The sequence below is a fragment of the Diadema setosum genome, chromosome 3 (assembly GCF_964275005.1).
Source record: "Diadema setosum chromosome 3, eeDiaSeto1, whole genome shotgun sequence".
NCBI classification, from domain to species: Eukaryota; Metazoa; Echinodermata; class Echinoidea; order Diadematoida; family Diadematidae; genus Diadema; species Diadema setosum.
Genome location: NC_092687.1, coordinates 43529508 through 43601596, shown reverse-complemented (window position 1 = coordinate 43601596; position 72089 = coordinate 43529508). Strand labels below are relative to the sequence as shown.

Below are 72089 nucleotides of genomic sequence, written 5' to 3'. Positions count from 1 at the left end.
GAGATAAACTGCTAAAAAAACACACTTTCCTGCCTGTTTTATGACACCAAATTTTAGCATAATGTAAAAGAAGACCCGCTCTTTCAGAAAATATGAAAAAGTCAAGTTCGGCTAGGTTGACCCATTTCACTTATTTTCAGTCCTCACGCAAAATCAGTGTGTGCGACTTTATGTTCGTTTTGAGGTGCACTGTCACATATAATATTATGTTAGAATCATGTACTCCAGAACGACAAATTTCATTTTGGAATGCCCTCCATGAACATGATGGAGTTGATTGGAAAAAGACTCATATGAATAACTTTAAATGCACAATAAGTACTCGAATGCGTTCTTTTTATTTTAAGTTATTTCATAGAGCCATTGCCTTGAATGTTTTTCTGCATAAAATTAAAAGAAAGGACTCCCCAAACTGTTCATTTTGTAACACTGACCCTGAAACCTATGTACATCTTTTTGTTGAATGTCCTCTTGTTAAACCCATCTGGAATGAAACTATAAACATCATTATTCAGAAAACTCATAAACCGCTAAATGTTTCAACTTTTGAAAAAATGTTTGGTTTTGAACATGATAAATTTATTACGTATCTGTTTCTTTTACTTAAATACTATATTTATGTATGTAAATTTCAAAATAAACCACTAAGCTTCGAATGATATAAATGCCTTATTATGACCAATAAAGAACTTGAATTTTGTATCGCAAAGAAAAATAATAAGCTCCCTATACATTTCCAGAAATGGAGATTTGTTTTTTGAATACATGTATAATGATAATCGTTACGTTGTTCAATTTGTTATTTGTTTGAATTGATGTACCAAGGGACACCACGCGTGGGGGTGTATGGGCCGAGATTCCTTTCAAGTGATATGTTTGTTTGTTTGTTTTTTTTTGTTTTTTTTTTTCAGTTATATCCAAATGTACTAGAATTAATTATGTCTTGAATATAATTGTTCAGTTCTGTGATAAAATGCATAGAAATCAGTCCCGTGCCCTCCTGTGGGTGTTGATTAACGGTTCTTTTGGCATTTTATAATTATTTCCTCGTATCAATTGTGCGTAACACAAATTTATAATCTATGTTATTTTTGTGTTATCTACTTCCAATTTTCTTTAAGAATATATATCGTATCATATTTGTTATACATAGATAATATCTTGTATGAGACAAAGTGACTGCTTTTAAAGCACATCTAGAACTATTTGCTATTACATGGGTAGTGCTGCCTCTTTTTTTCCTTTTTTTCCCTTTTTTATTGTATTTCTCTTTTTCCCGATGATTGTTCTTATATACATGTTCATGTATGTATTGATTTGTTTTTTACTCCAATAAAACACATTAAAAAAAGAAAAAAAAAAGAAGAAAAAAAGTTTTACAACCATACAAATAATATCACATTATCAACCTGATTAAAATGAATTCAACAAATAAATGACATACCATACTGGACTATTGCGGAATCGCTGTAGTTTTGCAGCTAAATTATTCTCTAACATTTGATTTGCGTAATGTTTAATTTTCTTACATAATAGGGGTTATAAGATAGAAAACTTATCATTTGAAGTATTTTCTCAAATATTTTCACAAATCTCAAATGATAACCAATAGACTCTGAACATCGAACTGGGAACCGTATTTGGATGGCGATTACAAAGCTTTGCACTATTTTACATAAGGGTAGTTTGAAGAGGGGAGAGAGAAGGAGAGAGATAAGGAAGCAAGAAGCGAGAACGAGAGGGAGAGAGAGGGGAGAGTGAGATAGGTAAGAAGGTTTATACACATAATGTTTCATATATAGTGCAACCAAGCAACAACATGTAAATTATGTAACATACAACCAATCTGTTACCATACACATTACACAATTATCAACCAGATGAAAATGAATTCAACAAATCAATGAAATAAGGTACTGAACTGTTGCGGAATCGCTTAGTTTTGCATCTTAATTGTTCATTGACATTTGATTTGCGTAGATTTCTGATGTTCTTACATGGAGGTATGAGGTAGGAAACCTTATCATTTGCAACCATTTTCTCAGCAAAAGTCAGGCATGATTGTTTCCTTCTGTCAGCCAAGGATGACAAGTTCAAGAGAGTCAGAGCTGTGTCATATGATTGATATTTCGTTCCTAATATTATTTTCAGACTTCTTTTCAGCACCCGTTCTAAACAGTACACTTGTTCCTTAGTTAAGCACCATTCCACACCGGGCAGGCATATTCCACAAGGGGTCTGATGAAACCAATGTAAATTGTGCAAAGATCCTCAATTGATAATCTGTAACCTTTCAGAATCCTAATGAGATATATCCGTCCGTTGGCTCGCTTAATCATAAAATCGACATGATCATTCCACTTTAGATCATGACGAATGTGGACTCCCAGCAATTTCACAGACGTGGATTGTATTAGGGGTTCCTGGTCAATTTCCAATGGCCATGGGTTGGGGGGATTTTTCATGAAACAGACTTGCATACTCTCACATTTGGCAGGGTTAATAGACATTCCATAACACGTAGACCATTCGGCTAAACGCTGAAGAGTCGCTTCCAATAAAAGGGGCTGCTCTCCAGCGAATCTTAAGTCAACAATGGAGAGGTCATCGACATACTTCCAATATGCTATATCACTATCACGTAGCGCATCATTGATGACGATTAAGAACACAATTGGTCCCAGTTTGGTCCCCTGAGGTACTCCAGCCTTTAGAGTGGCCCACTCGGATGTGGCACCACGGTAGCGCACGCATTGGCTCCTGTCAGTAAGAAAATGAGCTATCCATCGAATCAGTGTAGGATTCACTCCAAGAGAGATCATCTTTTCGATGGCGACATTGTGGTTAATTCGATCGAAAGCCTTGTGGAAATCGGTCATAACAAGTGTAGATACAGCTTTGCTGGTCTCTGCGTGCTGATAGAGGTGATGCAATAAGTCAACTAGGTAATGCGTAGTGGATAGTCCTTTTACATCACCAAACTGTTTGTTGTCAAGCTGCGATCCAATGGACTTCATCAGCCACTTCGAGACGAAACCCTCAAAGACCTTGGCAAAAGTATCGGTCAGAGAGACTGGACGGAGTTTATCAATGCTCGCAGGAGTGGTTTTAGGGACAGGGACAACCACCGCTCTCTTCCACATCGTCGGGACGGCACCTTCAGCAAGTGAAGAACTGTAGATATGGGCCAATGGGATATTAAGTTCAAGTGCAAATTCTCTAATGATTCGGCAAGGTATCATGTCGGGACCAACAGCTTTCCCAACCTTCACCTTCCTAAGTTGCTGATAGACGTCCCATGGTTCAACACGGGGAGGAGGAGAAGGATCAGGTAAGTATGCAGGTAAGTTTTTAGTATCCAAAGAAGGTACATCTTCACCAACCGAGGTGAATATAAGGATGTGGCCAAGGGTCAATAAAATGAAATGCTGGCAAGTCACATCCTGTACCGTAAGCCTAGGGACCACAAAAAGGGACCCCGAAAAATGGATTTATTCAGCCGAAGGGGGTCACGGACAAAAGTTGGTGGATATTGTTCCTTTGGGTGTACTTATCATGAAAACAGCAATGCCAGCTATTTTATCCTGTACGGGGCCCCAGACAGTAGCCCCAAAGGGCCCCACAAATATGGTGTTATTCAGCTGAAAAGGGTCACGGCTAATTTCTTTTGCAATGGAAGTAGTTCCCATCAGAGATATCCAAAACACCAATGCCAGCTATTTAATCCTGTACGGGGCCCCAGACAGTAGCCCCAAAGGGCCCCACCCCCCATAGGCCCTACGTACAAACACACACAAACATTGATTTTATTCAGTTGAAAAGAGTCACGGCTAATTTGTTTTGCAATGGAAGGAGTACCAATCAGAGATATCCAAAACACCAAAGCCAGCTATTTTATCCTGCACGGGGCCCCAGACAGTAGCCCGAAAGTGCCCCACCCCCTATAAGCCCTACGTATAAACACGCACACACACACACACACACACCCACATTGACTTTATTCAGCTGATAAGAGTAAAGGCTAATTTCATTTGCAATGGAAGTAGTACCCATCAGAGATATACAAAACACCAAAGCCAGCTATTTTATCCTGTACGGGGCCCCAGACAGTAGCCCCAAAGTGCCCCCCCCCCCCCTACACACATACTCACACAATAGTTTCATTCAGCTGAAAAGGGTCACGGCTAATTTCTTTTGCGATGGAAGTAGTACCCATCAGAGATTTCCAAAATACCAAAGCCAGTTATTTTATCCTGCACGGGGCCCAGACAGTAGCCCCAAATTGCCCCCTTGCCCCCTCCCCCCTCCCCCCCCCCCACACACATACACACATTGATTTTATTCAGCTGAAAAGGGTCACGGCTATTTTCTTTTGCAATCGGAAGTAGTACTCATCAGAGATATCCAAAGCACTGAAGCCAGTTATTTTATCCTGTATGGGGCCCCAAACAGTAGCCCCAAAGTGCCCCTACACACACGCACACACATATTGGTTTCATTCAGCCGAAAAGGGTCACGGCTAATTTCTTTTGCAATGGAAGTAGTACCCATCGGATATCCAAAATACCAAAGTCAGATATTTTATCCTGCACGGGGCCCCAGATAGTAGAGCAGATAAGCCGAAAAATTGTGCAAAATTTGACTAAAGCATGAAACTTTCACCAGTGTTAGTACATGTTATAAGATTCATTTTAAGATCGGGAGGTAAGTCTGAATTGACCTCTGATGACCTCTAAAGGTCAATGACCTCAAAATTTGATAAAAATAGATATTTTGCGTCATTGATGAATGTTAAAATGGTAATGATGTACTAAAAATTCAATTTTTGTTACAGTGGAATTTCATGTTCCATAGAACCCTGACAAGTTTCTACCTTTGACATCTGATGACCTCCAGAGGTCAATGACCTCAAAATATCAGAATATTGATATTTTGTCATTGATTAATGATAAACACGGCAATGATGTACTAAAACCATCTTTGTTTGTTTGTTTTTTGTTTTACAGTGGAATTGCCTCAATGTTCCACCGATCCTTGACAGGTTTCTACCTTATATTGACCTCTGATGACCTCCAGAGGTCAATGACCTCAAAATATCAGAATATTGATATTTTGTCATTGATTAATGATAAACACGGCAATGATATACTAAAACCATGTTTGTTTGTTTGTTTTTTGTTTTACAGTGGAATTGCCTCAATGTTCCACCGATCCGTGACAGGTTTCTACCTTATATTGACCTCTGATGACCTCCAGAGGTCAATGACCTCAAATTATCAGAACTTTGATATTTGGTGCAATTGGTTGATGATAAAATGATAACGATGTCTTAAAAATTCATTTGTGTTACAACTGAATCGCTTTCCTATTCCTCAGATCAAGGGAAATTATTTACATGTCACTGCCGGTGACCTCCAAGGACTGTAACAGGTCAATGACCTCAAAATATCAGAATATTGATATTTGACGTATATTCAACGGTTAACTGTATTTAACTGCATTTTGCTTTTAGCATTCATGCTACAATAGAAGTGTCTTCTCATTCCACAGAACATTTGTCATTACCCTGTGTATATCCAACTTTGACATCTACGGACAATGTGAGGTCAGACTTTTAGAATATCAAAATTTGTGTAGGATTACAATTATTGACGTTCGGCTTCATTGGTTTAATCCTAAAAGTTAAATCATTTACAAATCACGCCTTGACGTTATAATCAAAGTATGTATGCATATTCCACAGAGCATTGGTTCATAGTAAAAGGTCTCAGGAATGTGAGCGATCAATTACTTCAGAAATGAAGCTTACGTGTCTTCAGTGATGGCAGTGACCTTAAATACCGTATGTCAAAAAAAAAAAAAATGCAACGGGACCCTCCGCAATGATATCTTTAAAAGTATCGAATCAATCTAAATACAAATTCAGGGTATGAAACTGCAACTCATTGCCCACATCTTACAGGAAACTCCATTCGATTTGCTTCAGTGGTCAAGGAGAAATGAGGAATTTTGTAGAGGATGTCAGGAATCTCTTCCCTCCAAGTTCTGTCTATTGTATTCACACACAAAATCATCGAAGTGCTAAGCCTGGAAGAATCAAACTCATCGTGTCATGTTTTATTAACAATCCACATTTCTCTGTGACAGCTTAACCAAATCGAATAGGGTTTACCGCAAAATAGAGCTAAAATTTTATATCTTAAGACCCTGGAGTAGCATTTAGACAATTTAATCATATTGGGTATTATCAATGCGATAATCTGATTGTAATTTTTTTGGGGACATACTGTATGATATCTATGTTTGGGTTAGTTATGCAGCCTAGCTTGCATGAAATTATGTGCAACATTATCAAATTTGCACTGGACAAAGTTTGTACGCTTAAACATGGAAAGTGGGGAGAGGAGTACCATATTTTGGGTTGATGCTTAATAGTATGTGAACAGGCTTGGCAAAGTCCCTTGAACTGGATGAAAGGGTGAAAGATGCTAACCAGAAAACAACAGGCCCACCTCATCAGGTGTATGTCACAAGTCAAACAACTTAAGAGTCGTACAGCCCATGAGTTACGCAGCTCACGAGTCATACATCCTGTGACCTAAACACTAGATGAACACTAGGTCCATGAGCTCGACATCAAATATAATAGGCCCACAAGCTGTGCGGTCCGCGAGCTCGACACTCGAGGAAAACTTGGCACAAGGTACGAGATGAATATATGTATTTCAGAGAGCTTAATCTATTAAGTGTATAGGTCTCGTGGACCTCCCCCCCCCCCCCCATGTGTCGGACTCTTATGGGCCTGGTTTGCCTAAACTTAGTGTCAAGCTCATGAGCAATGCTACCTAGTTTCGAGCTCGTGGGCTGTATGGTTCCGATGAATGACTCATGGTCCTGGAGCATACAGTGACGTCATGGACCATCTGGAAAACGACATACTGTGAAGCCTAACATGCATTCCACATGAAGTAATCCTGTGTCTTGCTATTGTCATCCAGTTAAGTTTAAGTCATTAAGTCAGGCAACTTGGGGCATTTTTGTTTTTTTAATGACATCTTTAGGTACCTCACTTCCAAATAGGAGTGGAACTACTATTTGCTCTTATTGTCTTCTTTATACTCGATACTCCTTAACAATTGGGCCTGGCCAAGAGTTGTGCCGGGCCCATACCCAAATATTGCTTGTTTCCAATATGGTCGCCATCCGGTTTGCATCCAATGTGTGAATCAGGGTAATATGGCAGCGGGTAATATCATCCGTTTAAAACTCTCTGCCAGCAAGTGATGATTCAGTGTAACCTCCTGCTGAAATTGGTCTAGATGTATACCCTCGATCTCTTTCAAGACAGGGCAGCATCTGCGTCTTCAGTGAAGCACGCGATTGAGCCTACATTGCACGGATCGGTACACAGATCTCCACCACACTTTAAGGGTGTGTATACAGTTCTGGTTGAGGTGAGGATTTAGCTTTTAGCGTTTTGCGAGATATTCAGAAACCACTCTATGAGATGTCAAAGAGCATGCAATTCTAATGGGTATCAAAAGTTATTTGATGAAAATCAGTTTTGAAATGGCTCAGATATCCAAAAACAACGTGAAACAAAGAGATCCTAATAAAAGTGTGGCCTGTCGCCTTTTATTATTATCACTTTTTGGGATATCTCAGCCATTTGAAAACCAATTTTCATCAAATAAACGTTGAATCCTTCTTAAAATTACATGCTCTTTCATATTTCATTCGAGGTTTCTCATTATCTCACTTAGGAATGTTCAAAACATGACTTTCCACTTCAGCCAGTACTGTACAGTCCCTTTAAAATGGACATCCTGAGGTCAAACCAGCGCAATTCTTCCAGGTGCACAGCCACTGTATGCGATCATCAGAGTCTTCCATTGGCAATATCTAAACAGTGTGGGTGAAGGCAAGCTTGTCTCTATGACGGGTGCATTGCGCATAGAGTACAGGATGCACCAGATGATAAGAAAGCTTCTTTTTGACTCGCGGGATAGGCTACAATCCTTTCTCAGGCAAAGGTTCGGAATTATCGGATCGTGCTCAGTCTGCACACAGTGAGCTGAACACCATATTATCAAGTATACGTGTGCAATAATTGTGTGTAATGATATGGGAAAATGCATGGAGAAATCAAAATACATAATTTATGTGCATGTTTATGTATTTAACGTGGAATCAGTTCCCGTCTGTTGTCTTCATCAATCTTGCAATGTTGTTGTTTATCATTTTCCCTCTCCATCACGAATATAATATGGAACGTGTTGATTATTTCACGTGAAGTTGTTGTAATGTCGGAAAATGCGAGGCTGTATTGCAGGTGGCCTATTGCAGGTGGCCTTCAATTTGTTTTTCACATTATGACATGTTTATCACAGACTGTAACTCACCAAGATGCCTATTGAAATCTTTTGAAAAACTTGTGCTTGATTTCACACGTCCGAGCGGATGATTATCAATTGTCGTTCTGCTATCATCGTGAGTGAAACAAAGTATTGTTTCTCTTCAAGAGATAGCGTGCCAATTAAATAATTACTGTTGGTGCTGTATATAAGACATTCCAACCCACCTCCAGCCTAGACATCCGTAGGCGTTGTGGTGTACAGCGGGATCTGAATATCTCTCACGAAGCGAGACTTTTCTTTTTTCTTTTCTTTTCTTTTCTTTTCTTTTCTTTTCTCTTCCCCACTAACAATGTGAAGCAAAGTATTGTTTTTCTTCAAAAGAGAGCGTGCCGATTAATCTGTACTTAGGTTGGTGCTCTAAACAAGACACTCCAACCCACCTCCAGCTTATATCCGTAGGCATTGTGGTGTAGACATGCATGGTAGAGCGAGACTTTTCTTTTCTTTTTTTTTTCCCACTAACAACTAAGTTTAGTGGGAAACAAAGAAGCATTCGCACATACTATTTACATTTCCCATCACATGCTTTGATAATAGGAATTTTCACGGACACATTTTCCCTGGAATTTTACCAAGAACTTTTCAACACAATACATGTTCAAAAGAAACCATTTGGTTCATACATAATTTGATTAAAGGGGCCTACTTGTCACCGTCCACGTACTCGAACAGTTTTCGCTAAAGATACAAGTATGTTTACAAGACTGCAAACAGTAGAATGATTTGCCCCTTAACAAATCAGACTACATCTCTTGAAATGTCTTCACACGTAAATTGAAGTCATTCCTCTTAAACGATCTCTCTCTCTCTCTCTCTATATATATATATATAATATACATATATATATATATATATACACATATATGTTTATTGTATTATGTTTATTGTTATTATTGTGTACGTTCCCAAAAGCTCCTTACGACTTTCTCCAAGCCGGCGACCATATTATTGTGCAGATACATAGATATTGGATTTGTCATCACATTTACAGCTTGCCACTCTAACTGATTTCTCGGCTCAAACATGTTTTTTTTTTCTTTATAAGTAATTTGCTAACAAACTTCCTTTCCCCAAAGCATTTCATTGGCTCAATCTTATATTGGGGTGTGGTGTTCACTAGTTAATGAATTCCTTATTGGTGGGCTAACACACCCCCCCCCCCCCCCCTCCTCTTAGCCCCACCGTCGGTAGGGGACCAAGCAAAAATTTGCAAGTGTAAAAAACCCTTTAGAGGGATGAATTCTGGCAGGAGGGCGACCTTCCAGCTCAGAAGATCATTTATATGTTTGGGGATCAGAGGGTAAAAACACGCCATCATGTCATTTCCCGTAATTTGGTGCGGGACTTTGGGGATGGAGAGCCATTGGAACTGACCACTAGCGGGGAAAGTAGCCAATGTCTAACTTATAAATTCCTATGACCATAGACTTTTCTTGGGAGAGGGAGTTTCGACAAAAAAAAAAAAAAATAGCTGGAAGGAAGGTAAACGATTTCATAAACTCCAAGAAGGGAAAAATACTTAGCATATTGACGTCACAGGGTGACTAGGAAAACGAATGCAGTGTTCTGTTTTCGTTTACTCTCTATCCTATTCTATTCTGTTCTATTCTATTCTTTATTTTATGTGCTAATAGCCATCTGGGCTACAATGTAAAACAGATATGTTTGTTTTGTACATCCTCTAAAGATCGCCAGAGGTCAAAGGTAGAGCCCTGTCTGTGCTCTTTGGAATATGAAGACAATTTCATTGTAAAACAGATATGCTTGCTTTGTACATCTTAACCATGTTTTTCATTAACTAATGATACCTCAGATCAATATTATGATATTTTGAAGTCATAAAAACCTCTAAAGGTCATCAGAGGTCAGAGGCAGAAACCTGTCTTTGCTCTTTGGAATATGAAGACAATTTCATTGTAAAACAGATAGCTTGTTTTGCACACCTTAACCATGTTTATCATTAACTAATAACATCACAGATCAATATCATGGTATTTTGAGGTCCTCTAAACGTCATCAGAGGTCAAAGGTAAAAACCTGTCAATGCCCTTTGAAACGGAAGATTTGTAGTACAAATGCATATTAAGTGCAGCGTAACCAAGATCTAGGCCTATCATTCACAAATGCATCCAAACATCAATATTCTGATATTTAAAGTTCATTGACCTTTGGAGGTCATCAGAGGTCAAATCAGACTTACCACCCGATCTTAAGATGAATTTATGGTATGTACTAACACTAGTGAAAGTTTCAGGCTTTAGTCAAATTTTGCACAATTCTCATGATTTTGAGGGCTTAACTGCTCTACTAAGACAGTAGCTCCAAAGTGTTTTGCTTTATTCTTTTTATTGTTTGCATCTCTTCTTCTTAAATATGCGCTCCTTCGTCTTCATTTTCGCGACAACGACAACGTCCTCCTCATCATCATCAGTTTTGCTGTTCTGGCAAACATTTTCCAGCGTATCGGCTGCGTTCGATTTTAGAGCGGCGAGAGCGGAAGACATGCGTAATTGAGTCTGGGAAAGCGTAGGAACAGCGTAGCTAAAGCGGCCAACAGCGTTAGCGAAGCAGGAATGAAGCGTCGTAGGAACAGGCCTGTGATTTTATACGAGAGTAGAGAACTTAGTGAGAGCGTCGTTAAAGCGGGAAGGTCGTGCTTTGATCAAGAAAGAGGCGCAGCAGCGGGACCATGTCGTCGGTGTTTAGTTTAGACTATTTCCCGTTCTTGTGCCGCTGTTACTACGGTCAGAAAAACCTGGAATTGCGGTATTTACACTGTCACTGCTCTCTCCCCGTTTGAGCTACGATTCAAAATAGGTCAATCTTGATGGGGAGATGGGGAAGAAAGTTTGAACCAGTTCAAAATTTCTTCCCGATCTGTAAAATTGCCAGATCCAACCCCATCACCCGAACGCTGCTGCTACGATGCTCCCGGTCCCCGTACACTTTTGCCACTCTCTCCCGATCTGACAGATTGAATAGATCGGGATGCAGATCTTGATAGTGTAATTACATGTGGGGACACTTTAGGAACACTCCGTGGGGCCCCGTACAGCTATATAACTGGTTTCGGTGTTTTTGATACCTCGTTGAGTACTACGTCCATTGCAACAGAAATTATAGCAGAGATTCTTTTCACTTAGAACAAAAATACGGGAGCACTTTCCAGCTACTGGCTGGGGCCCCTTAAAGGGAAGCAGTCCTGAGATTTTCACTGTAATGATAATTAAGAAGAGTAAAAAACATAACCTTCCACCAGTTTATACGCGTTGAAATGAAAAAGTGTCTCCGTACGCGATTTTTTGAAAAATAATTCCTGCAAGCGATCGTGCAAGAGCCGGCAAAAAGATGGTACGTCATGCATGCATGCCCTACTCACCAAGTAACTATACACAGCCCAGTCGCTGTACATGGTACGTCGCGACAGGGCTGTACGAGCGCGACCACCAACCACTAGGAGAGCGACGTAATCGTATCACGATAGCTTTGAATTTTGATACTTAACATCATTTTTGTCACCTCAAACTCATCGAGTATACTCTTCAATATTTACTCTACATCTGATGCTATCAGTATTCAAATGTACGCAATGAAACTTACCGAAATTGATCATCATATCCAGCATGTCCACACGGTACACAATCTTTCACGCCAGGCCTAACTTTACCCAGCCCAGTCGCTGTACATGGTACGTCGCGACGTACCATGGTACAGCGACTGCACCAAGTTGACAGCCGTGCCTCTAAAAACCAATTTAAGTGTTGAAATGATTAGTTGCAATTTTATCATATAATGTGAAAGTTTGTGGTTTTATTATTTAAAACAAAATATTTTAAGCTTAGATATATATAATTCATGAAAAATTGATATTGTTAACATAAATTTATATGTATTTTTAAACCAAATATACAATGAACTTGACATCAAATAGGCACGGTCCTTTTCTAGCTTCCGTGTCCGTGTTGCATACTTCTTAGCGTAGAAACCATATCTTTGGTAGAAACCGCTCTCGCGCGCGAATTCTTACCATACTAATGTACACAGTACTCCGTCTAGCTGATTTTGTCGAAGTAGCGAAGATAACCTGTGCATGAGAGAGTCGAATTCTTCAAAGAAAATATTGTTTGTATCTCAATATTTCTGTAAGTTGTCAGATATCGCCTTTCTATGACGTGAGCCGGGAAGGGTAAACACAGGGGGTCGTAGGGATATGATTTCGCTCCACTTTGCCGTGTATGTCCAGTCGGCACTGGCAGCAGCTAGCTCAGTGGCACTGTACTGCAGTCCAACCCCGGCTGCAGCCCCACCACGGTAAATGAAACACTTTCCTTACCTCTCTACGCTTTTTTCCCTCGGTTCTCTTCGAAGTCGATGCTCGAGGTGTTTCTGTTTTATAACTCATGTGAGCAGATGGTCGTGATTGCATCTGGCTTCAGGAGTTTTCTCGGTTTATAACCGAGGGCCACAGCCTGCCGGTCCACGTAAAAACATCGCTTCTCAAATGGTCCACGCACAGGTAGCCTTAGCCCGACCAGACGCTGTTAATACGCTACGCGAATACAGCATGTCGCGCTACGTATGTACAGCGGCGACTGGGCTGTGTATAGTTAAGGCATGCCTAGGACTAGGTCACAACACGATAATATCGAGATTTTGTAGGCCCTAAGTTTCTTATGTTCGGCATCGTTGTACCGAGATTTCCCAGCTATACAGCTCACCTTTCACGATACTTTTGTGGGTCTGGGACGGAAGAAAGGATTTTCCTGGGAAATTTTCTGCACGATTCGAGCAAAACTACTGATGTAAGATAGCCTGACCAGATGACGCTGAATGCGGTCGCCCCTATTGACCGATTCTGTGACGCGCTATGTGTATTTTTTGGCATGGGCAGCGCCATTACTGCGGTGTCTCAGCCGACCCCCCCCCCCTTTCCCCATCCCTCTCACGCGCACGGAATGAAAAACTGATGCATGGTTGCTTTAGCCAATGGGCGTCTCGTACTGAGTGCGCGAATGCTTGCTTAGTGCGCGAACCTTTGTTACAAGCAAAGATAGTAGAGAATACTCAGTAAGATACGAAGGCGCGCGATAAAGATGGACACAAAATGGCTACCCTACATGACGATACAAAAGAGAGCTAAGTACAAACTCAGTACACCTAGGAACATTACTCATTTCCAAAGGTAATGGTGTTTTTATTATCTTAAAAAGATTTAAAAATTATAGTCTTAGCTTTTTTTCGATTAAGGGGATTATTTTGAAGAACAAGATTTTAGAGTAATAAGGATGATTTCGTGGAGGTAAAAATTTGGCAACAACATGATCTCACAATCAAAACGCTCGATAAACAACAACAACATCTTCAAAGCCAGCGCGTCTCAGGCAATGACAATGACAATGACAATGGTTTTTTTTTTTATTTTCTCATGTCACCCAACGTCAGGGTATTGAAGAAAATTAAAAATAAACACCGTAACAGATAAAATCAGTTAATTAATACATTAATACATTGTAAATTACATATATATACAGAAAATTGAATATTTACAAAATATACAAAATATACAGAATGGTGCAGGACCCAGAAGAGAGAAAGAGAGTGAGAGAGAGAGAGAGAGAAGGAAAGAGAGAAGGAAGACAAACAAAACAGTTAAAAAAAAAAGCAGGGCAACAATAACGCAGATAAAAGCAATTTCAATAATATAAAACTAAACATTGTAAAAAACTATATTTACATGCAAAAAATACAAATAATGATATTAATAATTATTATTTCTTATGGAGCTTCATTATTTCCTTACAAAATTTAGCTAAATTTATCAACTCGCTACGATTTTGGGAATTAAATAACTGAGACATCTTTAAAGTGTTTGGTCTTATTCTAGAATAGGATTTAATGAATTTATTCCTGGCATTATTCAATGTATGACACTCAAATAAATAGTGAAATTCATCCCCTAGTCTATTAGAATTACATAAATTACACAATCGATCACAATGTTTAATACCAGCATACCTACCCGTTACAATTGGCAATCTGTGGTTGGCGCAGCGAAATTTGGAAAGAAGTTGTCTGAAAATGTAAGGGATTTTTAACAAATATGGATCTAAACATAAATTCGTTTTATAGATTCTGTAATTCGTACAACATGAACTGTTACTTATCTTAGACTGCCAATTCTGTACAAATTCGTCTCTTAATCTAAGTTTTATCGAACACCTAAACCACGAAGAGCTTAACGTTTTCAAAGTTAATCCTAACAAAAGACATTCCTAACTCATTTAGTGTATCATAAACTTTCAACAACCATGGTGATGAATATATCTTATAATTATGCAAAAGTGATATGATATTACATACAATAGATGAATATTTTCTTTCTTTTCCTGTAATAATCTTTAACCAAAAATTAAGCATTCTTTCTTTAACAGTACAGGCTATTTCAAGCCTTCCTAGTTCTCCCAGAGCCATGCTATTCATAGTATTTTTTGTTAGTCTCAGTAAATGTTTGCAGTATTGATAATGTAGACTCTCTATGAGTGCTAAATTCTCATATCCCCAAACTTCACTACCATAAATAAGAATGGGTACAACAAGCCGGTCAAACAATTCTAATTGGATATCTATTGGAAGCCGCATCTTTCGAGACTTAACCATTAGACTATACATTGCTCGTTTCGCTTTATCAACTTGTTTAGTTTGGGCCTTTTTAAAATCATTTTTATAATTAAACACCACTCCAAGGTAAGTAAACTCATCTACAACCTCTAAAACATTCTCATTAAACATAAAGGGCTTGAATTTTCTAACTTTTCCTCTTGAGAAAATCATTACTTTTGTTTTACTGACATTAACTTGTAGTAACCATAATTTGCAGTAATCACTTACAGCATTGAGTGCAGATTGCAATTCGTTCTCACTAGTAGCTAGGATTAAAGTATCATCAGCATACATCAATGAGAAGAGTCTTAGAAATACATCTATTCCTTTATCATGTAATACGGTCAACAAATCATTAGGCAAAAAATCAACACCATTATATGCGGAACTTACATAATCTTGAAAATCATTTATATACAATGCAAATAGCAAAGGAGATAGATTTTCACCTTGCCTCACTCCAATATTACAATTAAAAAAGTCAGAACGCTCTGAATTGTTGACAACACATGACTTTAGATTTTTTATACATATTTCGGATTACATCAAAAACTTTTCCCTGAATGTTACATCTAGCAACTTTGTTCCATAGCAATGTTCTATCGACAGAGTCAAAAGCTTTCTTATAATCTATAAACGCGCAATATAATCTTTTTCTCTGTGATAAATACAAGTCAATAATTGAATGCAACACAAATATATGATCAACAGTTGAATAAGTCTCTCTGAATCCTGCTTGCTCTTCCCCAATGGCATGATTATCATCGAGAAAATCTGTCAATCTATCATTAATTATTGAAGTAAATAATTTGCCAATGCTACTTAATAAAGATATGCCACGATAATTATCAGGGTCATTAACAGAACCTTTATTTTTGTAGATAGGGCGTATCATACCAATCGTCCAATCCGTTGGAATTATTCCGCTATCTAAAACTAAATTGAATAATTTGGTTATTACATTCACTAGGGACGCATTGCTGTTTTTTAAAAATTCATTTAATATCAAATCAAAACCAGGTGCCTTATTATTTTTCAATTGCTTTATATGAGCAGTCACCTCTTCTTCAGATATTCGGTCATTATAATCATGTTCAATATGCATGGTAAGAGGGATATGTGCTGTATTACAAGTATTTGCAAAACTCGTCGGTGTTGATCTCAGCATACCATCATTAATATCATTTAAACTCTTAAAATGTTTCTGGAAAGTTCCAATGTCAATTGAACACTTCTCTGATTTCGTTTTTCTGGAGGGATTTAGTATATTCCAATACTCCTTTGGATTTTCAGACTTCAACGTACGTAATTTTTCATGAGTGTCCTTAAAGAACGTGTATTGTGCTTTCTTCAAGGTTTTCTTGTATAATCTTCTGAAATTTTCAAACTCATCCATTACATCACGATTGAATCCACTACGTTTACATTTCTTTTTCAATTTGATAAATATTTTCCTAAGTTTCTTACAATTTTCATCAAACCATGGTTTATTATCTGAAGATTTTGCTAAATTACCCTTAACCTTTGTTACAGACCTTCTAACCATATTTGTGTTTGAAGCTGCGGTAAAGTATATAGATTGTAATGAAACGAACAAATCATCTATCACGGTTTGATTGACATTACTCAATTCAGCAGAGTCCATTCTCGCGGAGATGTCATCTATTACGATGCTCTCGTTAATTTCACTTCTGAAATCAGAACATTTTGCCTGATCCCACACAATCTTTGTCGACCCTTGGACTGCATTACACTCTCCATGTGTACATGTAGTTTCATCATTAATTTCATCGAAATCAAAATCAAAGTAAACATGTAGCGCTTTATGCTTATCAGATAGTGTATCATCAAAACAGTCCACTTCAAACTTCTTTACAGTGTCAAACGAATCACTAGATATTAAGCAATAATCTATAGTACTTGAATTATCAAAGGTATACACACCTGATTCGTCACCAAAGCGCCCATTTAAAATTGATAAATTGAACGCTCTACATAATTCTAACAACTTTCTTCCATTCAAATTGACTTGAGAATCCACATTCCGCCTAACAGGTAATGTACCAACAGTTGGAGTTTCTGAACTTTGCGTAAAATCAGTATTGATACCGCCATAACCTTCATCTACGAAATCATCCAAATTACCAGTTCTAGCATTAAAATCTCCAATTAAGCACACAGGATGCTCAAATTTACCCTTGATATCAACAATAGAGGATGCAACATCTTCAAACATATCCGATTCATAGTACTTCGATTTTTCATGGGGTATGTAAACTGTTCCTAAAATAAGAGACACTTTAGAAGAAATCACTACTTTGACCCATATAACATATTTTGAGTTTGAATCAGTTAATATTTGTACGTCGTAATTTTCCTTCGCAACAATACACAATCCATGGATTCCCCCATGCCGTAGTTTCCTATCATTATTCTCTTTGCTATACACTTTATATCCACATGGAATTAACTCTTCATCAACACAGTCCGTTTTAGTTTCACTAAAACAAGCAATGTCAAAATCTTTAATACATTCTGGTAAAATACCAAGTTCAAGTTTCGAATGCAGCCCGCACACATTTATGCTCAAAATATTTAGTTGGGTCCTACAAAATTGATTAGTTAGTGAATTGAATCTACGTTTTTGCTCCACAATGTCACCTCCGCATTCCTAGTAGCCGATGACGTCCTTGATCGTATCAGGCTTCCATCCCAGCTTGCTCAACTGGTCAGGAGTGTCGATGGTCACTTTCTCTTCTTTACCGTGGTGGCTGAACAACGCATGGATTCTGCCATCGATCGTCCACGCAGTCTTCACGCCCGGGTCTCCTTTCACAGCGCGTAAGATGCGACTGCGCAGAGGAGTTAGATCCTCCTCCACGTAAACGGCCTTCCGTGTCTCCTTCTTTCTTAATTCCTTCTTCTTTCTCATAATCTCCTGTTTTGTCTCCCTTCTGACGAACTTCGCGATGACCGGTCGGGGGCCCTTGCTCCTCCGAGACTTGGGCAATCGATGGCTTACACTGATGTCACTCCTGTTGACAGTGACACCAATGTCAGCCGCAAGCTGTATCACCTTCTCCGTTGTGTCTTCCCTCGCTGACTCCTCGAGGCCGAAGATGCGGATATTCTCCCGTCGCCCATACTGCTCAAGTCGGTCCAAACCATCAAGTGCAACGGAGTGACTCGAGCCGTTTGGTGGTGAGGGCGCCGGCATTGCTGCTTTCATGCGTTCCATAGCCGCTTCCATAGCTACTCTCACCGCTTCAGTTACCGCCTGGATAATGACGGGCTGGATCGCGACGAGGACCTTGCTCACCATTTCAGCCATCATGGCACCATCAGCTGATCCTTTACTCTCATCTTTCACCGACTCTTTACCACTTGTTGCAGCTGCCACAGCGTAAGATACGGCATCTTTCAGGTTGCATGATGGAGTCTTTTTCACGGCAACCTCATCGTCCAATACGTCGAATCGACTACCAGAAGCCATTGTCACGTCACAATTGAGACACACATCACCTGAGACGCGCTGTCCCTGAAGCCGCTGCTGCTGTTTTATCAAGCGTCAAGGCAGCGCGTCTCAGGTGATGTGCGTAATACGCTCGAGGACCGCGCGCTGTCCATTTGTTTTGTGCAGGATTAGCGCGCACTTTCGTGTCTTATTAGTTAAGCGTCTTTGGTTACAAGTGAGCGATAAACATGTTGCCCTGGGGGTGGGGGAGAGCAGGGGGGGGGGGTCGACTGAGACCAAAGAGATTTTTCTCCTCCCCACCACTAGAGGGCGGACTCTACAATGGAGTCAGTGATTTCATGGGGGCCGCCCACAGATATAAATAGGTAGATTGATCAAGCCCATTCACAATCCACGCGTAGCTTTATAGCCAGGTGCGCGCACATTACATGCCGCCATTTTGATTAGTCTTTTGTTACGTCACGGCTTGCGATGAACAGGGGGAGGTAAAAAAGAAGAAAAAAAAAAAAGCCAGCGTAGGCCTTACTGCGCTATACTGCAACTCTGTAAACCCTGTTCTGCGCACGCAAGCCGTGACGTAACAAAAGACTAACCAAAATGGCGGAGATTGCGTGCGCTGGCTATGCTTTCAGACCCCACTTGAGCATTCTACCTATATAGTTCTGTGGGGCCGCCATAGCTCACTTAACAATGGCGGACTTTGCGTACTATGTATACATTTCTACAGCGCGTATTACGCGAACTTCTGAACTTTTACGCGAGTACGCACTTGATTTTGGCTGCTCCTCGGTTGCTCGTTTGCTAGCGTGTTAGCACGAGGGGTGAGCCTACCGTTGTACCGCCTCGTTGTCATCCAATGCTCCCCTTGCGCTCACAAAACAATAGTACAGGGCGTATGAAGACTCCGCACTCTAGCAGTCACTGGGGAAAATCTCTTTGGCTGAGACACCGAAATTTGAGCTCATGGCTGCGCCCAGTGCCATAAAATGTCTGCTGCCCTCAACGAACCCGAATCGGTCAATAGTGCAGGTCTGTAGCTGTGGAGAACCGTGTCTACCTACAATCTGTACGTATAGTACTAGAACATGCATGAGCAGGGCTGCAGCTGCGCTTGTGATAGACTGGAAAAGTGTGAAGGGCAAACCGCGTACGGGGTGCGAAATTATTTTTCCCGCATAAGTTCCGGACCCCAAGTCTAAAAACTTCAATTTATTGTTGGAATAAACGGCAATATAATGTGAGATACTATTTGTATTACATGCAATACTTTCGGTGTGTTGAAAATTTTATAAGTTCAATAATTTAATTAAGAAATGTAGTACCCCCCCCCAAAAAAAAAAAGAAAAAAAAAGCAAAAAGTGGGAATTGAAGCAAAAAGTGGGACTCGAACCTGGGACCTCGAGTGTATAAGTCTGAACGTATACCATTTGCCACACGAGATATCGCTGCAAGCAGACGTTCTTTTTCCATTCTTAGAGCGTCTTGTTAATGATTACGTCATACGGTCTAATGAATATTCAAATACATTCTTTCACAGGGTCCGGAACTTATGTGGGAAAGATAATTTAGCGTACGGGGTATCTACCGTAGATCTAGTTGTACCGTCCACACGTGTACTGTGCGAATATAATACACAATACATACACACATAACTAACACACACACACACACAACGTAGATTGCGCCTCGTGCATGTCGCACCATTGTCAATACTCTCGAGCGCGCCGCACCTTCACTAACACACTCTATCCTGTGCATCATTTGTATAATACTACTAGCAGTAGCCACCGACGTCTTCATGCATCCGGGTAACTAGGGAGCGTACGGATAACGAGCAGAACACGGCTGGGAAGAGTTGTGCCTCGGTGACGTCTGACTCTCCGCCAGGACTTGCTCATTAGCATATTCACCATGCAGATTCACACTTTTTCAACCAAAATTTACGAGCTTATTTGGTGATTTGAAAGTTTGTTTTCGGTGAAAGTAGTTCATTGGAGGTACCAACAACAACATTTTTTTTAAATTTCGTGAGGACTGCTTCCCTTTAAAGAATAAAAATAGCTGGATGGGTTTGTGTTTTACGTATTTCAGCTGTTAATTCCACTGCCAAGGAAAATAGGCATATATGTACATGACTCTTTTCACCTAAAAACGCTTAATTCATATGGGGTGGGAACATAGAGCTGTATTTACATATCGCTAGAGGGCGTACTCATTTAAATCGCTGTGATCGCATGGAGAGCTCGCCGCCATTACTAAGAGTGGCAAGTGAGAGTGGCAAGTGCATTACTTATGCACGCGCCCTGCATCTGTCAAAATTGTGCATGCAGACGATACTGCCAGTGCGTGCTTGGGCTTTAAATAATGTTGTATTTTGTATTACAGATTTTCTAACAGCCATTTATGATTTATGTCGAATAGTTTGAGAATTAATATCACATGACAAGATTAAATGCATAGAATTGTATACTCTGTTGTACATTATTGTATTCATTTGTGTGATATGTTCAGGACTTTGTGTGTGAGAGAGAGAGAGAGAGAGAGTGTGTGTGTGTGTGTTTGTGTGTGCAGGCATATTTACTATGTCCCATTCAAATTGTTGTATTCCTAATTAAGGTTGAGGTGGGGGCCTTCAGTAAGTGTGTGTGTGTGTGTGTGTATTTGTGTTTATTATGGATGTGTATGTGTGTGTAGGTCTACTTGTGTTTGTTAGGGATGTGTTATGGATGTATATGTGTGTGTGTAGGCCTACTTGTGTTTGTTATGGATATGTTATGGATGTGTATGTTTGTGTATTTATGTTTGTTAGGTATGTGTGTGTGTGTGTTTGTGTCACCCGTGCGCGCGGGCGCGCACGCGTGTGTGTGTGTGTGTACAAGTAATGATCCTTTGATCTCAAATTACACAAAATTCACTCTGAAGCTACTTTTTTTCAAGTAGCCTAGCTACTTCTGTAAAAGTATGGCCTTTTCCTCTGATTTCAGCGATTTTGCTACCCTTTTCACATACGCGCGTACATCGCCCGTCCGTGAAAAACAGCCCCTTTTATACGCATTGTTTAATACAGGACTTGTAATGGCAGTCTCCCCAGGGCTGGAGGTATTGGAGACCTGCCCCCCCCCCCCCCCCCCCCCAAAAAAAAAAAAAAAAAAAAAAAAAAATTGTATGCCACCATGTGCCTCCCACCCCCACCCCCTGAAAAAAAAAAAATATGCTGAATAAAAAGAAATAATCACAGTAGCAGTTCAGGATGCCCCCTACAAAATTGCGAGGCCCCCAGTGCCCCCCTACTGGAGAAATCCTAGCTATGCCACTGATTCCCGCCCCCGGGGTTATCTCCAAGTCGCGTTCACCACTCGATCAATCAGAGCTAATTAGCTGCGTAGCTGCACTTGAATGTCCGCGATGAACACTCAGCGCTCAGCGTATGAAAATTGATACACTACTGAGGAGATAATGATTTAGCTTTAATTTACATAAAAAATAGCAATTATATTGCGTAACGCGTGGTTTGTGAATGAGATTATCAAATTATCACTCAAATCGTTGATTTCCATCGCGTGTACGTCTTGCAAAGGAGCAAATCCGGCGATGTCAACCCCGGTTGTCAACGCAACGGTACATTGCTAATTAGTCCATGGGCCAAGAGGCGAAAAATTGGTTATTGGTACCATCTCAGGTGGCAATACCTTTTTGGTGTCATTTTGTTTGTTGGGCATAGATATGCTTATCAAGCTATGATAGCATTTCCAAATGAGTAGCTTAGTCCTAATAAATGAATTTTAACCAATTTGGTCTCGTTTTTATATCCCTATACTTCTGAATCGAGGCTAACCGCTATAGAAACAAGAGCACGGTCTTCTATATGTCCATGGAGCTCATGGTATGTCCACAGGTGTTCTGTTGTAAACGCGGTGCGCTTAGTATTTATTCAAGGCGGCGAAGGGAATATCCAAAGGGTGATGCTGTCCAGAGCTAAACGCGGTGCGTTTAGTCTTTATTCAAGACGGCGAAGGGAATATCCAAAGCCTATGATACAGTGTATATCCCTATATCTAAAAAACAAACAAAAAAGCAATTCCTCGTGAATTTTGCCGTATTTTTGATTATTCATCATTTTCCGGTCAAATTGCTGAGGTGAAAACACTAATGCCACGCCAATGTAGCTTTATTTCCATCAAACAATGAACCGGTACACTACAATACGTAATAATAAATACTATTGTAAATGAGCAGAGTGATTTTTGTGTAAAACTGATGTATTTGTTGAGAGGGTAGTATAAAAACAGTATAGATAATTTCTTTTATTAGTAGCTTTAGATATGATAACGGTACATTGTTTTGTTTTGTTTTGTTTTTTTGCAGTGTTTACCAGAACTGATATTGTTCTTAATCAGACAAACACACACACACACACACACACACACAGACACGGAAACAATTGTCACACAATTAGTCCATGGGCCAAGACCCGAAAAATGGGTTACTGGTTACACCTGAGGTGGCAAGTTCTAGTTGTGCATTTTGAAATGGCATATATCTAAGGAATATCATTTTGCTATAAAAGTATAATAGCATTTCCAGAGTAGTAGCTTAGTCATAGATTTCAGCCATCAACGACCAATGCCAAATATTTTTGACGCTCTTTGACCAAAGACACGCAGAGTGTGACCTTTGAAAATTTCCACTGGGATTTTTTTTTCTCTTTGCTTTTTAGATAAAGGGATATACACTGTATTATTAGCTTTGGATATTCCCTTCGCCGTCTTGAATAAAGACTAAGCGCTGTGGACATCATAACCCTTGGATATTCCCTTCGCTGCCTTGAATAAAGACTAAGCGCACCGCGTTTACAACAGAACACCTGTGGACATACAGAAGACAGTGCTCTTCTTTCTATAGCGGTTAGTTTCGATTCAGAAGTAAAGGGATATAACAGCGAAACCAAACGGGTTAAAAATTCATTTATTAAGACTAAGCTACTCATTTGGAAATAGCTTGATAAGCATATCTATGCCCGTCAAACAAAATGACACCAAAAAGGTTTTGCCAACTCAGATGGTACCTATATCTGGCCTTGCCCATGGACTATAATACACAAGCGATTCGCACTGTACTGAAGTTTTGCCACTCTTAATAATGGCGGATCGTGCTCCATGCGATCACAGAGCCTTAACGTGCGCGCGTATGACGAGTCCGCACTCTAGTACGTATAATAGAGCTCTATGGGTGGGAATACCTCGGGGCTATACCTGTCAAGGGCCCTGCATCCGGGCCAATTTCGCACCTCTTTTAATCGAATTCTTTAATGTTGAATTAAATTTAGCAAAAATTTCGCCTAGATGACATGGTAGTTCAACGTCATAATCTCTTCATTCAAATTCATTTTGAAACATTCATATTACCTCTAACCTTATTCTAAATAACACTTTTTCAACTGAAATCCATATATAAGACAAGCACCATTCCACTATCCGTTCATTCATAAATTCATAATGATATAGTCACGTGATCACATGCTGCGCTCGTTCATTCAAATTGATTTCTGGCCATCTAATTTCATGCTTGACCTCTTTCCTTATTTTCTTTCATCGTAGTTATTGTTTTGTAAGCACCATAACATTTCATGTTTTCGTATTCGTTTAAGAGACTTTGACACCATTTTTTTTTTTTTTTTTACGTGCTTTTTGAATCCGAAGAAGTAAGAAGCCACAAATTATCTGGTCGTTACGAGCGCTTTATAACGAGCGGTCGGCCAGTTCCAGGAAGTGAAGGTTATGATCCTCAAATTTTTTTTTTTTTTTAAATAATTCTTTCTATGTCTTCTAGAGATATACCTCTGTATCTATTATGCTGTCACGACTATAAAAAAATGAAGTTAATCTGCATTACTGGTACACGTATAGGCCTGAATGAAAGAGAAGGAGCGTTACAGAACAAACAAATCCAGTTATACTAGATGAAATATGATACTTTTACTGCTTTAAACGAAAACACACATAGAAAGACACGTTAAAATGATCTGAAACAAAGAAATAGCATGATTTGAATTTAAATGAACACGTTTGGAATTTGACTGTCTTTCGCGAAATCTAATGACTGAAATACCCTTTTCGGCAAGTCAAGGCGAATTTGAATGAACGTATAGGGTACCAGCCAATTTGAATACCCATTTATACGAATTTTACAAAAGTGCGAAATTGGCTGGGAAAACCTAACTGGCTTTGATGTTTTGGGTATCTATGATGTAAACCAAAGCCTGCTTCGATTGTAAAAGAAAACAACTATGACTGTTTTCAGCTAAATGATGTCATAATGATTATGTGGGGGAGGGGCACTTTGTGGCTACTGTACTGGGCCCAGTACAGGATGAAATGACTGGTTTTCGTAATATGGTCATCTCGGTTGTGCACTCTACAGAAGTATGCTTCCTTTGCAAATTTCTTGGGTGTTTTGCTACTGTAAGCCATAGGGACCCAGTATACAGGATAAGATGACTTGCTTCGGTGTTTGTGATATCTCTGTTCAGTAGGCCCTGATATTTACGTTACAAAGACTGTGTAAGACCATTTTCAGCTGATTCACAGTACATGTATAATGGATGGGACACTGTGGAGCTACTGTCTGGGGCTCTGTACAGGATAAAATAACTGGCCTTGGTGTGCTGAATATCTCTGATAGGTACTTCTTCCAGTGCAAAAGAAATTACCCGTGTTTGGGGCTATACTGTCTGGGCCCCGTACAGGATAAAATAACTGGCTTTGGCATTTTGGATATCACTTATGGGTACTACTTCCATTGCAAAAGAAATTAGCCGTGACCCTTTCAGCTGAAAAAACTAATATGTGTGTGTGTGTGTGTGTGGAGAGAGAGGGGGGGGGACACTTTGGGGCTACTGTCTGGGGCTCCGTACAGGATAAAATAACTGGCTTTGGTGCTTTGGATATCTCTGATGGGTACTACTTCCATTGCAAAAGAAATTAGCCGTGACCCTTTTTGGCTGAATGAAGCTAATGCGTGTGTGTGTGGGGAGGGGGGGGGGGGGCACTTTGGGGCTACTGTCTGGGGCCCCGTACAGGATGAAATAGCTGGCTTTGGTGTTTTGGATATCTCTGATGAGTACTACTTAAATTGCAAAAAAAAAAAAAAAAAATAGCCGTGACCCTTTTCAGCTGAATAAAATCAATGTGTGTGTGTGTGTGTGGGGGGGGGGGGGAGCAATTTGGGGGTAATGACTTGGGCCCCGTGCAGGATAAAATAGCTGGCTTTGGTATTTTGGATATCTCTGATGGGTACTACTTCCATTGCAAAGATAATTAGCCCATGACCCTTTTCAGCTGAATGAAACTAATGCGTGTGGGTGCCGGGGGGGGGGGGGGGGGGCTCCTTTGGGGCTACTGTCCGGGGCCCCGTATATACTGGATAAAATAGCTGGCTTTGGTCTTTCTGATATCTCTGATGGGTACTCCTTCCATTGCAAAAGAAATTAGCCGTGATTCTTCTCAATCAATGTTTGCGTGTGTTTGTACGTATGGCCTATGGGGGTGGGCACTTTGGGGCTACTGTCTGGGGCCCCGTACAGGATAAATAGCTGCTTTGGTGTTTTGGATATCTCTGATGGGAAATACTTCCATTGCAAAAGAAATTAGCCGTGACTCTTTTCAACTGAATAAAATCAATGTTTGTGTGTGTTTGTACGTAGGGCCTATGGGGGTGGGGCCCTTTGGGGCTACTGTCTGGGGCCCCGTACAGGGTAAAAAAGCTGGCATTGGTGTTTTAGATATCTCTGATGGGAACTACTTCCATTGCAAAAGAAATTAGCCGTGACCCTTTTCAGCTGAATAACACCATAGGCCTATTTGTGGGGCCCTTTGGGGCTACTGTCTGGGGCCCCGTACAGGATAAAATAGCTGGCATTGCTGTTTTCATGATAAGTACACCCAAAGGAACAATATCCACCAACTTTTGTCCGTGACCCCCTTCGGCTGAATAAAATCCATTTTCGGGGTCCCTTTTTGTGGTCCCTAGGCTTACGGTACAGGATGTGACTTGCCAGCAATTCTCGCTATCGCCAATGACGTAAAAAGTACCCGGATGTTGAGTTAAGCGTCATTTACGGTGCATTATGGGATAGTCCGGTAGCCAAGTCACTTCCGTTCGTACGCGCGTGATACGTGACTAATGCTATTTACACACACAACCGACTGCATTCTATGTGTACTTCCGGTTTTCTCGACTTGAATTACAGCTTTAATATGATTTGAAATTCCTCCACTCTTAAGAAATTGCTGTTAATACGACTATTGGTTGTTGCTGCAAAGCTGCCATGTGTTGTTCGCACGACAATAAATGAAAGAAATCTGCAGAAATAGGACCCTTACTGGCATACGAGACGTGACTTGGCCGCGTGGGTGAAGTTTGCGGGTGACTCCACAGCGCAGTACGTGCACGCGCGACTTACTAGTAGTGGTAATAGCACTAGGTAGTAGGCCTACTGTACATACATTGTACGTAGTTACTTGGAAGAAGACTTCGGAGACAGGATAAGTTCGAGATCACTGTTCGTTCCTGATTGTGTTCGCGACATTTCGACAGAAAACAAATAAAAAAAAAAGATGGGCATTCCATGACGATATACTGTATATCTAGGTGGGTGAATATTTTCAGAGTAGAGATGACTGATCTGTGATGTGTGCACATCGATCGCATGATCAAGCAGTAGAAATTCTATGCTGTACCGTACGGGTACCTGTATGTGTTAGTTTATGCGCTGCGTGCAGTGGTGCATGCTAATGCAAGGCCGGCCGCCGGCGGAGACTACAGTGTACGAGTTGACAGGTCTGGCCAATCGCTGGCTCGGGCGGTACAGCGGCCTACTGTACTAGTATCCGTGATCGGCGCTGCGCTATAGGTAAGGTACACGTACGCGCACGCTAGCGTTGTGCAAATTATGCCCCACGCCGGAAGTGCCCTTGCTACCAAGTGCACTACATCTTGACGAAAGAGCCACATCCGGGTACTTTTTACGTCATCGGCGATAGCGAGAATTCATTTTATTGACCCTTGGCCACATCCTTATACGATGAGACCATTAAAAAGTGTGACCCTTTTCAGCTGAATAAATCTTCTGGGCCCCCGGTCTACTGTGTTATCAAGTTTCCCCAGGATTCCCGTAAATATCTTTGTATGCCTTCTCGGTGTTTATTGCATAGGCTACCATCACACCCCTGCATCCATTAAACGCAATTACACATTCCTAATAATGATAGAACCAGCGGATGCCATGATGCATGTTGCAGGAAAGACCGTAATACTTATATAATATTGGATGCCATATCAGATATATTCATGTTGATGAATGCAATATATCTGATACACCACGAATGATAATAATAATAACATAGAATAATAATAATTCTCAATAGCCACACTCTATACAAAACCATACAGGTAGTTTCGCGGGAAGTGAGAAACTTCAAAGTGCATGCAGGAAGTTTCAAAGAAAGTTTTGCTGGGACATTATCGAGAAATTTGAGGTCACAATTTAATGTATGCCCAAACTACGCGAAGCAAAATCCGTGTAAGTGAAACTGCGCAGAGTTTCACGCAGTCTAGCGGGCTAAGTTAGCCTATATCATTCCTTGATTGCTAGTCAACAGAGGGGGCGATTCTAGAGAACTGCTCGCCAGTGCGTTGTAGTCGACCACCGTAGCCCAATGCCTACTGTTCGACCTGAGCCTGCGAGCTGGTGGAGAACTGGGCCCCGTCTTATAAAGCCTTCAAATCAATCACAAGTCCCCAAGTTAATCAATCGCATCTTGCATTGCAGCTCACAAGAAACTTGTGATTGATTTCTATCGCAAGTCTTTATAAGACAGGCCCCTGATGGTGCGAGATGTGTGGGGAGCCAAATGTCGCATGGCCTATTTCGTTACGAAATCAGTCATTTCGTAACAAAATGACAACATTTCGGCGACAAAATGATAATTTCGTTAACGAAATAGGCCATGCGTTACTTTCCGCCCCAAACAGCTCGCACCAGCTCGCCACCAGCTCGCAGGTTCAGGTTGCACAGTGGGCATTGGGCTGAAAACAAACCTCCTGCAGTTCGACCTCGATTATCCGGCCATGTCGGGACCTGCGCTCATCCGGATAAGCGAAATAGCCGGAAATGGGAGACTGTCACATTGAAAATGCATTTCCAGGTTGGTTCATGTACATCACCTATCGGTCATTCAACTAGACAAACATGTTCATGTGTAGGGATAACGAGACAAAGAGTGCGAGTGAGTGAGCGAGAGAGAAAGCGAGAGGGAGAGAGAGAAAGTGCTAGGACAGGTGTAAATGTTTTACAAGTCGAGCCATCGATGACCGAGAGGAGTTCATTTATTTTTGCAGGTCAATTAATGTAGAAAGAAAAGACAGGAAATAGCTCCAGTTCCGGGAGAGTGCTGTATAGGTGTTTTCGTTCAAGTCCTTTTAGTTGTATCAAATATTCCAAATGCCTCGAAAAGGAGTGTCGTAGTCGAGTAGCAATTTAACAGTAGAGTTGGACCTTTTCCTGGCAGACACCATTTTGATTTCACCGAGAGAACATTGAGTTAGCTCCGTGATGGCAGGAAACCAACCTGCCACACCCAGGCGCCAGTTGGCAAGATAATTTTGTGTCTAAGCCCAATTTCGTTTGCGGCCAGGAGCCGTCCGTCCACCTTACCGTCAGCCTGTATACTGGCTGATTAGAGTTCAGGTTTTGTGTGCTGCCAGGAGGCATATTCCAACAGCCTTTGCAGCCTTCCAGTAGACAAGAAGAGGCAATGTGGTTATACTACACCGGTCATTGGTAAGTTAAATTGCGATTTGATTTCTGTTTTGTTGTTGTATAAGGATGTGAATTTGTTTCAGGGCACCACATAATAGCCCCGGAGAACCCCGTGAATAAGTGATGAAGTATATTATAATGGTGTATAAGTTTTGAAAACGATGCGGTGGTGTTTGATAAGCTATGCACTGTTATATTTCCAATGTTTGAAACATTTCGTTATGTGAATTTTGTATGTTAATTGGATAATAATGCAGTTTTCACATTTTCACTGTGATGTCAGGAGTTTAAGCTGAGAATCTTTCTGTGTGTGTGATTAGAACACACCCCATTGGTATATGTTGCATTTAAATAATTTTGTAGATGGCGCCGAGGCCGAGGTCGAGTCTACTCCCAGGCCGACGCATTCGCAGCAGAGCGACTGTGTCCGCCCCTCGCTAGGGAGAACTTTGGACGCCAATGAATACGGGACGCGGGTCCTTCGCGACACTTTGGAGCTGGAACAGCAACCTCGCATATAAGGACGCTCCACCCACGAATCAGTTCATGTTCTGGAAGCGAACAGTTTGACAATTAATGTGACTCTATGGACAACGCAGGTGAGCGATGAACCTGGCGGGTGCATGACACCCTGTAGATGTGATTGGTTATGACGTGGAAGTGTCGCTGAAGTAGAGAGATGAAGGTAATGTTAAATTGGTAAAAAGATGAATATAATGTGCACATAATTTGAATATTGGCATTTATATACTCCAGGATAATTGCGGGTTAGCACAGAACCCGGATGTAAACGGAAGCAGTGTAATTGAAGCCAAGTGTTATAACCGCGGTAAACCGTCGTGCGTGCAGGCTGGTCATCTCAGGATCAGCACTACGGTGGTGTGAACCAAATAGTGTTGCGCTTGATAGCAGGTAGTGTATTGTCAGGGACAACGAATTGATAGTGAAGCTGTTATAATCATTCTGAACAAGTGTCAAGCCAAAATTACAGGTGGAACCGGACCAAGGCAGGGTCCCGTTCACATGGTTGTCGAATATAAGAGTATCGTAATTTAATCTATCTCACTCAGAATTTTGATTTTGCATTTTATGTTGGTCACAACTCCTTGATTTCAGTCCTGTAAATATTCCACAAATGGTTATATAAAATTGTACATTAAAGTGAATGGCACGAGTGTGATTGAGTATTATTTAAGTCCGCCCATGTGACAGAGACACAATGTTAATGTATATAGCTGCCGTCCAAGCTGCCGTCCCAGTGCACTGGAAGCTAGGCAGGTAGACCTTACTTTAAATATATCTGAAAGACATTATAGAAGTGAATGAAACTTCCTGCATTATAAAATTCATGAGGGTTTGTACCTGGAAACTACTCCAATTTGCTGCCGAATGCAAACATTAAACTCTTGGGGTAGACTTTACGTGATATTCACTTTAATTGTCCGCTTTGTATCATTAGTAGCTCTCATGCAAGTTTCCTTCAAATCCGCTGACAACATTTTATGTGAGTTATTTTGCACGCAGACAAACAAACAAACTACCTCATAAGCAAGCAAACTCCGATAAAAACATAACGTCCATGGCGGATGAATACATTCAAAAGCTCCGTCGAACGGGATGGGGTACCCCCTTCCCTCTTCCTTTCTAAGACTAAGTACAGGGTTAAAATGTACTCTCGGAAAACAGGTTAAGGCAACACAATTTTGACATTCACACTCCGTGAATATTCATTACAAATCTCACAGACATTCGTACAAGAGAGGGATTATTAGAAATTTACCCCTCTTCTCCTTTTTTCCTTTTTTTTTTTTTTTTTTTTTTTAAGAACGACATACGCACACCCATACACTCCGGCCCATCTCTCCATTTCAGTACACAAGAAGGACGGGAGGGAAAAAGAAAACAAAAAACCCAATAAGACATCAGCAATTTATACTGCCTTGCTATAAATTGCAATATTTTTCTTACTTTTCGAATTGTAACCCTCCCTAAAAAATTGTTCGTCGAATATTGCAGTTTTCAGAAAGAGAGTACACAGTGAAGACATTCAATCACGTGGATGACAGATACACCATTTCCACTGTGATTAAATATACTAGTTCATTCTACTTTTCGATTGAAAATTCTCCAAACTATTTCCCCAAAACGTGCAGCAGATCGTGGAATTTCAGAGCTAAAAACGTAAACTTTCCCTTATAGTGCGGCGGTGGGGGGAGGGGGAGGACGGGAGGGGATACCTCCTCCAACACCATCCCCCAGCTCGGTCTTTCGCTCCCTGCACTATAGCTTGAATGTTCTCAGCAAGATATTGAACATTTGCCCCCCCCCCCCCCCCCAAAAAAAAAAAAAAACAAAAAACAAAAAAAAAAACAACAAAAACAAACAAACAAACAAACAAACAAAAACAAAAACAAACACACACACACACACACATACACACACAAACAAACAAAATACGAAATTTCACTTTTAGGCCTACTATTGAAGTGTGCCGATGTTTGGTGAGTGTGTGTGTGTGTGTGTGTGTGTGTAGGCACTTACGCATGCGTATGTGTGTGGTTATTTCAACACATTTAGTAATCGCCTTTTTGGGCAGCAAAATCATGCCACTCAGGACCGAGGACCTGTCTACACCATTGGAGCAAAGTTAACCCGTTCCGTACGGGAACTTGGCGGGCTGCAAGTGTATTAATATGGGCATTTCAAAATTAAATGTGGAACGGGTGAATATATGAATAGAAAATTTGCGATTAAGGTTTACGCTGTAATTCCATCCAAGAATGTATTTGTTGCCGTTTATTTTGGCTCGTTCATACCCGAAGCAGAAGTGATGTAGACAGAATAATTAATTATGAGGAATCTGCATAAGAGCATTGTTTGTAGGGTGTAGACAACCAGAATCCAAAAGTCCCATATTCTGTTTCATTCTTAAATGTTAATACGGCTTTCATTTTTCAGTTGTGTACGTTGATGCATTTTATGCTTTACTTGACCTCCTTCCCCTTGTCTCCTGTGCCCTGCCCTAATAGTTGTTTTCCGTTATTCCTTCCGTATTTGCCTTTTGTATGTAGTAAAACTGTCTTGTTTTTGCTTGTATGAAAAATGACTTTTTGGGTAAAATTCCTTTATATTGATTTCCAAACATGATGCCATAACCTCTAGTTGTCTCCTCATCCAGCGGGTCCACACCAAAACTTGAAAAATCCTTAACTTTTGCATCGATTGTCCGATTTCCCCAAACTTTCACTGGTATGTTCTGCTAATGTTGCTGCTTTCACCCAATTCACGTTTCTCTTTGGGCTTGGGTTCAATTTAAGAGCTCAAAACACCTTTTCTTTCTTTTGCTCTTCTTTCTTTCAGCTCAGTTTTGCGGCAAAGTCGCCTGGAAATATCCAAAGACCTAACTGACTACCTTCATTAAGTGGTGCAATATCTCCCTCTGTATCAAGGATTTCAAATTATAAGATTCGACCGAGTTTAGCATCGACCGAGTTGAGCTTCGACCGAGATGAACTCAATAAAGCATAACAAGTGCAGCGCCCCAAACGAGAATTCAAGTGACCAATGCTTCGCGGACTGGGCATCTGCCTCGTGGAGTGCCAACCACGGTAAGCGCGCTCGTAACAACGGTACCCGCGAAAATAAGGCAGTTCTTACTTCTGAAGCTGCCAATGTCACTATAGCAAGCCAGATCTCTGGTCGAGAGCGTGCGCGCAAGCGCTACGTAACTGTGGAAGTCATCGTCTTTATGGTGTCTGTTGCATTCGGGACCCTCTCCGCTGTCAAGACCCAGTACATTCGGCAGAGAATCAGCGACTCTTATAATCACACAGTGGTGAACCTGACAGGCGGTGACCTCTGCAGTAGCAACGGGACCGGGGAGGTCGAGGAAAAGATCCAGGAGGAAACGGCGCAGTGGTTGGCGGCAATCTCCTCCGCTGCTGCCGTTCCAGAAGTGTTTTCGACACTTCTTATCGGAACGCTGAGCGAGCAGTACGGCAGACGTCTTGCCATCCTGCTTCCTATTGTAGGCAATCTTTTTGTTTCCATCGCCTTGCTGCTGGTTGTGTATCTGGAACTACCGATTGTCGTGTTGTTGGTACTGAGTTTTTTCACTGGCTTCACGGGAAGCCTCTCGCTCTTCATAGCCGGCTGCCAAAGCTATGTGACAGACATCACGAACGAGAAGCAGCGAATGGTGCGGATTGTCGTCATAGATATCCTGATCTTTTTTGGGAATAGTGCCATACAAATCTGCTTAGGTTACATGATACAAAATGTAGGCTTCGCCGGGACGCTGTGGGTGCCTTTCGCCGTGCTATTGGTGGCGTGCGTCAACGCGGGCGTGCCCGCTCTTCTGATCGAAACCATCAACGTTGACACGCGGACAAAACCCGCGCGTGCGCACCTGAGGAAGGCGTGGAGGGATATTGTACACCTTTTTGCCGTGAACACAGGTAGAGTAGCAACCGATATCATATACGGTTTAGCGTTTGGATTCATGGGTGGCCCGATTCGTTTGTTGTCCACCGGGGTAATAGCACCGGTAAGGGAATAATCGTACCTTCAAATGTACGCTAATGATAATGGTATCGGTCGGTTCTGGAAAATTTCGCAGCCGGTCCAGCCTTCCCACTCTGGTAACTCCACACTATATGGGGAGCCAAGTGTTGTATGGTCCCTTTCGTATCGAAATCAGTCATTTCGTCGACAAAATGAATATTTCTGTATTCTGACTGTATTTCGGTACGAAATATCATTTCGTAACGAAATATTGTCATTTCAATACGAAATCAATTTTTCGTCGAAGAAATGATCATTTTGTAACGAAATGACAACATTTCGTAAAGACAACATTTAGTGGCCGAATGATCTTTTCGTTAAGCAAAATGTTCATTTCGTTCGACAAAATGTTCATTTCGTTACAAAATATTTATCTATTTCATTACGAAATGTTTATTTCGTAAGGAAATGACATTTTGTAACAAAATAAAATCATTTCGTAATGAAATGACTGATTTCGTGACGAAAGGGACCATGTGCCCCATACGCCGTGTACGCTGCTGGGTCTTTTAGTATACGTGTAAACCCTGATACATACAAGTGAAAGGATATGGAGAAAACATGCGTTTTTAAGGTCATAATTGGGGTATTTTGGAGTGTAGTTTCAGAAAACAGTTTGCATCTCCAAATACGTCGGAGTTTACTTTAGAATGTGACGGTGAAAACGCATTGTTCGGTATATGCCCTATACCCTTTTCACTCGTCACGGCCCATCTTATTATGTGCACGTTGCCACCAGAGGTGCTAACGAGAAACGTTTTGTCTACCTTATTAGCTAACGCTCTACAATAAGACGGATTTGGGTCCCATTTTGCGTGTGAGCAGAAAAAAGGAATCATTGTTCCGAGAGGACACATCAAAAGTGTAGTGACTTTTTTAAAGTAATCCTTTGAAAGGGGGGGGGGGGGCACCTTAAAGCAAAAGTAACATTGACAATATCAAGAGAAAAAATGTGAATGCATTCAACTCAAATATAGAAATGGATGCGATCCAGTGTTTAACGACGAACCATTCCGTTAACCTGTACTGGGGAGGTAATCCTTTGAAAGTTATTTACGAATTTCAGAAATTCGTCGGGCGAGCTTATCAAGGGCTATAGGCCGGCATTATGTTGCTTTGGGAACGAGTGGAACAAGTGAACATAACCCACTTCAGAACTGGCTCATTAAGTCTTCCGTCTGACCCTGATGAAAGTAATCCGCATAAACATGTGACAGGAGCTTCTACGATTGGTCGCACTACTTCAAAGTTCAAAGTTCAAATTTATTTACATTTCCATCAAAAAAAAAGAGAAAATTATGTACAATGTCTAAGCAGTGTAATGATTACAAAAAAAAAAAAGTAGGTGAACGAATTACATGCGATAATGAGTAACAAAATGAGGAAAACACAATTTTATTTTAGTACAAATAAGGTAAGATGAGAATGGAAGTGGAGAGTCGTACTGAAGCAGAGCTTGTACCGATACGGGACCCTCAGAAAATACATAAGAGAACGAGGAATGAATTAGTGAACTACAAAGAGATATAAATCTTAAATTGCAAAACCTATTAGATATCATGTGGAAGGGGTGGGCGCATTTTCGGGAAACTGTAGGGCCCTATACAGAGTAAACCACGTTTGGTGTTTTGGGGAAATCCCTGTTGTTTTCCTTCCGTTGCAAAAGAAATTACCCCTATGCTGAATAACAATCATTGATTATGGATGGGGCATTTTGGGGCAACTGTCCGGCTCCCCTACAGGACGGTAAAACTGGCTTTAGTGTGTTGGGTATCTCTGTTGTGTACCATTTCCATTGCAAAATAAATTTGCCATGACAATTTTCCGCTGAATAAAATTATATGTGCGTGTGTGTGGTGGGGGGGGGGGGGGAGCCTTGGGGACACTGTCTGAGGCCCCGTACAGGAGACAGTACCGGCACCTCGCTTTGGTGTTTTCAGCATCTTTCTCGTATGTACTATTTCCTTTTCAAAAGAAGTTAGCTGTGACTCGTCTTAGCTAAATAAAATCATACGTAGGGCTTTTGGACAACTGTGGCTTTGGGGTTTGGGGTATCTGTGTTAAGTGTGTGATACTTTCATTGCAGAAGAAATTAACCAAGACCCTTTTATCAGGGGCCCTTTGGGGCTACTGTTTGGTGCCCCGTAGGGAACAATATCCACCATCTCTTGTCTGTCTTTCTTTGGCTGCGTAAAACCAACTATAATGCATGTTAATTATTACACATAATTGGAATAAATTTGTTTATTGTAATCCACAAAACAAAAACTTCAATTCTAGTAATGTACGTAATGTAAGTACACTTATCAATTTCAAAATGTTAATCTTGTACATAGTGTAAATACACTTGTTTATAATGTAAATAATTTTCTTGTTGAATTTATATATTCTTCTTCTGTATTCAAGAGCCAACGTCCACTACCGTTGCTATTTGTTGGACCCTTTTACCAAATTTGTAAATATGTTTGTACTGTCATATTCATATTGTTGATAAGTTTGATTCTATACTTTCATGTCTTGTATTCCTGTTAATTGTATTATTATTATCATTGTATTCTCAATGATTGTATAAATTATCTGTGATTGTAAACTTGAACTTAAATTTGGTAATAAAAATCATTGATTCATTCATTCATTCATTCATGTTTAAAGGGACCATTCTAGTGGCCTCAGGCTTACGTTAAAGGATGTGACTTGCAAGTAATTAATTCTATTCACTCTTGGCCACATCCTAGTATGATGAGACCATGAAACCTTGTGACCCTCTTCGGCTGAATAAATCTGGTATCCCAGCCTAATATGGTATCAGAGTGAGTCTGATAATGTCTAATTAAGTGTCAATAAGTGTTACATTTTGCAGTACTGAGTGTGTACAATGAGTGTGTTTAAAACTTTGCACCCACAGATAATCGGCGGTATGTTCTCATCACTTTCTTCACGGTCCTCTTCTTCGACGGAATGGTAGTCCAAGGTAGTGTGACGATACCTGTCCTCTACGGCCAGGGCCCGCCTTTCTGCTGGAAGTCAGTTATCATCGGCTTCTATATCACGTGGTCTCTCATCATCCCTGGGATCGGTAACGTCCTCATGGTAGCTCTTTCCGCAGCAGTATGTCTATAATCGTATTATGAAACTCGCGCGCATGCGCACAGGATGAACACAAGTGTAGAATACCTACACGACCATTCGTTTGTTTTGTTTGGTTTTAGCTTTCGTTTTTATTTCATATGAAAAAGTTTTAAAGGTTCTGTTTACCTTAAGGAGCAGTGATTTGAAAAATGTTTAAGACAAGAACACTTTTAATGCATATGGTGTAGGCCAGTCGTATCACAAAACATCCTACCATATAAAATTCATGCAATAAAACCAAAAATAGAAGGAGACATCACTTTTTTTTTTTTTTGTTATTTAACCATAACTGTACACGATTTAGTCTGGAAACATTTTTATTGTAACTATTGTTCACATTTTCTATATTTAAAGGCAGCCGGTCGTCGCAGGCGATTCGCAGCTCAGTAGAAAAGCACGACAAGCTGCTCCTCCCGTTATTGTACCCCCGTACGTACCGAATGCCGAACACGACGCTACGCAGCGCACCAGCGAAAACCAGATGGGGCACGAGCGCCGTGCGAGCTGTCCACTGTAATTTCAACATGGACGCCCGAATACCTACCGAATGGGGCCGAATGGGTGCATGCACAAAACCGCACAACAGCCATGCGCATGAAAATCTCTCCCGGTCCGCGACACAACAAGTAGTGAGAGCTGTCGGGTGTACGTACGTACCATAGAGCTGTATTTAGAGCTCTATGGTACGTACGTATCTGGCTCCAGTCTCTGTTTATATGCACTATGGTGCCAATTTCAGCAATCTAAGCAATAATATTTCAAACTGTCTGAAAATATCATATAACAATATCATAAATTATTCATATATTACGTTGTTTAAAATTTGGTATTTATAAATATGCTTTGATGAAGAAATATTAAAACTCTAAGCTTCATGTATAGCAAGTTGCAATGCATATGGCCATATGGCAGGTTGTTATGATCTCATCGTGCAATGTTGTCTGCTGCGTCAGCTGCATGCGTACAGCTTACAGTACGTTGGGCCGGATCGTAACATAACAAAGTTGATAGAAAGTCGTCGGTACCGGTATGTCAATATCAATATTGTGTGTGGTATGCGTGTACTGTTTGCAATAAAAAGTGCTGTACTGTTTCGGCTTAGCCTTGGCTTTGGTTTAGTAATGAAACCTCACAATGGAGATCAAACAGCCGTCCAACTCGAGGCAACGTATCTACTTGTTTGACGCTATCGACGAGTGGAGAACGCAGAGAGACGTGTTCTTAGCTGGAGGACAAGTAAGAGACCAGAGGGGGAGGCTTCAGCGTCAGCGTGCCGATGAAAAATTTGCTTTCCACTTGCTGGAGTTGCATGAACGGTTTTGCAGGAATTTTTATTTAGAATGTGCAAATTCGTGTTACGACATGCACGGTGGAATTGTGTTGCCACGGCTTACGCCAATCAAGCAACCCCAGCTGGCCTTATACAAGTCAACAACTTCAAGGAATCCAGATCCAGATGATGTGTAAGTAGAAGTCTACACATGAATCAATGATTGAAGTGGAATGACTTTTTTCTAATGTAGTATCAGTAACTTTAGGGCATTTGCGTTTGATCGACAAGTAGGCCCATTTTTCTATGTATAATTCCGCGAAAAACTTCTCTAAGTTCTCATTTATGTCAAATTATGATAATGCCGTAATTGAAATGACATTTGCTGGGTCAGTTTAATGTCATTAGTCCCATACAAATGAGAAGTTTTTCATATCAATCATGTTATGCAAATTCCCCAAGAATATGATTTAGGATTTGCAAATAAATAAAAAAAAAATGAATAGATCTATCGCAAGCTCCATCATTACATGTAGTCTAACCCAATAGATCTGGTAGAACTCTAACGTTTAAACAGGGGAACTATAGGTTCAAAGATGATAGATCTAACAATAATAGATTCTAGTTTAGGCCCTACTTCGACTTGAAGGTATGTCGGTTGGTGCACGGCCCCCTTCTACCACGGCCACAGTTACACTGTGCAGTGCAACTGCAGCCGTTGGCCCTGCACGGGCACAGTCGCTTCCCCGTCCTGAATTTACACACGCCAGGGCAAGTATGGTTGGACCTACTACTAATCGACCGCCTAATGTTTATCTGCTTGATAAGAATATTTAACACTGAAATTCACGTAAAAAAACTTGACCTACGTGATTGAGAAAATCCAGCTCTATCAAATGCCGTTGTTCCGTTTTCGATTCGAAGTTTCAGTGTAAAAATATCGCCGACGAACTTGCGTGGCCTCGTTTCAGCTCCCCGCGGTAAATCGCGTTATTAGGATCGACCGCTGTTTTTGCATTGACAATGCACGCAAACCGAGTTGTATTGAACACCGTGTTGTACGAAGCTTTTTAGAAGCCTTTTAGAAACTTCCATAGACATTACATTGTGTTGTCATTACGATTCGGTGAAAATATTCATTCGAAATTTTGTCCTTGATTAAAACCATTAATGAACAATGAATTATCGCGTTTTCCCACACCATCCTCATCTACATTCAAAGCCAATCCATTTTTATGTGCTTTGCGCGCAGAGAAGTGCGTACTAAGTGTTCAGTGCGCGAATTATACGCGGTCGGTTTCAATAAGGGTGGTCGATATGTAGTAGGGCTACCATACAAGACACAGGGTCTCCGACCCAATCGTCCGCGTTCAGAATGGACAACTCGGCGGTAATATCCGTTACCCATGACGATGTGTCATCGTCCATGATGGCCACCCTACCTATATATAATCTGATCTGACGATTACAGTGTAGTTAACGAGTGACGACGATCGACGGTGCGATGAAGAGAAGGCGTACACTGTAGTCGTACGAAGTATAGGCAGCTAGCTACTATAGCTCATGCGAACATTGCATCATACAGTATACCATACATTCAATTCACATTACACAAAACGTACTCCCCGCGCTCAGATCAATCAAGCGAGCAAACGAGATACTATAGCGCGATACATTGCTTTAGGGATGTCTTGCGCGCACACACATTTCGCTTCGTAGCAACTTCGGAAGCGAGTTTACGTGCTGCCGCCCTCGGCTGAAATATGTCCATGTATCCTCGCGACTGGGTGTCTTTAACAATATTTAACTTCAATTATATTGCTTCAAATTTTTACATTGGTTGTTTCTATCCTTAGCTCACATTTTAGAATAATTTTGAAGCAGTAATATTGGGCTTTGTTTCATCTGCAAATGGTAAATTATGCCTTTAAAGGTTCTCTGAAATACAAGTGCATGTTGATATGTGTTGAATTTACAAGACTTAAATTCAAAAGCTTGTGGAAAAGATTTCATAAGAAATGAATTCCTTAAGAATTGTCCCGTAGAGATGCTTCATGTGTTGGTAAAATTCTTTAATGTGGTACTGGGCAGTGGTATTGTTCCAACTGAATGGTGCAAGTTGTCTAGGAAAACTTTTCACTTCCATTTTGAATCACCGAATCTCAGAGTTTTTCGAAGCAGCTAATATGTTAGGTGAAGAACAGGCTGGCTTTTGTTGTAATTATTCTACATTATTGATAATATTTTTGTTTTGAAGACTATAATTGATGTTTATCTGGAAAAAAAACCGCTTATACTGTGCATTTATTGATTACAAGAAAGCATTTGATTTAATTGATCATCTTTATGGTACAAAATGTTGAAAATGGGACTTAGGGGTAAACTGTTTTCTGTCGTTAAGAATATTTATGAAAGTGCTAAATCATGTGTGGCGGTTAGGAGGGAGATGTCAGAGTTTTGTACTTGTAACACTGGGTACGACAGGGTGAAAACCTTTCCCCGCTTTTATTTGCCATTTATCTGAATGATTTTCAAGAATAAATTAGAAATTCATATGCTGGACTTAAATATTTGGAAAGTGAGATTTCTTACCACCTGGATTCTGATAATGTCAAAAAAGCTTTAAATCTTTCTTGTTTACTCTATGCAGATGACACACGGAGGAGCTGCAAAAAGCTCTTGATGCTGTAGATAGTTATTGTCAGACATGGCGCTTGACTGTAAATGCAAGCAAGATTAAAATTGTTATTTTCTCCCGTGGGAAGGTTAGAAGAATTCCTGAATTCGTTTATGCTGGTGATCCACTTGAGGTTGTAGATGACTTTGTGTACCTTGGAGTTAAATTCAATTATAGTGGTAGTTTTAAAAAGGCAATTTCTAAACAAGTCACACAAGCTAGAAAAGCACTTTATAGCATGTTGGTCAAGGGTAAAAAGTTACAGGTCTCTGTGGACACACAGTGCCACCTATTTGATCATCTTGTTTTACCTGTTTTACTCTATGGTTGTGAAGTTAGGGGTTATGAGTGCATAGACCAAATTGAAATTTTCCATAGGAAATTCTTGAGAAAAAATTTGCTTGTGAACAAATGTACTCCTGATTGTATGGTTTATGGTGAAACTGGACGTGGAGTAATTTTGAACCATATTAAATGTCGAGTGATTGGATTCTGGTTGAGATTAGTCAAGGGAAAAGAAACCAAACACTTGTACAATTTTCAAATTTCTTCTGCATTTACAAGGAGACATACACTCCCCGTCAAAATCACAATGGTTATTATTTATCGCAAATATTTTTTTATTATGCAGGGCTAGGGAATGTGTGGTTAGCACAAGGGGTGGATTTAGTGCTGCATGGATTTCACACACCTCAAAAGTTAGACTTTTTGATATGTTTATTCAAGAGTGGAGAGCAGCAACATGGTCAAATAAAATCTGTACAAATTATAGAATGTTTAAGGATAACTTGATGTTAGAGAAGTATTTACAGGTCTTGTGTAAGAAAAATTATATTACATTAAGTAAATTCAGATGTAGATCTAATGGATTACCCGTTAATAAGGGCAGGTTTGATGCAAGCCTGACAGATGATTTGCATTGTACTATCTGTTCATCCGACGATATAGGGGATGAATTTCATTATATATTTGTTTGTCCCTTTTTCAACAAAGAGAGATTATTGTATTTACCAAGTAGCTTGACGGCCAGTAGACCAAGTGCATTACATATGGCTAAATTTTTCAATTCAACTAATGCTTGCCATTTGAAAAAAAACTAGCAAAATTTGTCAGAATTAATATGTTTCAGTTCTCTTCAATACCAAAGAAGAAAAATAGTATTTTTGTAGAAAGTAAAGTAGATGTGAATGTTTGTACACGTAGTGGTAGTGTAGTTAAACGTCCTTTACCCCTTGTTTTGTAAACATATATATTTATATCTGTTATTTTCACATGTACATGTACATTATTATTTATTTTTGTATTCATATATTGTAAATATGTTTGTACTCTCATACCCAGAGAGGGGGTCGATAGAGTCAATAAAATCTTACAAATCTTGCCGAGAAAGTTAGAGATAAAAGCAACCACTGTAAAAAAAAAAAATCTGAATCCATATTATCGAGGTTAGGTATTGTTAATTACACAAAATGTGAACAATGATTATGATAAAAATGTTTCCAGACTAAACCGTCTACAGTTATGGTTTAATGAGAGAAATACTGATATCTCCTTATATCTGAGGCTTTAGTGCGAAAATTGTATATGTTATGTTTTGTGATACAACAGACCTACACATAATTGTGCATCAAATGTGTTATCTTTAAAATTTTTGAATCACTGCTCCCAAATGGAAACAGGACCTTTAATCGGAATAAAAGCCCCTGTGCACTTGGTGCACAATAAGTGCACACTCAGCGTTATTATACCTTATGATAAAACTATACCTGAAACGAAACTACAAAAATGCAAACATTTCCTCTTGACGAGTAGGAACCATTGTAACATGAATCTCTAGCTAAAATCATCTAGTTTCAGAAACCTCCCGAAGAAAGTTGATACAGTGCTTAAGGAAGATTTGGCGAGCTTTCGGCCCTCCTTCGACGAGTCCCGGAAATCGAGAAAATTAGCAAAATCTCCATAGAAAAGCTGAAAATATGGAAATTCTAATGCCATAAAATAAAGTGCATATCAATGCAAAATAGGCGTATCGTGCACTGCATAGCAGTGTTCACTGAATACGTTTCCTTTCATTTTGATGCAACGTCTCTAGTACCTACAATTCGATTGACCGTAGCCAGCTTGTGTACCTTTTGCCTTTGCATTCAAAATTGATAAATTTGAGATTAAAAAAAAAATATTCAGGTTGCAGAGTGTGAGGAGCAGATTAAAACATCCCAACGGTGTGTCGATTAAGGTGAGTATATTTCTTTTTCAGTGCAGAAAAGGCGAGATTCTCCTCCAACTACTGTCCATCCCCAATTTTTAATAGTTTGAAAACAAGTAAAGAATGACATGCAAACAAACAAAAAGTTTTGAGGGGAAATAGATAGCTATCCACGTGTATTTAGTCTGTTGCATATCGTCTGTCTCGTTTTCTTTTCACGTAGGCGCCCTGGCTGGGGCAGCGATTATCAAGCGCTGCAAGCTGACCTACCTGTGGATAATACAGATCTCTTTCATCAGTGAGCTCCTCGATGTTATGGTCCTTGCATTTACTTTCCTCATTCCAACCACGTCTCTTATTTTCACAAGTAAGTGTTTTCTGGCACCCGTGTTCCCGTCTCACTGACGGCCATGGTCGCCACCAAGCTTTGAACATGTCAAGCAATTACGTTGCGAGAGCGCGGTAGTTTTATATTTATAGCGCATCACACCCAGCTCATAATGTCCGAGTCACATAGACATCCCGGATCACCCCGCACCACCCCGGATCAGGATCGGGGAGAGATCCGCGTTGACGCCTTGACATCCTTGGACATCCGTGTATGTCGGTCCGTGTCGTAACTTCTCCTCGTAAACGCTTGCATGCATTTTCTCTGTATGCTTTTGATTTATCATAGAGCTACTCAATGCAAGTGGTTTAAGTTGCACTCATCGCAAATATCTTGATAAAATTGGCTCATTGTCCGATACGATTTTCAGTTTGCTCGTATTTCAGTTCTTCAGTATACTGTATTTCATCCATGGCCGATTAAATGGAAGACTTAAATAACAGGTTCAACCGGTGTTGTTCTAGAATCGTAAGATATAGGGTTGAACCATATTAATTGCATCCGTGTCGGTTTCATCTGACTATCAAAAGAAATCCAATCATGTAACCCGTTTCATACCTCGATCCCTTGAGATCTTAGCATGAGCCTGGCATTTACAGTCACTCAGATAGTACTACTGATGTTGTAACGAGGTCTCGAGAAGCGTACAAATATCACAATAATTATTATGATCGATTTGATCGTAGAAGTAGCGCTTCTCGTCGGCCTGTGAAGTAGCAACAAGACAGCAGAGTCGTACAGTAATCGTGACACTATCGCCTTTAGGGCACAAAGATTAATAAGGCAATAATAGATAAATGTAGAAAGTGAATAATTAGAAATGTTGGCAAATTAAGAACTAATTTGTATTTTAAACAATTATACACCTTTTTAGGTAGTGATAAGAGAGAAAACCTAACTGTTTTTTGATAGGAAACCAACAAATTAATAAGACCCAGACAAACGAAAAATAGAACTGACAAAAAACGACGTGTTGTACGTGGCTTACGTCAAATTCATTTTTCTTTTCATTTCTGCTCAATGACAGAAACGATATTGGTGTGTGTGCGTGTGTGTGTGTGTGTGTGTTTGTGTGTTTGTGTGTTTATTCGAAGTAGTCCGTCTGTGTATTTTTTTATTTATTTGAGCGACTGTGAAAGATAGGGCCTACTCATCTGAAGAAAATTGATAGGAAGGGCATACCATCATCATCAAAACATGAGCATCATGGTAACCGGAAAATTGTTATTTGACCCTCTTTCTTTGCTGTCTGTCCATCTGCCGATCTATCCCCCCCCCCTCCGTCTCCCTCTCTTTCTCTCCCGTTTTTTTTCCCTCCTCTCTAAACACTGTAGGTACTGTTTTCGGAGTCTTCAAACTTCTCGGCTTGCCGGTGATACGTACAACACTTTCAACAATCGTAGATGAGAGAGAATGCGGTAAGTATAGGTCTATATAGCCGATTTCAGCTCTGCTATAGCATGATGTAATTAAATGGATCTTTTCATGTTAAACTTGAAACGCAAGTATAGAAACAAAAAGCGGGGAACGCAAAAGGCCTTGTGGACAATAGGGTTCTACGGCAATTAGCCCATGGATACGTACCCTATACACCCTTCCCCACTGACCCTTACCCTAATCCTAATCATGAACCTCATCCTAACCTTAATCCAAACTCGTACCCTAAACATAACCCTAACCCTAATCTATAGCTCTAATCGTATCGCTAACCAGTACATGTATTTAGCGGAGGGGGGGGGGGGTAAAACTTCTGCGCACGCTGAACTGTAGGATTCCTCGGTGCCCTTAGCTGCCGGTTTTCTCTCGCGCGTCGCAGTTCCCATACGATTCAGTGGAGTTATGTGTTTCCTTTTCCGTTGCTACTCTTTTTTTTTTCTTGGCTATTATTTAGCTTTCAGAGATGTGCAAGTTTCTAAATACACTGATCTACGGTCACTAGAGTCAGGGTTCAATACTACAAGACTTCAATGTGCTGGGAGGCATTTCATGAAGCGTTTTGGTCGGATATTTTTTGACAAATTGTTACAAACTACTGAAATCCTTGCATCTGATTGACTGAGAGTAAATTTGTCTGACAACTTTGTCGGACATTGTTGGACATTGTTGGACATTGTTGAAGTTGTACAACATTTTACTGTCTCTTCATACGCTGATGACACTTGCCTTTACTACCCATCAAACAATCCCCATGACTTAAAAAAGTGTGTAATCGAGGATTTAAGAGCGATTACGAACTGGCTCAGGTACAATGGACTACTGCTTAACGAGATAAAGTGTGAATACATGATTGTCACACCCATGCGGAGAAAACAGCTCTTTGATAACGTTAAAGTAACGGTAAATGATTTTTGCCTACAACAAACAAAATCCTGCAAGTATTCAGGTGTTACCCTAAACGACACTCTGACGTGGAATAACCACATTGAGAATGTAAAGGCCAAACTATCTTCTGCTTTGTACTGCTTCAAGAGAATAATGTCATAATACTATATTCCGGAAGACACCGCCCTTATTTTATACAAAGGTTTGATTCAGCCCCATTTGGATTACTGTTCGATTGTGCGGAGGAATGCCGGTAAAAGCCTAAGGAGTCAAGTGTTTTGCAGAAAAAGGCTCTCCGCACCATTTTTTTTAGAAGATAATCGTTTCAGTAGTCGAGCTTAATATGAATTATCTGGCATGGAAGCAATTAGTAACAGTTGGGAAAAATAAACATTTTCAAACTAGAACTGTCACTCAATGTGATTAATACCCCCAACTAACACTGAGAGAATTAGCTCAACTAGCAATAACTTCGTATGCTTTTTATTGAAAAAAAAAAATAGAAACCATGGCAATGTATTGTTCAACATTGAACAAATGTATATTTTGCTCACTGATAGTCACATGTGCCATACTCAAATCAAGTGCTGAAAACCTGACTGAGTAAGATAAGTAGATTGGCAATTTCTATGATTTTCATAATGTTGTTACCATGACAACACAATGTTTGACATAACAAAAAAAGGAAGTTTGCACAACTACATATCACAGCTGTCAGCTGTGCCAAATTTCAAGTCAAATGCTCAAAAGCTGAGGGAGTTAGCTGAATTTATGTCATTGCATAATTTTCATTCAAAATATGTAGTTACCAAAGCAACACATCTCTCAACAACGAAAGATAAATTTTGCACATCTAGGTTATACTTAGATCACATGTGCCAAATTTGAAGCCAAATGCTCAAAAACTGAACGAGTTTGCTGAACCACAATCTTTGTATGATTTTCATTCAATATAAACTGTTACCACGGCAACACATTGCTCAAGAATGACGAAAGATGAAGTTTACACATCTTCGTGCTATAACGGTCACATGTGCCAAATTTCAAGTCAAGTGTCTTTGATTGAGTTCAAACATGCCAAATTTGGAATTAATTGCTCAAAAAATGAGAGAGTAGTTCGATCCAAAAGTTTTTTTTTTTTTTTGGTGAACATATGCCGTTGCCATGGCAACATATTATACGATACTAACAAAAAAAGGTATCTTGCACATCTACCTTTGATAGTGGTCACATATGCCAAATTTGGGGTCAATTGCTCACAAAATGAGAGAGGAGTTTGATCCACAAGATTTTGCAACGGACCAACCGACCGACCGACCGCCCGACCGACCGACCGACCGGCCACCCGACCTCAAAGTGATTCCTATACCCCCCTACAAACTATGTGTGGGTGGGGTATAATTATTACATCAATTACTGCCACCATTTATCTGTCAAAAAATAGCTATCAAAAGAAATAAATATTATTTACATAATTCACGCAATATCATTACACTTCCAAAACCAAGAACAAATTTCATGAAAATTGGATACATTTATGCCAGTGTTAAGATATTCAATAACCTCCCGGAAAATGTATGAATAATAAGTAAAGTGAAAGCTTTTGAAAGAATGTTAGAGTATGTGTGTTATTGTGGATTTGAAACCTATGTTTGAGCTTATTTGTCTGAATTTAAGTGAACCGGTTTGTGTCACCCTCTTTTGTAGCGTTTATGTTTAGTTGTTAGTCTATTATTCCTTTCTTTTTTTTTTCTTGGTATCTAGTTTGTGCTATGTTATAATCTATTTTATTATGCCTCCGCAACGAAGTGGCCGGAGGCATTATGTTTTCGGGTCGTCCGTCCGTCCGTCCGTCCGTACGTCCGTCCGTACGTCCGTCCGTCCCGTTTTGTTTTTGTCAATATCTCAAGAACCGTGTGGTGGTTTTACATCAAACTTGGTATGAGGGAATATCCTTGGGGGATAATACTTTGTGTGGATTTTAGGGTCACAGGGTCAAAGGTCAAAGGTCACAGGTTATTTTGTGAAAAAAAAATTGGAAATTTCTCCATATCTCGCAAATGGTTCAAGGTATCTTCATGGAACTTAGTATATATGCTTGTACCGATGGGCAGTGATTATCTAGAGAAGTTGGGGGTCATGGGTCAAAGGTCAGGGGGGTCAAAGGTCAAGGTCAACTTCTCAAAATATCACTACTTTCCTAATATTTATGCAATGAATGAAGGTTTTTTTTTTAACTTGATGTATACATGATCTATACATGTATTACCCAATTATATATTCTGTGGGAGGTTTCTTGCCAAAAGGTCAAAGGTCAAAAGGTCAAAGGTCAAGTGAAAGTGCTGAATTGCACTTTTTCCTCCATATCTCAAAAGTAACTCAAGGTATCATCATGAAACTTACATATGCATGTTCAACCTAACAGTGATTCTCTTTGGAACTGTGAGGTCAAAGGTCAAAGGCCAGGTTTAGATAATGCTATTTTCCCATTTGATACTGAAATTATACTTTTTCTCAATACCTTGAAAAATTACTCAATGCATAAACTTATAAAAGGGTCAAAAGTCAAGTAAAAATCATCAGTTCCCCAAATACCTGCACTCTGACATTTTAATCATTCATCCAATTGAACCTAGTTCTAGGAAAGTGAACATTCAGCACATTTGTGTCAAACCTGTCATTTTAATATTTTGTCAATTGTTTGAAACTGTCATCACACATTGTCAAGACATTGTACTATAGACCTATTAGGAGAACCATGCATTATGGCGGAGGCATATCAGTCGCATTAGCGATATATCTAGTTATGTTATGCTCTTTTTTATTGCTAATTTGCTTTGATTGATTCTTTTTTACTGCTGTGTTGTTTTTGTTGTTGTTGTAACACTGTATTCACGGCCTCTGAAAAACAGCCTTACCTGGCTGATCAAGGGCGTTTTATCACGTGATTAAACAAAAAACAAACAAAAATGTTTCATGAAATGCCCCTCCGGTCTTAAAGGAAAACAAAGAAATCTTCAACGGAAAATACCCCTGGATAAAGACAGAACGTGACCTGAGTGCATGTGCAGCCCAAACCGGGTCAGGGTTGTCTCCTTGAGCTATCCAGTAATATTCATCAAATTATAAGCGGTTCTCTGCGCACGGCACCTAGGTATTAGCGATACCGAGATTAGTTTGTCCCAGGGGTTAATACTTGTCCTGATGCGACATAATAAAGCGCCGTATACATTATTAGGCGCGGTGGAGCACCCCAATTTGCATCTCATTATCGCCCCGTTCTATTTGAATTTCTAACGGGCATCCACGGCTGCCCGCAACTGTGTGCATGAAAAAGTCAAATCTTTACCTTCTCCTTGTGCCGCTATGCGTGCCGCTAGTAAACTCAAACTTCCCACACTATCTAAGTTTTTAAAAACCTTCGGATGAAAAAATTATGACATTTGCTGCACTAGAACTTGAGATATTAAAGCGTTTTGAAAATCCTCTCGCAAAACATGCTCTCTGTTTTTTTTTTTTTTTTTTTTTTCGACTGGACTATGGCCGGGCTCCAATGTGTCCGAAATTGGCAACATAAGTTTATCAGGTCTGTATCCATAGTGGTGAAGGTTTTCGCTTGGTTCCACCTGTACTTTTTGAGAAATCAACTTGTTTCTACATGGTTTGGAATAGAAAATTGTAAACAGCGAAACAAGTGAAAATGACGTCATTTCTTTCCCGTAATATTGGGCATGCGTGGTACGTGAGATTCAGGATTTCGTGCTCATTGCTGGTTTGCGTGTGACGCAGTCAATTTTGCTGAGTGTCGCATGGCGGTGACTGCTGAGCTGCTGCCGCGCACGCTGCATGCAGCAAAGCGTTGTGTGTGCTGTGACATGCAACGTTACAGTCACGCGATTATATATACATGGGACCGACCTGTACGCTTTGCGTTCGTGTCATTTTTGACATCACCTTCTGTTTTTTTCCGACACAACCATGGCCAGGAATATTACGGTATGATATCTAAAATGCAAGCAGATAAATAAATTTCGGTGTACTTTGTTCGAATGGCGCTTTGGTTCCGCAATCGCACTTCGTAAATTTTAGGATGATTTTCGAGGCATATTTTTGGTAATTTTGTTCGCTAAAATTTCACATTTTGTCATTGTCAAATCCTTTAATATGTTATATGTGCATATTCGGACATGTTTTCAAATTCAAACTAACTAAATTTTAACCCGAAAATAGGTTTCCTTAAATTGTTATTAGCTTAAGAAGTTGTTTAGTTTTTCTCAACTACGCGAGTACATGTTGTTTACTTTATGCAAATGAGGCTCGGCTGCCGATGGATTTCTGCGAGATAATTGGGGTGCTCCACCGCGCCTGTTATAACTGTGCAAACTTCTTTTACAATGAGATGAAAAAAGGATTCTGAGTTTGAATACAAGACATAATGTACCACAGAATCTTTGTACGCATCAATATCTGCATGGATCACCACTAGAGATTGCACCTTGTACCACAACAGACCTTTCCTGAAATTTTCATGAATATCCATTTTAACATAACTTTGCGAGTAATTGATCGGAGACAAACATTAACGCGGGCACGCGCGCGCACAAACACACCCTAACACATACATACGCACACACACACACACACAAACACAAACTGGAAATATGAATCTGTATAAGGACACTAATCCTTGATTGCTTCGAAGTCGAGGAAAGCAGGATTATCTTTCGTTTTTCTCTGTTTAAAAACGTTTTATAATTTTTTTTGATAGTTCATTTTTTTTTCTCTCAATGATTTCACACTTGCTGATTACACATTTGGGAGTGGGGGTGGGGAGGGGGTGGTATATATCACTAGTTTGGACTTGGTCGTTCAAAAACAGTCTTGTCTAATCTTTCTGATCTTTTTGTTAAAAGGCGCCCTCTTTGCAAGCTTAGGAGTACTGGATGTGTTGCAAATATTCCTGACGCCGGTGGTGTTTAACGCACTCTACAGCGCCACCTTGCGTTTTCTTTCTACAACCGTCTTTTTCGTCATGGCTGCCTTCCTGATTGTACCAATTATGCTCACTGGGTAAGTGCTGTGACGACATAATGTCGCTTTTCTTGTCGACCACGACCTCTTTGGCTGAGTCAGGTTAGGGTTAGGGTCGCAAGTACTGCACGGCTTTCCGTACGGCTTTCCCACCATAAGGCCATGGCCCCATTTTATTAAAAAAAAAAAAATGTTATGATGATAGCAACTCTTGCTGGAATGGCAATTATCATGGTAACGACAGGAATCCAACCTCCTGATTGGATGTTGCTATGGGAAATTGCCATTCCAGCAAGAGTTGCTATCCTAGCATCATGAACATCTTTTATGAAATGTGACCCAGGTCGTGCGACCCCTTAACGCCTACAACTATTTACGATCAGGGCCCCTTTTCATTAAAAGTTGATACGATACAACTCTTGCTGGAATGGCAATTGTCATGGTAATGTCAAGAATCCAGCTTCCTTATTGGCTGTTCGGCCGTTCCACGGTAAAAGGGTCTATCTTGAGAAATGTTATACTTCGGAGAAAAACGGGTTTAAAGTTTGGTGTATTTGTATGTCTGCCTCTTGTGTTTGTAAAGAGAATGGCTTGTGAGTGTTATGTATCATGAAAAAAAAAATGAAATATGAAAAATACACCAAACTTTAAACTCGTTTTTCTCTGAAGTAACATTTCTCAAGATAGACCCTTTTACGGTGGAACGGCCGTTTTGCTTCTGGAAGTTGTCATTCCAGGAAGAGTTGCTATCCTAACATATTTTATGAAATAAGGCCCTGCTTCCCACGCGCTTTATAGTACATCATAGGCCAAAGAGTATAGAAGCGCACATAGTGCGCGCACTGCGTGCGCTTTTACTATACTGACTTTGTTTATGGTATCTTGATTGGCTGACAGCCCACGACCGGCCGTGAAAATTCGACATGTCAAATCGCTACAACTCGCACTATCAAAGACCCAATCACACGACTGGAAGTTGAAAAGGCTGGTGACGCCACATCCCCCGCCGACATTGACTGGTCCTATGACTGGTCTGATTAAGCATCAACATCGAAATCGCGATTCGCGATCATTTCTGCGCGTGCAGAGCTGTTAAAGACCGCCGCACACTATACAACCACAACTACACGACTGACAAACTTTGGATCTAAAATAAACAAGCGTGTTTATTCTGAGGCTATTTCGGATTCAAATTTTGTCAGACCTAAGGTCGTGAGTCTTATAGTGAGAGGCTGGCTAGACGTTCCCACAAACTGGCGGTATATGTGACGCAATTTAAAAGCAATCATAACATTGCCGTAAGTTTTACGTGGTGACACCACATTTCTCCCGAGACATTGCTGCTGCGGTCTTGTTTTGCTACGGTCTTGGTTTAGGGTTAGGGTTGTGCCTGGGTTTTAGATTAGGGAGCTTTAGATTTTGACGCGCGGACGTTCAGAGGGGAAAAACAAACAAACAAACAAACATGTTCTGAGCATCCGCAGAAGCGCACGTCAAGTCGATTTATTTCTAGCTTGGGTCGCCTGAGATTTTCACTATGCTTAATGGACTATTTTTACGTCCGCACAGTTTGCAACGTAGAGAACTACTTCATACACCGATCATATGGGGGCGCGATTTTATTCTTTATACGTTGCGTCCCAACAGTAATCTAAAGCTACTTTTCTACACGACGCAGGGGAGAGGGATTATGGTGAGGAGAACGTCCAGCGCAAGCGTCGTCTCAAAACGTCCGCGCGTCAAAATCTAAAGCTCCCTGTTATTATTTTGATGTAAGGATTACGGTTAGGGTTATGTTTTTGGGGAAGAATTTAATGTTTGGCTTCGCGTGGAATTAGACCTATATCACGGGATCAATATAATTGTGGCAGGAGTATTGTGTCATGGACCAGTTTTATATGTCTCGTTGAGTTCTCCTTCAGTGTCAGCCTTCCAAAATCTTCATTCTGAACGGAAGCCTGTTAAACATGCCGAAACCAAAAACGACCATGCAAGTCTTTTGTTTCCTTTTCCCTTCTTTTATAACTTTCCTGCAACCATTAAGTTAGAAGGTAGGCCTACCTGGAAATGTCCCCAACACTCACTTGCATGGTATCGCTATCAGTGAATTATTATTATCCAGTTCAGGACCGTTTGATTGTTGCTACAACACGCATTTCCCATAGACGCTTGCCCGAGTATACTCGGGACTCGTCCTCAATGGGTTATCGTTGTCTTTCGTTACAATGTTCATCATGTCGTCAGTTGCATGATTATGATTTGTATTCTTTTCTGCCTCCCTTTGTCTCCCATCCCCCTCTGCCTTCTACTCTCTCCCTCTCTCTCTCTTTCCCAGTGTCATGCAGTGCAAGGGACTTGGGATAAAGCAAGACGACGGGCCTCTCATATTAAAGGATTCTGATTCTGAAGAGCGCCCCCTTCTTCAGTAATTCTCGGTACCTTGGTGCCGTGCGCAGAGCAGCGTTTTAGATGCATTGTGGGATAGCTCACGAGACAAACTTGCCCCGGTTTTGGCTGCACATGCACTCAGATCAAATACCTCTGTCTTTATCCAGAGGTATTTTTTTTTTTTAATATTTCTTCGCTTTCCGTCATGTGACCAGCACATGGAAGCCTTGCAGTAGTGAACCATGTCTCTAGTGACCGCAAATCAGTAAAACTTAGAAACTTTCACCTCTTTTAAGCTGAATAATAGCCAAGAAAAAAAAGATAACAACGGAAAAGCAGACAAATAACTCCATTGAATCGTATGGGAACTGCGACTCGCGTGAGACAACCGGAAGCGAACAAGGGCACCGAGGAATCCCACCGTGCATCTGTGACAGAGCTCTTCGGCGTGCGCAGAAATCTTCTGCGCATTGGCGATACCGAGAATTACCTTTATCAGAAATTCATGATGAGATACCTCAGAAAAAGATTGTGAGGTTCAAACGATAATGATATCGTCGAAAATTTGCTAAGCCGTAAATCAATGGTATACCCCGGATGATACTCGTATGATAAAGGTCCAGTTTACCTTTTGGAGCAGTGATTTGAAAAAAAAATTCAAGATTATAGCATTTGATGCATGTGTGTAGGCCTGTTGTATCACAAAACATCCTACCATATAGAATTTTCGCAGTAAAGCTTAAAATATAAGGAGATATCTGTATCCTTTTTAACAAACCATAACTGTACACGGTTTAGTGTGGAAACATTTTTATTATAACTATTGTTCACATTTTGTGCATTTAACACTACTTTACATCGATAATACGGCTTCGAATTTTTACAGTGGTTGTTTCTATCCCTAACTCACATTTTAGAATTATTTTAAAAACAATGCTGGGTTTTTTTTTTTCATCTGCAAAGAGTAAATTATGCCTTTAATCTGTGATAAAGTTCTCGTATTGTTATGTCGAACTACCTGTTAGTCGAAGAAAAATTCTCTGGTCCCTTTGGATGAAGATTGGCGTATACACAATATCAGAGAGTGACGGCATGTGGAGCCGGGAAATGTGCAAACGCCGGGAAATGTGCAAACGCCGGGAATTGTGCAAACGTCTCGCCGGGAAATGTGCAAACGCCGGGAAATGTGCAAACGTCTTGCCAGGAAATGTGCAAACGCCGGGAAATGTGCAAACGTCTCGCCGGGAAATGTGCAAATTTCATCAACGGGAAATGTGCAAACGTGACGCCGGGAAATGTGCAAAAGTTCAATTTTGCCGGGAAATGTGCAAAACGTCGCCGGGAAATGTGCAAATCATTTACTTTAGCGATATTGTGTATAAAGATAGTAGATAAACTCCACATCAGAACTGCCCATGAACTTCCGCCATTATAGATTTTCGTAATGAAATCCTTGACAGATTTTAAACAAAATTGGTAGGTAGTACGATTATGGCAATGGGATCTCAATTTGTTTATATAGTAGCCACCCCCCCCCCCCCGAAAAAGGGGAGGGGGCCTCAAAGTCCCAGAACTACGGTATTATCAAAAGAATAAGAATGAGCTAGGTTGGTTCTTTAAAGATATTGATGACAGGAGTTCACGTTTAATGGCAGATCCAGGGATGCAGGGCACGGGGCCATAAGTGGGGAGGAGTCTTCAAATTGAAGCATCAGAGTCCCTAAAGTAAACTAGTGCTATGAAGACATTAATGACTGAAATTGCATGTTTGATTATGACGGATCCAGAGGCGTCCGGATCGCGGGGGGGCGGGGGGGGGGGGGGTGATGAGGGGAGGAGAGGAATGTTCTACATTGTCAGTATCTTCTTGAAAAGTCTAGGATAGATTTTCACTAAACTTGTCAGATAGCCTCATTACGGTGAATTCATATTGAATATTAATTGAAATTGAAATAATCATATTAATTGAAATTGGCCCCCAATCCCCCCCCCCCACCCCCGGCCGAAAAGGGGGAGGAGAGTTGAAGCCTCAGAGTCCCTAAACTCTGGATTTTTAAAAAATCTTTTTCTGTCGAACAAAAAAAAAGAAAAAAGATAGAGCTAAGTAAGTGCTTTGAGAACATTAATGACTGAAATTTCATGTTTGATTATGGTGGATCCAGGGGTGCCCTGATTGGGGGTGGGGGAGGGGAAGTAATGGAGAGGAGGGGGATTGTCAATATTTACTGCATCTTCTTGATAAATCTCAAGGAGGATTTTCACCAAACTTGGCAGATACCATCTTTACGGTGATATGATCTTATATGGTAAAATGAGCCCCACCCCCTCGCACCGCCAAGGGGGGGGGGGGAGGAGGAGTTGAAGTTTCAGGTCCCTAAACTCTGGAATTTTTAATCTTCTTCTGTTGAACCGAAGCATATGGAACTACGTTATATGAAGACAATATCGTTTCTAAAATTTCAGGTTTGATTATGACGGGTGCAGGAGTGCCCTGATAAGGGGTGTGAGGGGGAGGAAGGGGATTTTCCCCATTTTCTGCATAGTCTTGTAAAATCTATGAAGGATTTTCACCAAACTTGGCAGATAGTATATTTATGGTGATTCGATCTTAATTTGTTGAATTGAATCCCCCCCCCCCCCGCCGACGAGGAGGGGGGGGGGGGGTGAACCCTCAGAGTCTCTATTCTCTTGATTTTTTTTTTTTTTTTTTTTTACTTCTGTCGAACCGAAAATGTTAGTGCTGTAAAGACATTAATGACCGTAATCTCATGTTTGATTATGGCGGGTCTCGGGGTGCTCTTATCGGGGGTAGGTGAGGGTGAGGGGGAGGGGGTGCTGTTCGTTAATGGGAAGGTTCGTTATTGCGAAGGTTCGTTATTCCGAAGGGTCGTTAATCTGAAACACGCAAAGTCCCCCTACCTAGAGGTTCGTTAACCCTAACTTACCCGACGAATTCCGCGACCATTCCGGCGCGCAAATTTTTTTGACTGCTCCGCTAGCTGACTTTTTAATTTCAAGTCTCGCACAACTTTTGAGACCAAATTTGTCGCGCCCGGGCATACCGTTCCGAAGCCACGCCCCTTCAAAAAATGTTTGTCAACCCCAAAATTTCTCAAAAACGTGATTTTGTGTACAAAGTCAATACAAATTGTGTTTTTTCAATTAATTCATATAAAAATTCATATTTTTAATTTTAATGGCTGAAATCAATTTCTTTTAATATAACTATGCTTCAAAAAATTTGTATGACAAATTCTGCTGAAAGAAACTGCAAAAACAAAAGTTCGAAAAAACAAGGAAATATATAAAAATTTGATAAAACAATAAAAAAACATAAGAAATTAATTTTGATACTGATTTTTTTAGTGCGTAAATATTTGAAATGTCACTAGGAATATTTACACCAAAAATCAGCATTCCATAAGCTTTTATAAGCCAATTACAGACGAAAATGTGGTTTTTTGTATATATTTGCATAATTAATTTATCTCAGTTTCAGTTTCAGTTTAGTTTATTTTGCAACAAGCATTAAAAATATACAGAGCAAACAATAAAAGCATGAATGTACAAAATGAGATACAAAAGAGAACAAATTCATAAGACATAGGACATACAATTAGAAATAATGTGGCGGTATGACTACATACAAAGACAATGCCATTGGTGGGGGAAGCAGCAAGAAAGGAAAAGCCCTTGTGAGTAGCTGACCCATTGTACTGTAACATACATCTAAAATAGAAAATGCATTTTTTTTTTTTAAACTTTAACTAAACAATCTTGTAGATTACATCCGGCTTCATCTTCATGCAAAATTTTGCGGCGATCGCGCAATCAACGGCCGAGATCATTCTGAAGGGGGGCATAATGCCCCCCCCCCCCAAGAATTCAAGCTCTCTAAATAGCCCAGGTAAGTTAGGGTTAATCGAACATGCAAAAGGGTTCGTTAATCTGAAAATTTGTGGCGTTATTCCGAATGTTCGTTATTCCGAAGGCTCATTACGGATTAACCAGTCTTCGGAATAACGAACCTTCGGAATAACGAGCTGTAACCAGGGGGAGGAGGGGAATTTTCAAAATTTTCTCCATCTTCTTGAAAAATCTATGACGAATTTTCACCAAACTTGGCAGATAGCATCTTTATGGTGATAGTACTGTAAATACAGTTAATGCATTATGGAGGTTCAAGTTTACTATGACAGATGAAGGGATGCCCAAAAAGGGGAGTGGGTAGGAAGGAGGCTTAATTTTCACATTTTTTGTCTTTTTCCTGAAAACTCAAGACGCATCCCTCGGATAGTAAAATCATATATCAGCTTAAAAAAAAAAGCCTATACAAAAATGATGGAGCTAATAGAGTGCTGGTGCCTGTTACGGTAAGTTAATTCATGAATTAATGCTAAGTGCGGCGGAGGCGGATTTGTCACATATTCATATATGAAATTAAAGGAGAAGAGTAGGGGAATAATGTCACGCCACTTTCAGAAAATTGTCCTCCCCCGACTTTCGGATCCTTTTGTCGTAGCGGGTCACATTTTTAGAAGGTAGATCTATACTATAGATGACATTTCACGTCTGCTTACTAAATGACGTGGGGGCTACCCTGGTCGTATCCCTAGATTTGGGGAAGGGGAACAACTTGGACTTGTTGCCCCTTCGAACAAAGTGGGATTCTATCACACTAGAGATGCTACCTCCCACGTTCGGTGAAAATCCATCAAAGATTTCTCAAGAGGATGCAGAATATGTGAAAATCCCCCCTCCTCCCCCTCACCCCCTCCCCCCCCCCCCCCCCCATACGGACACCCCTCGATCCGCTACAATCAAACGTGAAATAACATTCCAGGCATTAATGTCTTCATAGCACTAACTAAGCTCTCTTTTCCGGTTTGACAGAAGAAGATAAAAATTGAGTTTAGGGACTCCGAGGCTTCACCCCCCCCCCCTCCCCCCCCCCCCGTCCTTAAGCGGTGTGTGTGTGTGTGTGTATGGCAGGGGGGCTCATTTTAACAAATTAAGTGCATATCACCGTAAAGAGGCAATCTGCCAATTTTGGTGAAAATCCGTCGTAGATTTTTCAAGAAGATGCTGAAAATGTGTAAAATTCCTCTCCTTGCCCTCACCCCCTCGATCTGGAGACCCCTTGATCCGCGCCATAACCAAACATGAAATTTCATTCATTAACGCTGTATCTTCATAGCACTAACTAAACTCTATCTTTATCGGTTTGACAGAAGAAGATTAAAAAAAAAATTCCAGAGTTTTGGGGACGCTGAAACTTCAACCCTGGCCCCGCAGCCCCACCCCCCCCCTTCGGCGGTAAGGGGAAGGGGGTGGGGGGATGGGCTCATTTGATCATTTGATCATTAAGATCATAACTATTACCATAATCTTGCTATCTGTCAAGTTTGGTGAAAATCCCTCATAAATATTTCAAGAACATTCTAAAATATCCCCCTCTAACCATCACCCCTCCCCCCCCCCCCCCCGATCTGGGCACCCCTTGATCGGCCATAATCAAACATGAAATTTCATTCATTAATCACATTAATGTCTTCATAGCACTAACTTAGCTCTATCTTTTACGGTTTGACAGAAAAATATATATTTTTTTAAATCCAGATTTTTGGGATGTTAAAAGTGAAGCTTTAACCCCCTCCCACCCCCCCCCCCCTCCCCCTCACCTCCGATCAGGGCACCCCTGGGTCCGCCATAATCAAACATGAAATTTTAGTCATTAATGTCTTCATAGCACTCATTTAATTAGCTCTCTCTTTTTCGGTTCGGCAGATGAAGAAAAAAAAATCAAGCGTTTAGGGACTCTGAGGCTTCAACTCCCCCCCCCCCCCGTCCTTAGGACTGGTGTGTGTGTGTGTGTGTGGGGGGGGGGGGCTTATTTTGACAAATTACGATTATATCACCATTAAGATGTTATCTGCCAAATCTGGTGAAAATTCGTTGTAGGGTTTGCAAGAAAATGCTGAAAATGTAATAAAAAAAAAAACAAGACAGATGGTCGCTAAGACAGGTGGTAAAGATGGTAATGGTTCGTGCGCAGCTTTGATTGAGAGTTTCTCTTCCATCTCTACATAATATACGTGAAATGAATGGTTTGCACATTTCCCGGTGACGTTTTGCACATTTCCCGGCAAAATTGAACATTTGCACATTTCCCGGCGTCACGTTTGCACATTTCCCGTTGATGAAATTTAGAGATTTGCACATTTCCCGGCACGACGTTTGCACATTTCCCGGCGTTTGCACATTTCCCGGCGAGACGTTTGCACATTTCCAGGTGTTTGCACATTTCCCGGCGTTTGCACATTTCCCGGCTCCACACGGCATTATTAACAACAAAACAAAAACATTAAGACTAGAGGCTATGTTTCATCCTTCACACCTCTAGTCTTACGTTCAGACCAAATTACATTAAAGAAAAATTGCTGTAGTTCGTTGAAAGAACAACGCCATACCATGGTTATGTTTGCTCTAATGAGCAGCGTAGCGAACGGAAACGTTAAATTTTTATAAAAAAAAGGCCCCCCCCCCAAAAAAAAAAACAAACAACAACAACAAACAAACAAACAAACATGAAAGGTGAAGAAGTCTGAAGTGTCGCATCAGTCATTAGACAATGAAGATAGTCGCAACTTCCTATTCGGTTTAGAAAGTCCACCATTATTTTCATCTTGAGATGATCTTTTAGAAAGTCTACAATTTTGCGATTGTCTGAATTTCATTTTTGGACGGGCGTCAACGTGGATGTCGTTATTCCGAAGATTTGTTATTCCAAAGGTTCATTTTTCCGAAACACACAAATTCCCTATGCCTAGAGGTTCGTCAATCCTATTCATAAAAAAGATGATCCTCATGAAATTAGCAATTATCGTCCCATTTCTTTGTTGCCTAGTATATCCAAAATTTTAGGAAAAAAATGTTTATAATAGACTTCTTAAATTTATCAATAAGTATGATTTACTTATTCCCAATCATTATGGTTTCAGAAAGAATTATTCCACTGATTTAGCATTGATACAAATTTATGATAAAATTACGAGTGCTTTTGCAAAAAAAAGAACATGTTGCAGGTATATTTTGTGATTTGAGTAAGGCATTCGACACTCTTGACCATTCTATTTTACTCTCCAGACTTAGTCATTATGGTATTCGGGGACAAGCACTTTTATGGTTTAAAAATTATCTAACCAATAGAAGACAATATGTTACTTTTAATGGTTGTGAATCTGATCCCCTTTTAATCAAATGTGGTGTTCCTCAAGGCTCAATTCTGGGCCCACTATTATTCCTTCTTTATGTCAATGATATCATTAATACATCCTCTCTTCTCTTTTTTTTTGTTTTATTTGCTGATGATACCAACATATTTTATTCTCATAAAGATCTTAAGATTTTAATGATATTTTAAGTATTGAAATTAGTAAAGTATCAAATTGGTTTAAGTCTAATAAACTTTCTTTGAATATAAAAAACAATACTCATTTCATTTATTTAAAACTTTATTCTCATAATGTAGATACGCTGATACATATTAACATTGATGATATCTCATTAGAAAAGAAAACAAATTCAAAATTTATATAGTAATATAGTATATATAGATGAAAGTTTGACTTGGAATGAGCATTTGCATCATGTTACAACGTGTATTTCTAAAAATATAGGGATTATTTCCAAGCTGAAGTTCTTTCTTCCTCGTTCAACTGTATTTCTATTACATAATTCCTTAATTCTCCCATATATAAGCTATTGCAATGTTGTATGGGGAACTTGCGGCTCTACCAAAATCAATTATATTTTTGAATTACAAAAGAAAGTTATACGTATATGTACAGGATCGCATTTTCTGGCTCAAACTGATTCTTTATTTCATGAAATTAAAACATTGAAGGTTCTTTATTTGAATATTATTCAAGTAGCAGTAATTATGTTTAAATATATACATGATCAACTTTCACCATCGTTTACTAACATGTATAGGTTTAATACTTCTGTCCATTCGTACCCTACTCGTATATGTAGAAATTTCCATCTTTTGAATCCCAAATTATTAGTGACACATAAATCTATAAGACATTCAGGTCCGGACATTTGGAATAATCTCCCGGACAATATAAAGTCCTGCTCAAGTATTTATTCTGTGAAAGCTTCACTAAAACGATATTTGATACAATCATATTCTTCAAACCAATCAAGATAACAAATATTTATGGTAAATGATTGTCTTTTTTTTGTAAATCTTTATTTTCTTCCTTCAACTGCATCTTGCACTCACACCTGCAACTGCACTGCACCCACCTGATCACTTTCCTCCAAGAGAGTTGTGTCGTTGGATAGTCATTTTATGAGGCCTCCATCCATGTCAAGCTTAATCGCTTACGATGGTGGTCTCCTGCATTCAATGATCTCTGTTGTTTACTGAAAAATACTGTATATTTTATTTTATGTTTCTGTGTATCTACATTGCTCAATGCAATCACCTATGTGTATCTATTTGTGTCCTGTTATCGATTTATTTCACTGCACTTGCTATTCTTTGTCTTTTTTTGTACTTTTTGAAATTGTATTCAAACTGTATTTGATTGAATGCAGAAATAAAAACAAACAAACAAACAAACAATCCGAAAATGAAAAAGGGTTCGTTACTCCGAACATTTGTGGCGTTATACCGAAGGTTCGTTATTCCGAAGGATCGTTAATCCGAATAATAGGTTCGCTATTCCGAAGGCTCGTTTATCCGAAAATGAAATAGGGTTCGTTATTCCGAAGGTTCGTTGATCCGAAATGAAATAGGGTCCGTAACGAACCTTCGGAGTAACGAGCTTTGTTTCATTTTCGGATCAATGAACCTTCGGAATAACGAACCTTATTTCATTTTCGGATTAATGAACCTTCGGAATAACAAACCTTATCACATTTTCGGATTAACGAACGTTCGGAATAACGAACCTTATTTCATTTTCGGATTAATGAACTTCGGAATAACAAACCTTATCACATTTTCGGATTAACGAACGTTCGGAATAACGAATCATCGGAATAACGAGCCTTCGGAATAAGGAACCTTCGGACCAAAGAACCATCGGAATAACGAACCTTCGGAATAACGAACTGTAATCCTTTCGCCATGTGACATGAGAATTTCGTATTTAGATTCCTCTCTTTTTGGTCTTTTCCATTGTAAATACTTTGTTAGTAATTGTGACACACAATTCCTCGTGTTTTAAGGTTTCCTGCTCACCATCATATTTGTATTTATTCAAAGGCAATTGAGTGTTACAAGGCATCTTGGCCAACGGAAGCTAGTACAATTTTGAACATCGTTTGCAATGGACTTTTATATGTTTGTATAATAGGTTTGTATGAAATTCCAAGGTGTTATAGGTGATTTTTAAGTTACTTGTAACACTGAACTATTATGCAATCATGAACGTTCATCGCTTGTTGATGTTTACCATAGGTTGCAGTGCTTCAAAGAATGTTCGAGTTATCACAATTGATGCTTTTGTGTAGGTCGGTTTTAGCACAAAACTTCCTATCATATAAAAATAAAAATGTATTGACTCCCAGACTTGAAAGGGACTCATGGCAATACCTTCATAGTTTACTAATGTAGGTTTGGTACAATATGTTATTTGCGTTTTGTTAAATGTGTATTGACAAACTGGCTTGTATTGACCTCTGGTCCTGAAAGAGATTCATGATACATGTACAGGTGTAATTTCACATTGACCGCTGACTATAATAATGGTGCTTTGTGTTATTTTGTTAGAACTCGGTGAAGAACACCAATGTAATAATGGTAACCAAATACGACTTTCTAATTATGACTTACATAACAGTTACTGAATGAATAACAGATTACAATTAATATGCCTTTCTTTTCCCACAGCACGTTTATAAGTTGTCTGCGTTTTTTTGTGTTTGATGCAGAGAGAGAGAGATGAAGAGAGGGAGTGTGTGTGTGTGTGTGTGTGTGTGTATGTGAGAGAGAGAGAGAGAGAGAGAGAGAAGGGGGGGGGGGAAGAGGAAGTTCCCAGAAGTTGTAATGTTGCGTAGCCCATTTGTAAAGAGTTTTTTTTTTAATCTTGAACATAAAAACAAGAAAGATTATTATATGCAGAGTGACGATATGCAGTAAAGACTTTTTCTTCACGCAAAATATACATACTCTATAATTATCTTCACTCCTGTGCTTAATAATTCTCTTGTTTCCATTTAATATGACTTGTCCACCTATATAGATAGGACGACATTAACTGTACATTCGAAGATATCAAACGACTAATATTAAATGGGTTAGTCACATACCAGTTAGTGATTGGCTAAACACAGTCACGTGATGGAGGTACATTCGTTATGTTCGCCCATGGGCGAACATTCTTGTAATGTTCTCCCATGGGAAAACATTTTCATGTAACAAAACATTTAATGACAGAAGGCCTAGGACCGCGCGCGCACAGTGAATTTGGCTCTGCGCGAGGGAGCGATCGAGCGCGTTGTGCTGATGGGGGTTGTCGTTGACGTATTTGACTAACCCATATAACAGATGATGACTTTTGTTGTCGGGAACATGTACCAAACGTTCCATCCTCAGGGTTTGAAATGCTATTTCGAGAGGCTATAAGCCCATCGACTTCGTCTCGGTATATACCTCCCTCAATAGCATTTCAAACCCTGTCATCATCTATAATGTTTCATGCAATTGCATAAAGATTTTAAACCAACTCTAGTTATCCCATTACCCGACCTCATATCCAGGTTCACCAGTAAATTTTGTTTGTTCATTTTCCATTTGAGAAGATAGTTGGATAGCCCATATTCAGCTATGCTATAGGCTGGTCTTCCAAGCGATCCAGTTGGACAATGTTGGATGTGAGACAGGACCACTTCACCGGGTTAAAGGGGATGACTATAGTAACTGATCAGTGGGAATCGGTGGGAATGCTGGAGGATGATTGTTCCAATCCTTGTGGGATTCATTTAAGAGAACATTATAATTGTTGTGTGAAATTATTTGCATCAGAATGGTGTCATATTCAAGTAATGTGCAGTTCAACGTTTCCAGGTTAGCATGCCTGTACAGTGACGGGGCGATCGTTAACGGGCCGTTAACGGGCCGTTAACGATCGCCCCGTCACTGTACAGGCATGCTATCTGGAAACATTGAGCACCATATTATGACAACATTCTGAAGCAGTAATTTTCACACAAATTTAAATGAATCCCACAAGGATTTGAATAATCATCCCCAGCATTCCCACTGATTCCCACTGATCAGTTACTAGCCATCCCCTTTAAACGCCCTCCTCTTTGCGGTGAATGAATGAAGCGGGATCTTATAAGTGCATGAGTTGTGTCTCTCTCCCACACGGGACCTCCATTTTATGTCATATCCGAGGGACAGAGTGTCTTGCTCTTGCTAGAGGGGACGGTATGCTTACACACAACATTGCTCAGTCCAGACTGGGGCGGTGGGTTGGCTCAGTCGGTAGCGCGTCTGCCTCACGCTCCGAAGGGCCCGGGTTCGAACCTCAATCTGGTCTGAGCAATGCTGTGTGCAAGCATACCGTCCCCTTTAGCATGAGTCAAAACACTCTCTCCCTTGGATAGGACATAAAATGGAGGTCCCGTGTATGAGAGAGTAACAACTCATGCACGTAGAAATCCCGCTTCATTCATTCATCGCAAAGAGCAGGGTGTTTAACCCGGTAAAGTGGTCCCACCTCACTGGACCCAATTGTGGGCTATCCAGCCATCTTCTCTTATAGAAATGAACAAACAAACAAACTAACAGACTCGGGCTCAAACCCGGGTCGTTTTGGTAGGAGGTAGTCGCGCAACAGACCGAGCCAACTCACCGCCCAGTAGGCACTGATGCTGAAGAGTTGGGGTTTTGGCTGGCTATGATTCAGTTTTCTGTGAACGGACCAAAATAATTCCAGAGCTGAGATGATGATCGGCGTTCGAAGCTACCTTCTTACTGAGAAATCAGAAAATTGATTTTAAAGTCTAACATATTGATATCGCGTATATTTCGGTTGTTTATTCATAATAAAAGAAAATCCTGCCCGAAAATATGCAAAAAAAAAAAAAGTTTGAGTCAATGCGCAACGTTACGAAAGTGTTTCAAACTGTACCCTCCTGGAAAGCCGATTTTATCACTTTTCTGATTAGTTCAGACAAAAGAAAACTGATACGGCATGACCTTCGTGTAAGTCCTTTATGATGAAAAAAATCAGACTAGTGTTTAATTCAATTTCATGAATATTTGCTCAAATTCTATACAGACCATTTTGTGTCGCTCATATTTCATGTGTAGGGATATCTAATAGTAATCACATACCATCAGGTGATACAGTCTGACCTCTTCTATCCGGGCATGCTGGGACTGGCGCTCGTCTGGATAAGGGATTTGGTCGGGTATGAAGGACTCGATGTTTAATAAATACAGCTGCCTATACCCGATCGTACCTACATAACCATGTACACTGTACATGTACATGCAGATATCAAAGTGACGTCTCACCCCCTGCCAAGTGTAACCTATTGCAGGTATAGCGTAGACTAAAACTCTTTCTTTGCTATCAGTGCAAAATTTCGGGGTAGTGAATGTCTGAATGCATATTATTTAGATGAAAATTTGATGTAACTGTATTTTGATTATGTTGGGAATAATATTTACCTCATGCCAGTTTTTGTAAGAATTTTGTTTGAGTTGAAATTCCCCTTTTCCCCATAGTTATTAGATTAAAAAAAAAAATCACGCCAAGATGGCACGCGGATAATAGAGAGATCCGGATAAAGGGAGGCCAGATAGGCGAGGTCCTAGTCTTCCTTTGAGAATGGCTGTTCACCAGGCAATGAGATCGAATCAGTGCCATCCTGTCTGTGAGGCATATCCAATTGGGACATACATGTACAAATATTTTTTGAGTGGCGGCATCAACATGGGTTCGATTGTAAGACTGTATAGTGTTATTTTGTATTTTTATCCTCCTTGGTTTAATTGCCAAACTCGGCCTCCGACAACACGCAACACATACACACGCATACGCACACACACACAAACACACACACACACACACACACACACTCACATATATATATATACATATATACATAATTTCACCATTTCAACAATCAAATCGCCAGGTGTCCTCTATAATTATAGAGGGTTTTAAGCTCCCCTGAGCAAAAGGCTCAAGTGAGCTATTGCGATCGCCCTTAGTCCGTCGTCCGTCGTGCGCAAACTTTTTACATTTTCAGCTTTTTCTTAAAAACCAAATGACTGATTTTCACCAAACCTGGCAGGTTATAGCACCCCTAGGGGGATAGGATATCGATTTCTTCAAATGGGCACAATGCTCCACTTGGGAGCCGCTCCCGCCCCTCAAAATAGGGAATCTTAGAAAAAAATAAAATCTTCTCTACAACCAGTAGTGATAAAACTAAGTAGTATTCCTATGAGGATTGAACTCAATGTGTTCAAATGGGCACTATGCTCCCCTAGGCGGCACCAGGGGGCGCATACACTGTACCTCCTAAATTAAGGAATATTTTTACCCGTATCAGGCATCTGAGAGGTGGCTCTACAAAATTGTATTTCCCTCGTACTACGCGCGGAATTACGCGCCGGCATGCAGAAGAGGAGCAAATTTTCTATATTCCCCGCTTTGGCAAACGCCTAGGGATTTGCGTGTTAAAAATGAGAGGAATATACAATAGCATCCGGGCACTTAAGCTCCTAGTGATGAAACGTAACTGTTGATGACCTCTCGCGGAGAGGTTTCGCGATGAAGGGCAAATTCCCATAGGCTAACACGTAAAACTACAGGACGATCGCTGTTACTATGTGAGCCGGCTGTTTCTACGCGCGCCGCATACCCGAGTTTCGCGGCGGAGAGCAAAGTCCCATAGGTTAACACGTAAAAACACAGAGGACGACCTGCGCCTGTATTAGTTGGCTGTTATCGACGTGCGCCACGTGCCTGAGCTACAATTTTGTAGAACCACAGCTCACATGCCTGATACGGGTAATAATAGATAATATTCTTCTTTGGAATCGTGATTTGTGATTGGGTAATGATTTGACTTAGCAGGTATTTTAGCAATGCGATGGGATACGTAAATGGACACCATGCCCCCAGCTCTGAAAGTTGCCCCCCCCCCCCCCCCCAAGGTTCCCAATGTTCTTACATGTCTTGGGTAAGAGTCTGCAACAATGCATGGAGGGTGAACTTGCAATACTACAATATTACTACAGTAATACATTACAACATTATTTGTTACCCCAAGGTTCCACAATTATGTTTTCTCAATTTACTCTGTTTTGATTATATGTAACCTTATTCTCTGTTACCAAAGAAAGTGAAATGTTTATGTTCTTTTCGAAAAATGAAATAAAGTTTGAATTGAATTGAATTGAATACTCAGGTGAGCGTGAGACCACCCCCCCCCCTCGCCCCAATTCTGTCTTTTTCTTTTTTTCCTGATGGTTTTGCAGACCTTGGGGTTTTTTTTCTAATAATTTCATTATAGCACACACATTATTATACAGATGGGTCATGCACCCATGCATGTAGGCTGCACAGACACACAGCCACACAGACACACACACACACACACACACACTGTCACAGGGGACTCTCCTCTGAATGTGGGGAACGAAAGTCCTCCCTGCGACTGGGATCTTTTCTATATATGTAGTCAAAGATTGACTTTCTCAAAATGCAGCAGATTGTTAGCAGACCATTCATTCAATCAACTCCGATTGACTTGTGCAACTCATGTGCCTCGAAATAAGTGGCCAATCACACAATATTCGTACAATATAACAATCAATTTGATTTATTATGCTGGTCTCAAAATTGTGATGGTTTACAATGATAACATAAGTACAAACTTGAGTACAGATTTCCAATTTTGCTTGATCTTGAGCTTGGTTGCTCTGCTCGGTTGTTAATTCTAGAAGCTTCCTTGCTTGGTTGCTCTAGGCTGTCGACGATGCCCTGCCTGAAGTAGCGGGTCGTCTCCCCTTTCTGGTCGTTTCGTTGGCTTCCCAACTTCTGGTCCTCTCTGGAACCCCAAACTGTGGTCCTCTCTGGAACCCTAAACTTGGTCCTCGCTGGAACCCTAAACACCCTGTTAATTTAATAACATGATACCTTCCTTATAATTTGTGGTCTTTGGTTATTCCTGATTCTATTCATATAACTTAAACAAAACACATTTATATTCCATCATATTATTGTACCACTGATTTATGACACACATACTTTCCAAAATAATGTTTCACAATGCATCATTATCTCTCAATGTTGAGTAAGGGATGATTAATCAGCCCATTAAATTATAAGCGTTGTTCTAGGTCTCTATTTCTTTCACAATGCAATTAAAATTCGGTTTGACATACAAACATCACACATACAATGCATATCGAGAATTACATAGTGAGCTACATAATAAACAGTAGTACAATGAGACAAATTATTACGTGACAAATACAAAATATGTCATATCATGACACACACACACACACACACACATAAATAGAAGCACAGCCATTCCCTACAGGTCCTTGCAGATCCAACGGGTCTATGTGAGACAAAGCCTCCTTAAGACGTACCCTGTACACTACGTAAATGCAATCGCCTTATATGGAGCCCCACTCCAACACATGAGGGTTTGTTATGTCGACCGACTCTCAGTTTCCTAAAGAAAACAGTGCAAGAAAAACTATACCTTACCATAAATGGCAATGATATTCTGTGCTACTGCTCTGTTTCGACACACTGCCTTCCAAGCGTTCACAGCTGGCACGTAGTACCAGAGTCGGCCCATTGCACAAGAAAAGCATGGCGGGGCTACTGGGCACTGGCTGAATCCAAAACAAGCATGATACATGTACTTCATCATTAGCCCCCCCCCCCCCCCCCCTGCTCCACTTCGGCTGCTTCAGGACTCAATAATAATAATATTAATAATAATAATAATAATAATAATAAGAAGAAGAAGAAGAAGAAGAAGAAGAAGAAGAATAACAATCTGCACATGAACGACAACACTGGATTACTAGAGCGAAGCTCTAATGATTTTTTTTTCCGGACTCATACCTGAAAAGAAAACAGCGCAGGGATCTATCAGTATATAGGTTTGTTGTGAATACTTCCTCGTGATTAAGTTTCATGTAAACAGATTTTCTGAATACATCGAACCATTGATTGGGCATTGTTCTTCACTTTCACTCAACTTCACTTCACTCAAGATAGATATAGTATATATTTAGAGTTTGTTTGCGAAAACCGATAAGTCCATAATTGCCAAATGGAGATATTTGCGATTAAAGTTCAAGAAAAATAAAGAGAATAATAAGAAAAATTTTGCTTCTTTTGACCATAACTTCAAAAATATACCTTTATATGTAGTGACCAATATATCATTTAAAAGGTATCATTTTGTACTTTTTGACAGAGATCGTACTTCAAAATCTTCAAAAATGGACTTATCGGTTTTTGCAAACAAACCCTTCATATATATATATATACATGTACATATATATATGTATATATATATATATATATATATATATATATATAAATATATATATATATATACATGTACATACATATATGTATATATATATATATATATATATATACATTGTTTGTGTTTTATGTTTGATATGTGTTATTGTAAAATCATTCTGTCTTCATTTCTCTCCCAAACTTTCTCTCCTCTTTCTGCCATCTTTCTAATATGTCTAACAGGGTTCTACACGAACGAGTTCCCATTTTTTTCTTGTTTAGCCACACTGCAATGGATGATATCATTTCACACATTGATGGAAAGCAATTGGACCAATCTTTGGGGGGATAACTATCGAGTCACACCTAACATGGTCCGATCATATACACAAAGTTCATTGAACAATATCAATAAATATCGGGATCCTCTGGAAAGTAAGAGAATAATTATCTTACCAAACATTATACCCTGCAAATTCGTTATAATGCACTCACATTACCCCATATCACCATTTGTAATATTGTGTGGGGAGAGAGTGGTGTTAACAAAATGAAGTCGATATTGTTATTAAAAAACGTGCTGTGAGACTTATTGCTGGTTCACACTTCTTAGGACACACTGAAACTTTGCTTTATGATTTAAAGACTCTTAGAATGTCTGATATACATACATGGCAAACAACAAGATTTATGTATAAGTATACTAACATTCAGCTCCCTGGATTGTTAAAAGATATCTATATTTTTGGAAAATCTTAAACTCATCAAAGCTCAAAATCACGGTCCAGATGAATGGAACTCATTGACTGACGGCCTTAAAAAGCAATTCTTCTTTACAGCGTATTTAATGATCCTATACAAAATTCTTCTCGCAATACCACTCGAATTTGAAATAACGTTTTTGTTAGCTCCCAACTCCTGAACTGTTTAAATCATCGCTTACCTTCTCTTTTCCTCTCTTCTCTCTACTCTTCTTATTTGGGCTCCTTATTCTCGTCTTTTGTTTTGTCTTTTTATCTTGTGTTTTCCTCTGGTCAAGTGACATTTAAAATACTTTAAAGATTTACGTTATTTGTTCTATACGTTTATGTGTTCCGTTCATTCAGTTTAAAAATTGTTATAAGGCACATACAGGAGCTTTCAAAAGGTACTAAATCCAATTTTCATCAAAATTCACTTTTTGGTCTTGATGAAAAAAGCAAAAACCCACACATTAAAAAATCACTTCGGTTTTAAAAGTTACTACATACATTCTAGTTCGATTTCAAAAGTTAGTACATCCACTCCAATGACATCATCGGGAAGACATCATCGGGAAATTGACCAATAAGAGCAGTATTGATTTGACCCTCTACCATTGCCTACTGACTTAACAATAGAAGTTGGCTTTTGGCTTTTGGCTTTCTGCTAAAATCACGAAGCTAGTGAGATATGCATTGCATATCTGACACATATCTTGAAAAAAACTCATCACATTTTGATCAAGCAATGGAGGAAAATGGAGGAGAACTCATTAACATAACTCAGCATCCCAAGTAAAGAATCAGGGATGAAAAGCAGTAAACAAGAGCGAAGAAGGAATGGGGGGGGGGACTGGAGAAATTACGTGAATTTGATGTAGTCCCACGTACTGCGTTTACTGTTAGTTACTGAGCGTTACTGCTAGGGTGTTGAGTTTGAGTTTGAGCCATAAATATTATTGTCCCCACAATTACGTACAAACACTTTGAAGGTATGGACAATGTCTTATATAAAATGGCTTCACAGCTAATAAGTGTGTGAAAACTAGTCTGAAGCAAAGTTACTCTGTTAAATGTAAATACTATAGCATGAAATTCTGACACCCCTACCAATAGTGCTTTACTTGTGGATATGCTGTGCTATTCTGTAGCCTACGTGCATAATGTAAAGCACCAGGACAGGAAAGAAATGGCATGAAGAAAACAAGATTCATATTTATTTTTCAAATATATAAAATTACTAAATGTCACAAAGGTAATATCAAATGTGTGTTTAATATACTATTACTCATCGCCTTCTTGATTTTATCAGCTTTTAGATTATCAGATTTTTTCTGACCTGATAAGAAAATTCCAGAATGAAATTCATGTAATTTGATTAAATCATTGAGAAAATACAGCGCATTCAGATGCTGCTTTTCACCTTTTCCCTTTGAAGTACCATTGAAAAGAAGTATGAAGAA

General features: G+C 40.0%; 1 protein-coding gene across 1 annotated transcript; it reads left to right on the top strand.

Annotated features, from left to right (window-relative positions):
• The first annotated feature begins 32879 nt into the window (after positions 1-32879).
• Positions 32880-53386, top strand: LOC140226403 (proton-coupled folate transporter-like). Its single transcript, XM_072306879.1, has 6 exons — positions 32880-33828; positions 36840-37010; positions 43440-43583; positions 44939-45022; positions 50840-50996; positions 53293-53386. The coding sequence occupies exons 1-6, from the start codon at positions 32880-32882 to the stop codon at positions 53384-53386; spliced, it is 1599 nt and encodes a 532-aa protein (XP_072162980.1).
• The last annotated feature ends 18703 nt before the right edge of the window (positions 53387-72089 follow it).

Coding starts and splice junctions, on each gene's coding strand:
- LOC140226403 (XM_072306879.1), top strand. CDS start 32,880: ATGAACTCAATAAAGCATAACAAGTGCAGCGCCCCAAACGAGAATTCA. Junction 43,584..44,938: donor CACGTCTCTTATTTTCACAA/GTAAGTGTTTTC, acceptor TAAACACTGTAG/GTACTGTTTTCGGAGTCTTC. Junction 50,997..53,292: donor GTACCAATTATGCTCACTGG/GTAAGTGCTGTG, acceptor TCTCTTTCCCAG/TGTCATGCAGTGCAAGGGAC.